This window comes from Oenanthe melanoleuca, chromosome 5 (genome assembly GCF_029582105.1).
Source record: "Oenanthe melanoleuca isolate GR-GAL-2019-014 chromosome 5, OMel1.0, whole genome shotgun sequence".
NCBI lineage: Eukaryota > Metazoa > Chordata > Aves > Passeriformes > Muscicapidae > Oenanthe > Oenanthe melanoleuca.
The window spans coordinates 6268232-6339168 of record NC_079339.1 but is presented as its reverse complement, the minus strand read 5'-3'; the positions used below and the strand labels follow the sequence as shown (position 1 = coordinate 6339168).

General features: G+C 41.8%; 3 protein-coding genes across 3 annotated transcripts; 1 reads left to right on the top strand and 2 right to left on the bottom strand.

Annotated features, from left to right (window-relative positions):
* Nucleotides 1-11474: 11474 nt before the first annotated feature.
* On the top strand, nt 11475-27584 carry ZDHHC13 (zinc finger DHHC-type palmitoyltransferase 13). The gene is made up of 17 exons (XM_056493498.1): nt 11475-11554; nt 12129-12262; nt 12636-12758; nt 13228-13305; nt 13765-13909; nt 15211-15275; nt 15854-16016; nt 16884-17009; nt 17271-17404; nt 18124-18227; nt 20568-20689; nt 21678-21740; nt 22094-22187; nt 24149-24232; nt 25032-25189; nt 26373-26470; nt 26981-27584. The coding sequence occupies exons 1-17, from the start codon at nt 11534-11536 to the stop codon at nt 27114-27116; spliced, it is 1848 nt and encodes a 615-aa protein (XP_056349473.1). The 5' UTR covers nt 11475-11533; the 3' UTR covers nt 27117-27584.
* Nucleotides 27585-28060: 476 nt separating this feature from the next.
* Nucleotides 28061-41690, bottom strand: CSRP3 (cysteine and glycine rich protein 3). The gene is made up of 6 exons (XM_056493835.1): nt 41566-41690; nt 35695-35825; nt 31865-32033; nt 30386-30521; nt 29828-29921; nt 28061-28744 (listed from the first exon to the last, which is right to left on the bottom strand). The coding sequence occupies exons 2-6, from the start codon at nt 35804-35806 to the stop codon at nt 28665-28667; spliced, it is 591 nt and encodes a 196-aa protein (XP_056349810.1). The 5' UTR covers nt 35807-35825; nt 41566-41690; the 3' UTR covers nt 28061-28664.
* A 2700-nt stretch (nt 41691-44390) lies between these two features.
* E2F8 (E2F transcription factor 8) lies at nt 44391-56987 on the bottom strand. Its single transcript, XM_056493692.1, has 14 exons — nt 56864-56987; nt 56488-56597; nt 54979-55254; nt 54510-54666; nt 53135-53440; nt 51669-51830; nt 50142-50279; nt 49625-49834; nt 49014-49098; nt 48280-48763; nt 47195-47413; nt 46241-46370; nt 45829-46145; nt 44391-45122 (listed from the first exon to the last, which is right to left on the bottom strand). The coding sequence occupies exons 2-14, from the start codon at nt 56524-56526 to the stop codon at nt 44949-44951; spliced, it is 2697 nt and encodes an 898-aa protein (XP_056349667.1). The 5' UTR covers nt 56527-56597; nt 56864-56987; the 3' UTR covers nt 44391-44948.
* Between the last annotated feature and the right edge of the window lie 13950 nt (nt 56988-70937).

Genomic DNA, 70937 nt, shown 5'->3' with positions numbered 1-70937 from the left:
AAATACTTTCTCCTTCCATGCTTTTCAGTCCTTCGCTGCACATCCCCAGAGAGGATTTACTCCTCCTTTTGTTCCGGACAGCACCTCTCTCTCCAGCACAATTCCCACTGGTCACAGACAGAGACGGAGCAGACCTAAGGCAATGGTTCCATCAGCAGCTGCAATTCCAAACTCTCTGTTCCCTGGATTGCTCATCCAAGCACTCATGGCAATCTTACCTCAGCCCAGATTCTCTGTCCTCAGAGGGAAATGCAGCCTAATGGTTCACAACACTGGCACCCCATTTCCTCTTGTTCCTGCTAATCTGGAAAGCCACAGGTAAATGTAGTCCCTCAGACCTTGCATCCCTGAACACCTGGAGAGCTTGAGTTTCACCCAGATCCCAGATTCCCTAGGCAGCTACTCCCAGCAGGGAGGAAAAGAGGAACCCTGCATCCCTCTGGCTTACCCCACAGCACGGGCAGGACCAGGAGCCCTCCAGCACAGACCCCTAGTGCTGAAGCCTCTTGCTTTGGCTGCTCAAACACCACAGCTTTTGGCAAAGGTGGGAGGAGTGTAAGGATTGTTTCGTGTGCTGAAAGAGAGGAGGAAAAGACAATTAAGCCCCCTGCAGAAGTCAAAGGATCTCAGCTTTCACACTTGTGCTCTGATTGTTCACTATGGGGTTTTATCCATGACAGGTGGCACAAATTCAGAGTGCCCTTTTCCAGCATTTTTATTCCTAACTATTCCAGACATTAAAAGGATGCAGGACATCGGAACACCAAGGCTAAGAGCAGAGAAAAGCACGGGAGGTGTGGGGGGAGAGCTGGAGAAGTGAAGGAACAGGCATTTTCTTGTTTAGATTCATCAGTGCTGGGAACTTGGCTGTCCTAGTTTGAAGGACAGGGGTCTGCCAAGAAAGGCAGAAATTTTCCTTTTAAACAGAGACCCGAACTGCACTTCCCCCAAATATTATAAACGTTTGAATCAAGGACTCTGAGGCAGAGATAAGGGGGTAGGAATAACAGCTCTTTTACTAATATATCCAACCGTACCAGCAGAAACAACAGCAGTTGTTAAAATTACTAACAAAACAGAACAGATAATTCGGTTCCAGTCCTTTCTTTAGCTGTGAGCACGCTCTCTCTCGGCGGGAGCGGAGGCGGGAAGGGGCGGCCGCGGCCGCGCCGGTCTCAGGGGAGGGAGCGGCTGGGGCGGGCAGCTCCTCGCTCACCGTTTGGGTTCTGGTGCTCAGCTGTGTCCGCAGAGACTGGAGGCTGGAGCAGGGCAGATGCAGGGCAGGTGATCGCAGAGGGTCTGACTCTCGTGCGTCCGGCCGCGCGGCTCCAAGACCGAGAGGATCCTCCTCCCCGCCCCCGGAAACACAAGTCCGCTCCGGAAGCATGAGAGCCCGTCTCCAAGCCGATCCCACCTACCCCTTTTTGTCCAGAGCCCGCAAAGATCCGCGGTGTACCCGGCAGCTCCATTGGCATGACAATGGGAAAAATTCTTTAAATTGACACAGCAATAGGAAAAACACTCAACCCACAACATTGGCAAACAAGTGGTGCTGCATGCATCAAGGACATAGTGCCCATGGTGTGGTTGTTTTCCTTTGCTCATAACCCTTGGCTTCACCCCCTCTCCAGAGGAGCAGAGGATTCCTCCAGGCTAAGGGTGAGTCTGGACCCACTCCAGGGATGTGTCCAGTAAAGAAGGGGAGTTGTTTAGAGGAAATGACCACAAAAATCAAACCACACAAACACTGAAATGAACTCCATTGAGGTGCAACACCAAGTGTTCACAGCAGGCAGGGGCACGAGGTGCATGCAGGACCAAGAAGTACCACTGCACTTGGTTTTTCTGCTTCCCTGTATTTTAGTTCTGCTTCACTTCACAACTGCTATTCTGCCAAGGTCAGTTCCATTTTCAGAAGCCTGTTTCACGCTTAGTCAAGGCTGGAAATCCTCACTTAGGATTTCCACATCACATCTGGATTTGCCAGGAAGCATGTGCACACAAGATGCCCATTTCTGTGATAACTCAGTCAGAAATCATGCAACCCAGCAACTTGCTCCTCACTGCACCACTTGGAAATACATTAAAAAGCCAGAAAAAACAACAACCACACAGCAACCCACAAAAGACAGACCTTACTGCAGCTTCATCTTAATATTCTTTCCAGTGATAGAGAGAAAGGAGGAAAGCTGTTCTTCTAGCTCTGCACCAAGCAGTTTGAAACAGCCAATCTTGCCCTCACCTGCAGCTTCCTTCCTTCAGTCTTGGCCTGACTTCTGAGGGGCCAGAGACACCACACAACCCAAAAGTATCAGCACTCACACCCACTGCTGGTACGGACATCTTCATGGTCTATCTTTGGCCAAACAAACCCCAGGACGGTTTTGCTTTCCTGGCAGACTTGGCCAATTTCATTCCCTGTTGGAGTCAGTGGGTCAGGGGTCTCTGAATTCTTCAGAGAGAAATCAGAATGCAGGGATTGAATTAAAGGCTGTGGATGGATTGAAGTATATTAAGCCACTCATACATAAGTTTTAGGATATGTAAGTGAGTCAGTAAGTAAGTTTTAGTATGGACTCTAGTGCTTTTAGTAAGTGAAAGGTTTCAAATACCCAAGTTGCAGTGTGAGTTCTAGTGAAGGTTGAGAAAACATACTGATGTTTTCAGTAGAGCCTCCAGGACCATGGTTGTAGAGAGTATTTTGACAAAATAAAGCTATAGTAAGAATATGGTTTACATTTTTTGGATAGAACAAGATAGGTCGTATGCGTAGTTTATATGTAACCTAGTGTGTAAAGAAACAAAATTCTAATAGATTAAAAAGTGGTGGTGCAAGTTTGTGTCTTACCTTGTTGGGAAAATTCTGTAGAAGAGTTGGTATTGAGAAGAGTTGGTGCTTTTTAGTGATCTGTTCTTGCCACTGCAATTTGCCAATTGCTTTTTCCAGTCCTTCTGCCATTGCATTTCTGCTTACCATTTCAGACTGATGTGATATGTAATAAATGTTCTTTGTAACAAATAATCTTTTTAGCAAGTATAAGCTGCTTCGATCATTTAAGATAACTCGACAAAGTTGGAGCCAAGAGGTCCAGAGGTTAATAATCTCATGCTTCTTGTCAGAGGTGTGAAGCTCGATGGATCTGCTGTGGCTGTTGCCGGGACGGCCGCTAAATCCCACTTGGCTCAGGGCGCGTGGGGCGTGGGCAGAGGCCTGCCTCTGGTGGGGCTGAGCCGGGGAGTCCCGGGCTGGGGGGGGCGGGCACCCCCCTCCCAGTGAGGAGGCTCTCTGGCGAGGAAGAAGGCTCTGCCATGAGCCACGAGGCCTGGCCTACGTTTGCCTGCTGCCCATTGGAGAGAAAGAAAGAGGAAGAGTCCATCAGGGCTCAAATGATCTTTTGGTACTTCTGGTTCTTCTCCCAGCTTTGCTAGCAGAGCAAGGTCTGTGGCCCGGCCACCCGCTGGCCGTGGCAATGCACGCAGAGCCCTTGCTCGTTTCACTTCAGGAGACACCAGGTGGCATTTGCTTCAGCTTGAAAGGACAGCGGTTGTTTCACTGTTGCATTTCTTGATTTGTGAAAGCCCCTCCTACCCGTCCAGTGCTGGAAGACACAAAGTTACCATGCTGAAGGAAAGGCAGGGAAAGCTTGAAGAAGGCCGTAGGGAGCACTGACATTCCCCCTTCTCCCAAGAGCTTTCTTCAGCTGAAGCTGCTGGCAAGGACCAGACTCCACAGCCCGCAATGGGTTTCTGATTGTTTTATTTTTGTGGTCCTGCGTGGGACGTGGTAACCGGGCGCTGCACAGGCTCCGGCCAGGCATCAAAAATGCCCGCCCCACACCCAAGGGTGCCAGAAGATCTGCTCCAGCTCTGGCCTGTCGGCGGGGTGCTTGGACAAGCTGACGATGATCTTCCTTCCTGCCACTAGTAACTGGTAACCGGTCCGCTGAGCAGAGCACTCTGGTGCTCTACTGCTTCCTTATTCGCACTTTGTGTCCTGCAGCGATTTCTCTCTAACGGAGATGAATTGCCGTCTACTCCTCACACAGTACACTCTGCTGTTAATTTCTTCTACTGCCAAAACAAGCCTGGGAGGCACAGTTTTCTTCTGAAACTTCTGTGCCATTGCAGTTTGCCGTGCTTCTGGTAAGAGTGCCAAGCACTCTTTCAAGTCTCAACAGCAAACAGTACAGAAGTGTACCTGAATATAAGGATAAAGTGTGCACATCACACAGCATTTCTCCCCTCCCACTGCACATACCAATGTCTTCTCTGCATCTCAGAGCCTAATAGCAAGCATTAAATTTACCACAGGAGGCGTCATGAAGAGTATAACCGGTAGCAGCAAAGCTAGCTGACGTTGATCTTTCCTCTTTCCAATAGTCGCTGACAACCGGTACGTTGTTTCAAGGCTGTTTGGAGAACACGTGCATTTAGAACGCCTTGGGTTCTGAACAGCTTTGGAACAGTGAAGGTGCAGGGAGAAGGCTAGCACAACATTCTGACATGGTCAACAGCTGGGAGTTGTTTTTTCATGGATCAAGAGCGATCTCAGCTAACGCCACATGTGAATAAGCTTCGGAGAGAACATTGGTATGTTCAGTGCAAGGGGAGAAATGCTTTGTGGTGTGCACGCATTCTCCTTAGCTTTAGATACACTACCATGCTGTTCGCTATGCAGGGTTCAAAGAGTGCACAGCACTACGACAAGATGCAGGGCAGAATGGTATGGAACAGAGTGTTTAGAAGAAAAGTGCACGTCCCAGGCGTGTTTTGGCAATAGCAGAACCTAGCAGCAGAGTGTTCTGTGTGAGCAGTAGACGTTAGTTCATCTCCGTTAGAGAGAAATCACTGCAGGACACAAAGCATGAACAAGGAAGTCGCAGAGCACCAGAGTGCTCTGCGCAGCGTACCAGTTGTTAGTGACTCCTGGTAGGAATGAAGATCGACGAGCACAGTACTCATAGAAGAAGCAGGGCAGAAGGTGAGGTGCACTTTTCTTCTAAGCCACATATACGGCACCATTCCGCCTGGCTTCCTGTAAGAGTGCCATACACTCTTTCCACTCTGCATAGCGAAAAGAATGGAAGTGTACTTAAAGCTAAGGAGAAAGCGTGCACACCACAAAGCATTTCTCTCTTTCCACTGCACACGCCAATGTGTTCTGTGCATCATGGAGCCTAACGACAAGAGGCCTGTTTAACAAAGAAGATTGCATGACAAATAGGTATGAAGTAGCAAAGCTAACTGATGTTGATCTTCCTTCTTACCACTAGTCACTGGCAACCAGTAAACTGTGCAGAGCACTCTGGAGCTCAGCGGCTTCCTTGTTCGCGCTTTGTGTAATTTGGTGATTTCTCTCTAACGAAGGTGAAATGTCATCATTTCCTCACTCAGAAAACTCTGCTGCTAGCTTCTTCTACTGCCAAAACACGCCTGGCACGTGCACTTTTATTGTAAATCCTCTGGACTATAGCAGTGTGCTTTATATCTTGTAAGAGTGCCATGCACTCTTTGAAGTCACCACAGCAAAAAGCACAGAAAACCTAAAGCTAAGAAGAAAGCATGCACAGCACACAGTAGTTCTCACTTTGCACTACACTTAGAACTGAGTTCTCTGCATCACGGATAAGTACCACAGAAGGCTGCTTGACGAATAGGTATGCAGTAGCAAAGCAAGCTGACGCTGATCCTGCTTCATGCCTCTTGTCACTGACAACCGCAATGCTGCGAAAAGCACTCCTGTGCTCTGCGGCTTCCTTGTTTGCGCTACGTATCCTGCGGCAATATCTCTCTAACCGAGGTGAAGTGTCGTCTCCTGCTCAGACAGAACACTCTGCTGGTAGGTTTTGCTACTGCCAAAACACGCCTGGCACTGTACTTTTCTTCTAAACCCTCTGTACCATATCAGATTGCCCTGCTTCTAGTAAGCGTACCGTGCACTCTTTCAATTCTGCATAGCGAAGAGCACTGCAGTGTACCTAGCACTAAGGAGAAAGCATGCACAGCACACAGTAGTTCTCACTTTGCACTGCACTTAGAACTGAGTTCTCTGCATCTCAGGTATGTACGACAGAAGGCTGCGTGTCAAATAGGTATGTTGTAACAAAGCAAGCTGACGATGATCTTCCTTCTTGACACTAGTCACTGACAACTGCTATGCTGCGAAGAGCGAAGCGTGCACACTACACGGCATTTCCAACTTTTCACTGCACACGCCAGTACATTCTCTAAATCTCAAAGACCAACAGCAAGAGTCCTGTTTAACAAAGAAGGCTGCATGACAAATAGAAGTATGTAGAAGCAAAGTTAACTGATGTTGATCTTCCTTCTTACCATTAGTCACTGACAATGGGTACGCTGCGCAGAGCATTCTGGTGCTGTGGCTCCCGGGTCCTTCAGGCCTTGGGCGGGCCCTCGCAAGCGGCCACGTGCTCCCGCCAGTCCCCTGGGCAGCCCCTGCAGCTGCGGCCCCTTGGTGGCATCTGATGCTGCTGCTCTGGGATGGCAAGGGGACACGTGCACCGCTCTACTCTGGGATGTGGCGGGCGTTGTGGAGGCAACTGGAGGAGCTGGTGAAGCGGGGCCACCTGCCCCGCTGTGGCTCGTCCAGCTCCACGCGAAGCCCCCATCCCTCGGAGAGGCCTCCCTCCACACCTGGGAGAGCCTCAGCCCTTGCAAGGATGGCACAGCAGCAGAGAGTCGCCATCCATGCAGGGGCCTCAGGCTGTCAGAGAGCCTCCATCCTGCCGGGAGCCTCTGCTATCTCTGACAGCCTCCATCCCTGGCAGAGGCTCAGTGAGACCTGTCAGCCTGCGCAAGGCGCAGAGCCCCTGGACAGGTCTCCCAGCTCCCTTGGACTCCCGGGCACAAGCCTGACCATTGATGTGGCCAGGGAAAGTCCACAAGTCCAAACAGGAGCCCAGCCCGAGGCAGGGGAGCCTTGTCAGGAGCAGCTGGTGGAGCGGCAAGCGTCCTGGAGCCGGCAGGTGCCGGCCCACAGCTGCCCGGACGCTGTGCCGGTTGTGGCAGCTGGCAACAGCCCCAGCCTGGTGGTGGAGACGAGCCTCGAGACACCAAGGGGCTTCCTCCATCTCCAGGAAGCTGCTCCAAGACGGCCCTCGAGCAGCACCAAGGCCTCCCTAAGAGCAGGTGAGATGTGCCCAGGAGCTGTCTGAAGATCCCCCGGGGCTCTTGAGGGGCATCCTCAGGCCAGGCCATAGCCCCTGAGAGCAGCCTAGTCCCCGGCTGCTTCCAGTGCCTCTGATGTCAAAGGCTTCAGAGGCTTCAAACTGCCCTGTCTGCCTTGCAGCTGCTCCTGGCACCCCTCCGTGCCAAACCTCGGGCTGTAGCCCCGGCCGTCCTCGACAGCAGGGGGCAGCACACGACGCCGGGGACAGGGACGGTGCCGCCTTGCCGCCTTGCCGCACCGCGCCTCCTGCAGCCGCCTCTGCGCTCTGCCCCGCCCCGTCTGTGCCGCTGGCCAGCCCGACGGCTACCGATAGGCGGTGGCCGCTGCCCGGCACGCAGCGGGAAGCAGGTGAGAGCAAGGTGGCCCCATGGTGGCCCGGCCTGCCTGACTGGCGGGCACTTGGCAGGGGGGTCCTGGGCGCAAGGCTGATGGCTCGCTCTTGGCCACAGGGCAAAAGAAGCAGCTGCAGGAGCTGTACCAGCTGGGCCCGCAGCTGGGAAGCGGCGGCTTTGGCACCGTTTTCGCAGGCACCCGCATCTGGGACGGGAGCCCGGTGAGTGGCCACTACGGCCGGGCGTGGGAGGAGGGGCAGGGACGGGGAGAGACAGGGCTTGAGCTCAGCCCCCCTCTCTCCATGGCTTGCAGGTGGCCATCAAACGCGTGGCCCGGGAGAGCGTCCTGCAGTGGGACGAGCTGGTGCGTGAGCGGGGCCAGCTGGACAGGGAGGGCCGGGGAGGGCTGGGGTACGCCCGAGACCCCGGCAGTGGCCGGCGGGGGATGGCGGGGGGATGGCGGGCGTGGGCTCAGAGCCGGAGCCAGGGCATGGCGGGCCCGGCCATAACAGAGACTGGTGTGGGGCTGGGCAGGGGCCACCTCCCAAGCATCCCCTGGGGCTTGGCACGGAGCCCAAGCACCAGGGTGCCTTCCCAGAGGGGACGCCGCGGCATCCCAGGCAGGGGCCAGCGCAGCAGCCACAGGGCAGCATCAGGCCTGCTGGAGGCATTGTCTCCTCCTCACAGCCCGACGGCACCCGTGTTCCTCTGGAGATCGTGCTCATGGAGAAGGTGGGCTCTGGCTGCCGCTCAATCATCCAGCTCCTCGACTGGTTTGAGCTGCCTGACAGCTTCCTGCTGGTCATGGAGCGCCCGGAGGCATCTCGGGATCTCCTGCACTTGCTGCTGGAGCAGGAGTTCCTGAGCGAGGAGGTGGCGCGCTGGCTTTTGCGCCAGGTGCTGGAGGCCGTGTGGCACTGCACCGCCTGCGGCGTCCTGCACCACGACATCAAGCCGGAGAACCTCCTCGTGGACCCGGAGAGCGGCGAGCTGAAGCTCATCGACTTCGGTTGCGGCACCTTCCTCCAGGAGCGCGCCTTCACACGATTTGCCGGTGAGCCCCCAGCCCGGGCCCCGCTCCCAGTGCCAGGCACTGCACGGCCCCATTCCCTCCGGGGCTGCGGGCTGCAGCCCGTAGCCGACTGCCGGATCCTGGGCCACAGCATCTGCCCCGTGCCAAAGGGCAGCAGGCAGCCGGCCCTGCCCACTGAGAGGGGGCTGCATAAGCCACGCAAGGCCGTGGGCTGCTCTGCTGGCCTTCTTTGCCTTGCACAACGGTTTCTTGCCTTTGGCCACTTGCCTGGGGGACGTGGGGTGGCCTCCAGGGGAAGTGGGACCCGCCGGCTCAGCCCCTGCCTCAGCCAGGAGGCCGGCTGTCTGCCAGGCTCTGCAAGGCAGCGGCCTGCGCCCGGACAGCGCCGCCTGTCTCCCCTAGGAACACGCGTATACAGCCCACCCGAGTGGATCGGCCTTGGCTGCTACCACGGCCATTCGGCCACCGTCTGGTCCCTGGGTGTGCTGCTGTACGAAATGGTCTGCGGGAGCCTCCCCTTCAGGGACGACCGCGCCATCGTGTCGGGGCAGCTCGTCTTCAGGCGCCAGGTCTCTCCAGGTTGGTATCCGGCCTCAAGAAGGCAGGCTGTGGCGGATGGCGGCGCACGGCAGCCCCCCAAGCGGCTCGGCGGGACGGCCATGTGCCCTCAAGGGCCGGCCGCAGGAGGCTGCCCGTGCCGACAGGCCGGGCGCGGCACGCGCGGCTCAAGGGGGTGGCCGTGTCCCGCCGTGCCGCTGTCCCGCACGAGGCAGGGTGGCTCGGGTCCTGCGGGCACCGGGGGCGGCAGCCGGGCAGGAGCCTGCTGCCCGTGACCGGCGCTTTCTGGCTTCTCTCCTCAGAGTGTGAACATCTGGTCCGCTGGTGCTTGTCCAAGCACCCCGCCGACAGGCCAGAGCTGGAGCAGATCTTCTGGCACCCTTGGGTGTGGGGCGGGCATTTTTGATGCCTGGCCGGAGCCTGTGCAGCGCCCGGTTACCACGTCCCACGCAGGACCACAAAAATAAAACAATCAGAAACCCATTGCGGGCTGTGGAGTCTGGTCCTTGCCAGCAGCTTCAGCTGAAGAAAGCTCTTGGGAGAAGGGGGAATGTCAGTGCTCCCTACTGCCTTCTTCAAGCTTTCCCTGCCTTTCCTTCAGCATGGTAACTTTGTGTCTTCCAGCACTGGACGGGTAGGAGGGGCTTTCACAAATCAAGAAATGCAACAGTGAAACAACCGCTGTCCTTTCAAGCTGAAGCAAATGCCACCTGGTGTCTCCTGAAATGAAACAAGGGAGGGCTCTGTGTCCCTGCCAAGGGCCAGCGGGTGGCAGGAACAGCAATTTTGTTCTTCTCCAAGGATGTGAGACAAGTCGTATGTGCCAAAACTTTATTTTAGGTTGTGCTGACTAAAGTCTTACTCTTTCTTCCCCTGAAATGGGAGGGAGAGCTGGACCCTTGAATAGCTGAGTTCACAGCCTCCTAAGTCTTGGGCACCCAGTCCATAGGAAATGTTGAGATGCTGGGGTCACTCCCATGGTGCTGGGGTCATTGCACCTCCACAAAATATCTTTCTCTGCCTTATAAGAAACTGATGGAGATCGAAAGTGCAGTAACAAGTGTAGTCAAAGGAATGCACCCATATGCCAGCTACAAACCTGTGCCCCTTTCCATCTACTGCCCTGACCTATCCACGTTTTCTCATAAATGCCCTTGCTCTTTAATTTTTCTTCCCTTTTATGAGGGCTGCCGACCCTCTTGTGCCCTGTATGTCCCTCCAAGTCTATATCTGAAGGCCTGAGCCGCAATCCTTCCAGGCAGGACCCCACTGTGAGGGGATGGTGAGAGCTCTGTGTGTTAGCCCTGGTCTGGAGGCTCTGCTGGGAGTTATCCCTTTTCCGATGACCAGTGAGGGGTGACTGCCAATTCTCCAAGGGCCATGACCTGTTTCCTCCAAGAGCGGGAGGTCTCCACAGCACTGAGATGCCGATGACTGCGGCCCTGTCCAGCTCTGCCCTGGCCCAGAGCCATTGAGAGCTGGAAGTCTCCGGTCATTCCATGGTTTCTCCTCAGGCCAGAGGAGATGGCGTCACTCTGGGAACTGCCAGGGTCCCACCTCACCTGGGAATCTTCTGGGTGTTTGACACCTGTGGGTGTTTTTACAAGGGTCTCACCATTTCTTCGGGGGCTGACCACTTGCCCTCAGGGCTTCCCCCGGAAAGCGGCTCCTCCCTCACCCTGGTGGTCGTTATGAGGGGACATTGGGGCTCAGCTTGGCTTGGCAACGGTCCCAAATGGCCTTGAACTGCTGTGGCAACCACGCCAGCAAGGAGGCGGCACTACTCCTTTCAGGGAATTGTGGAGAGTCAGAAGGTCCCCGCTGAACCTCCTTTTCTCCAGGCTGAGCTCCCCTAGCCTCTCATCACTTGTGCTGCAGACTCTTCATCGAAGGATCGCTTCCAGCTACTGAGGAACAACCCCCGAAAAATTCTCCAGCGGAAAAGTGTCCTTGCCCGCGACCCGAGGGACCTTATGCGAAAAGGAAAGAGTTTTTCGACGCGGCTGCCTGGGTAAAAGAGGAGGAGCCATTTCAGGCGCAACTGAAAAAACCTGGGTGCCGCCGACTCGCCCGCCCAAGAGGCTCCGTCGCGGCTGCGGCAGCTCGGGGAGAGCTCCCTGGGTGGGGCCCCCGGCACCGCCCCCGGCAGCGCCCCCTCGGGGCCGATCCCCCCCTGGCACCGCCCCCGGCACCGCCCCGCCCGGCAGCGCCCCCTCGGCGCCGATCCCACCCCCGGCACCGCCCCGCCCGGCACCGCCCCCTCGGTGCCTCCCCCTCGGCGCCGATCCCCCCCCGGCACCGCCCCTGGCACCGCCCCGCCCGGCACCGCCCCCGGCACCGCCCCGCCCGGGCCGTGCGTGCCCGGCCCCGCCCCGCAGCCGTTCCCAGGAAGCGGGAGCAGGAAGCTGCGGAGCCGCGGGCATGGCGGGCGGTGGCCCGGCGGTGAGCAGGGAGCCCGTGGGCAGTGCCGGGGCTAGAGCGGGCCGGGGATGCGGAACGCGGCAGCGGGCCCCTGGCAGGAGGCGAGGGCGGGGATAGGGTGGCAGCGGTGCCGCCGGGGTTTGGCGGGGTTCCCGGGCAAGAGCCATCCGTGTCCTGCCCTAAGTGTGCCTTGTCTGTTCCCTCGCGTCGGCTTTCTGGCTGCACGGGTGGCGCTGTGGCTGCCAAGTGCGTTCCAAACCCTCCTCATGGCCGTAGGTTGTGGTTTCTGGTGTGGGAGCGCTGTTTTGGGTGAGCCTGCTGTGTCTACATGGATGAGGCTGCTGAACGTTCTGTTCTGCAGGGTGCTGGACGCCTCTGTAATTTGTACTGATGCACCTTGACGGTATCCCTGCTGTCTTCGCAAATAAAAGGATTGGTCTCTTGACAGGGGGTTTTAACTGTCCTTTGAATTAGCATCTTCGTTTGTATTAACAGAGCCTAACACGTACAGTGAGTGCTTCTGGTAAAGGGGGAGGTGTGTGCTGTGTGCAGCCGATAAATGACAATGGTTAATAATTGTTTCGTTAACTGCCAGTGTAAAAGCCATTGCCATGGGCCTCCTCGACCTCATATACATAGCAGCCACAGCGTCCATGGAGATCAAGGTCTCCCAGGCCCATATCCCACTGCTGAAGACCCCAGCACCTGTGATATAGTCAAGGCTACACAGTAAGTACATGTTCTGAGGGTGCAGAGTGTTGAAATAGATGGGGGCGTCCTCAAATGTGAGCCAGGCTGGATATTTCTACAAAGGAAACACTTTCAGTTTCATTTTCTCCCTGTAGTGGAAGAAGAAAATCACTTACAGCTGCTATTGAAAATAAAAGCATTTCAAGCAGCTTTGTTTAAGTAGAAAATTCCACTCATCAAGGCACATACCCACTCTTTTCTCAAGGCTTCCATTGAATGCAATGAGGAATTTGCTCCAGTAGAAGCTGCTGGGCGATGCTTACAGAGATGTATTATTTCGTTAGGATGCAACTGTCTCCAGACTGGAGAATATTGAAAACATGATAAGTAAGTTGATTTTTTTTCATTTAAGGTATGGAATGCTAGAGCGATGCAAAGAGCTGGTAGAAGCAGGATATGATGTTCGACAACCAGACAAAGAAAATGTGACTCTTCTTCACTGGGCAGCAATAAACAACAGACAGGAGCTGGTTAAGTGAGTTGGGAGTCCCTGTGACAGTAATACAGTGTATTCTGCCACTGTTACCTATAATAATATTGTTGCTTTTATACTTGAAAACAAAGGAATGCGCTGCTTGACAAGAAAAGGATAGAATTCAAATTTTAATCAAATTACCTTGTGAAGATATCACTGAAATGTAAAGATAGCCCATTTCTTTACATTTTAAGTCATATAGTACATGAAATCTTTAGATTTTCCTGGGTTTGTTTCTTAACAAAGATGAAAGCTGATTTTAGAAGTACCTTGGTATTGACTATATTTTTTCTTCGACGTTTTCTTGAAACAAAGCATTATTTACTGCCAAACCACATTGTCCATTTGCTTCCCTAGTCAATTTTTTATTATTATAAGTCATTTACTCCTTTAGCTATGTTACCTTTAGTATAATGTTTTGCTATTTTATGATGTCTGTTCCTGACCTCATTGTGTTGTTGTTACACAGATATTACATTTCCAAAGGTGCGGTAGTGGATCAGCTTGGCGGAGATTTGAATTCTACGCCCCTGCACTGGGCCATCAGGTAATGCTGCTAGCAATCACTAACTGCAAATCTGTCAGTATTCACAGCCGTGGTAGTGTTTTCTGAGATCCAGAGAACAAAGCACTGCTTGTCTGGAGAAAATATAACCTGAAATAATTATTCTAGGAAAACTTCTTTGCTTGTGAAGTCTCCCATAATTTCCGAGCGATGATTGGAAAATCAGCACTTTCTTCTGGACTGTCAGTCTTTTGCCAGAGTCAGAGGCTTGGATGACTGCTTACGGGAGAAGTTACTGTACAATAACCACTGTATTCTAAATTAATACTTTGCCCTAGGCTCATTTATTAGTGTGTTTATATTTAATATAATTTCCTGAAAAAAGCCACGAGAGTCTGAAATCTTTTGTGGGATGCCTGTGAGAAATTTTAACGCAATGCTTTCATTAAAATACCCATTTTTACAGTCATCTCTTTAGTGTCATTTCATATATCGTTGTAGACAAGGACACCTTCCCATGGTCATGTTATTGTTGAAATGTGGAGCGGATCCCAGTCTTATTGATGGGGAAGGATTCAGTAGCATTCATTTAGCAGTGCTGTTTCAACACATGCCCGTCATAGCCTACCTCATAGCAAAAGGCCAGGTATGTTGCTGATGCCTCAAATGTTGTTTTCTGCTTACGAGTAGCTATCTGTGTATAGGAGACATTTCAGAATTATCTGGGATTTTTTCCTAGATGAAAAGCAGTGATTTTACACCTATTTTTCTGTGCTACAAGTGCAGACAAATTAGATCTTTTTTATATTTGTTTTCTTATTTTTAATACTCTTCCCTGTTCCTGTCGTCCCGCACATCCAGATTCACCTACATTTCAGCATGTTTAAGAGTGTTGTTGAGGCTGTGCAGATCTGTGGTGCTGTGAAATAATGAATGGTTTTTAAACATGGGAATGAAAAGCAGTATATGATGTATAGATATAATGAAGTATTTATGATTTTATTAGAGTTTTGTAACTAATAATTTTTCAGGTGTCCATCAATTGAAGACTGCAGAATAAATTATCAGACTAGCTCTGAATTTTCATTAAAAATTTCTGTATTATATCCATGGTAGTTGATTTCTCTTAGCTTCTATCTGAAATGAGCAGAATTAACGGCAAGTGTAACAACTTGCTTATAAAAATGACAGGAGAGTTCTTACATGATCTAGACTGATTCTGAAAAACAATCTAGTGTTAGGATTTAGAAGTTTGCTAAGTCTATTTTCTTTTTCATAAGGTTCTCTTTAGGGAGAGTAACTGAGTTCTGGAATGTAGATATAATGGTGTATACCACAGGCTTAATAAAGTTGTTGGCCCACCTTTCTTATAAAAATATCCAAGTGAATAATTCTTCTAAGTAAATCTGCACTAATGTAAGAATGGATGGAGGTAGGGAGCAAGGAAACCTTTGTTGAAAAGGAGGAAGAAAGGTAAGAAAGAGGAAGGAAGAAAATTTAGGTTAAATATTTAACTGTGTCTTGAGATACATAATCCTTCTTTGTGGTTTTAGTAAAGCTGTTTTATGTATTTTCTGTACAACTGTTATGTACATCTATTTGCACAAGGAACGCGGTTAGCATTGCTCTGCAAGGTCCTTCTTATTTATAGTATTTCTTTGGAAAGAGGACAAGAAATACAGGTGACATGATTCACTTAGATATATCCTTAGTGGAGTCTCTCCCTTAAAAATTTCCTTAGATGGAAACTCAGAATATTCTGAAAGGAATGACATGCAAGACTTGTAGAAGGAGAAAAATATTTAAATGAGTGTTGGTTTCTTTGCTGATATAATTTAATTCTGTTCATTTTCTGTTCATTAGTGAAGCTAAGCCAGCCTGTATAGTCCCAAATTCCACTGTTTCCTGTAAAAAATGGTAATCACTTGCTTGCTATCTTATTCTTAGAACATTGACACAACAGACTTCAACGGACAAACACCTTTAATGTTAACAGCACAAAAAGCCATTGGGTAAGTAGAGAATAACTGAAGAAGAGTCTATTGCACAGTACTCAAGAAGCAGTGAAGTGAAGTTTTCCTTTCTGTTTTTTTTTTAAAGCTTCCATTTCCCTTCCATTTAAACTAAAATATGAGATGTTTCAGAGATCAGCAGTTGAGAATAGCTCATTGGATATAGCAAAAAAAGTGAAAAGAATTTCTAAAAGTAGTTTAGGTTTGTGGCTGAATCATCTGCAGCCTTATTGTATTTTCTGCAAAATGAAACCAAATGGGTCTGGATGCAGTGAAATGCATTTAGAACAAATAAATTGGGGAGATACAAGCTACACATGGTGTTGTAGAAGATATAATCTCCATAATGTACCTCATATTTGTTAAAATGCTAAGGTAGCATAGTCTGGAGAAAAACTCCCAGGGCAGGTCTGAAATTGTAAACATGGATCTGTCATTGATGAGCTGTTTCTGAAAGGTGTTATATATCTGCTGTTGTTTCACAGATGAGAACTGTTGTTTTATAAAATGTTCAAAAGTTTCATGTCGAGTCTAGATTATCTTCTCTTTGTTAACTCTTATACTTTATTTTCATCTAGACCAGAACCCTTGAGGTTTCTCTTAAAGTTTAACCCCTCTCTCAATGCTGTAGACAATGTTCAAAAGAATACTGCACTGCATTGGGCAATAGCCTCAGGAAATACTAGTGCAGTAGATCTGTTGCTGGAAGCTGGTGCCAGCCTGGACATAAAAAATGTCAAGGTACGATTTCCTGTGTGATGTTTCATCCCATGTGGCATGAGTACATAAAATGAATGTAATGAAAAATTTCAATCCTCTCCATGTTGGATGTTAATTGCAGCAGAGTTTGGCTAAAGGCAGGTGTTCTTAGTCTTTCCCAAAAGGAAGTAGCACCTTTCTTGAGGTGTGTCTCAAAGTATGAATGCAGAGGTTCTTTGCAGCCTTTGTGTAATGAACAGCTAAGCCTTGTGTTCACTCAACAGTAATTGTGTTCTTTGCAGATTCTGCTCCCTCACCCTTTTGTATTTCATTTTCTTGGGATAAAATTAGTTTCATTTTATTGGGGCCTTGTCTAATTTCTTTCTCATTTCTCAATTTGGCTGTTTTCTACTTAAAAACGTTGTCATGAGGACTTGGACAGATTTTAAAAAATGTGTTTCTTAGTGTTCAGTCAGACTTGTAAAGACTTCAGATTAAGTGAATATCCTCCTGTGAAAGCTGGTGTTTGGCAATGCCTGTTTGTACATTCAAAAGGTTATCACATGTGAAAGGCTTTAACTTTATATTTGTAGAAATTGATAGTATAAATGTTGAAAATATAGATTCTCATGGCTGTATAGATATGTCATTGGAGGCAGTCCAATAGATGAATAGATGCTGTCTATTTGCAAGTATCAATTTCAAAACTACAAAGCTCTGATTTAAGCATGGTAGCACTCTGAATTTAGCTCACCTTTGCCTTAAAAAATAGTAGGAGGCAGGTAGGGTTGGGAAGTAACTGTCCAGTTAGTCTTGTTTTAACTATATTCATTTCTTGCTTCTGTTAAAAGTGAAGGTATTTATGTGTTAAGGAAATAAATAAGTAAACAACACTCTCTTTTGTTAAAGGGAGAGACACCGCTTGACATTGCTTATCAAAGTCAGAATCACTTCATGGTTTATATGATACAAGAGGAAGAAAGAATGAGAAACAGGAGAAATAACAGGTTACTGAAAATAGTAGAGAAATATGAGGTAATTTCCTGATTGACATGCAAATTAACTCTAAGAAGAGTAATTTGTGGAATTGGGTGCACAAAATAGAATTCTTTAAAAGCACATTGGAGTGGTGAGGGGTTTTATGTCATACCTCACCCCTGCTTTTGAGGTATTGATGTGTGACCTTGTCCTGTCTTAGCTTGAGTCTTTCAGCATTTGTTATTACATGAACTGAATGCCTTTAAGTAAGACCAGCATGAGTACTTTGTCATATTTTAACAAGAATAATTTTGACAGCTCTTCCTGATGTTGACATCTTCCTTGATATTCATGTGGGCCATTGGATACATCATGGACTTAAGTTCTGATTCTTGGCTTTTAAAAGGAGGTTTGCTTCTCAGCCTGCTATTTGGGATGGCTCTGTTTGTGAGGTTTGTGGCTTTTTCTCTCTGTGTACGTACTTGTCAAAGACACTTTAAAAAGTATCTGATGCATAATTCTTTTTAGAGTTTAGTTTCATTTGATATGAAAGATATCTCATGAGAAATGGTTGCATGGTGTGTGAAGAATTTAAATACATGTACTTTTTAGAATGAATGACCATAGAAATTGAATGTATTTAAGTGTACACAATAATAGTTTTTTGTCACTGAAGGATTTAAAATAAAAACCCAACCCAGTCTGTTACCTAATTTTATTGTCAGTGTTATTGATAGTCTGCATCTGGTAGACATTGAGATATCTGCTCAGAAATGAACTTTAACATAACTTTTTTCCTGCTATATCCTGTTACTAAATGAGTTTTGATGAGCCATCCCCTCTTCTTCTGCTCCCCACACCCCCCAGTGTTATCCAAAGCTGTTTCTCAGTTTTCCTGCCACAGTCAATGGTCACTGATATGACAATGCTGTCAGAGATTGGACTTTTCACCATTTGTGCTGGAACTGGAACAGAGCACTCTTCAGTTTCATTTTTGCATTGTTAATCCTTTATATATATGGATAAAGAATGCTTTTGAGTTCTTGACTGCTTTGAGAAATAAACCGTGTGCATGGAGTTTTTACAGTTACAAGCCAAATTATTTATATTCTATGGATTTATGCTTCAAATATATTTTGAAAAATACTTCTTCCTTGTAATGTTCTTTCAGGCAACTCGTGGGGCTCAAGAATCTAAGGTATCTTCCCACAGCATTTCTACTAAGTTCAGTGTTTTGGATGTCCATGACCTGGTTTTTCTGGTTCCTGCCTGATATCCTTTATACTCAAGAAATGCAACTCTCCATGGAGTTTCTTGTAAATCTAAACCTGTTTATGCAAACAGTGATGAGCGGTTCCAGATAATTCCATGTGACTGTTAATGTCTGGTAAGATTGGTTTAATCCCATTGGGAAGGGGCAAAGTGACTTTAAAGTTATACACAGACTAAAAGTCTGTACCTTCTTTTGTCTATAGATTTTTGTCTTCTTTATAACCTGAACTATTTCGTATGTTACTGGAATACCAGAATGAAGAGCTTTGTTATAAAACTAATGTTTTTTGTTAGCATCTCCACATCACTCTTTAATTTTCCTCACTGAGACTGTTGTCGAGTGATGTATTTTGGCATGTGGTATAACTGGGTAACATATATCTTAGTAATAATTTTAAAAATATCTCTTTTTTCTAAATGATAAGCATGCTCCTGCCTTTAAAAACAACATCCTCTACCACCACCTCCCTAAAAAGAAGAAATTTCTTTGTGTTCCTGTGAAGAAGACTATTCAGTGTCCTGTCTTTATTCACAGATTACACTTTAGTGTACAGTGGATTGATTTATATCTGACATTTACTTTCTTTGAAGAGGCTTCTTACTGATGAGTACAAAAACTTCTTTTAGTTTTAGTAACTTGTGCTCTCTTTCCAGTGCCCTGCTCTTATGTTACACAGTGTGCATCTGTTTATTGATAAAGTTGTGTGCCTTTAGGAAGATATTTAGAACTGCATATAATTTTGTACTACACCAGCTATAATATATTGGTACGCAGTTTTAATAAATTTTTAATTCAGCCTTTAAATGACATTTTCTCTTGTACTGTTCGCAATTAAGATGTCCTTAATAGAATTATCAGGATTAACTTTGGTGAGCTGATCCAGTATATTCCTGCTGCAGATTCACACATATGCTTGTATGAATGGAAATGGTATTATTCAGTTGTTGTGAACCTTTAAGGTTTGTTTTATTGGTGACACCTAAGTTAAAAGGAAAAAAAATTATACTGGTAGGGATTTGAATCAGACACTTTGCTGAAGATAGTGAGCATAGCAATATTCTTGAAGTCCTAACCATAGCTTGGTGAGATGGGCCAGGGAAAAGGTTTCCATTTCACTGCCCAAACCTTTTTCTCATGAATGTGTTTTCCTTCTGCAGCTGTTCACAGATCTGAGTTTTTTTAAAGTTTTCAGGAATTCAGTTAGCTGTATTTGTCTATCAAACTTCCTCTAGACTGAATGAAAACCCAGCCATTCTAATTAAGGATTTTCCTGAGCTCCAAAAAACTAATAGTAGAGCAAATAGACCAGCAGTATCCACAAAAAATATGCCATCATTTTGGCTTCTACAATTGCACCCTGCAACTGCATTGTGACAGACACAGCTGGTGTTTGTGCCAGTATTTCATAATATCTTGATTTTAATTAGAACTGTTTGCAGTGTTGTTAGTTCATAAGACAAAACAACTTCGAGGTTGCCATCCTGGATTTTTAAAAATTATTTACACTTGAGTTCATGGAGTGACTGAAGGGTCACTGGACAGGCAGTCCAGGCTTGAGCTCGCTGCTTGCTCCTTGGTGGCAGCCTGAGCTCTCAAGTTTGATGCCCTGAATTTAATCAGTATGAAACTTGCCCCACTCCACATTTCTCTCTTGCTGTATAGAGACTGTTAATCTTGACATGTTTTTCTTGCCCTCTCATCTGATACACAGATGGTTTTACTTCACGGTGTAAAAACTGTGCTCCTTATGTCCCATTACCTTCAGAAGTGTTTAGCAGTGTGTGCTTGGGGGTTTTTTTGTGTGACAGAAATAGTTTCAGGATGACTTTCGGTTACATTTTTTTGAATGAGTATATTTAGTTGCTTTTGCGTGAAATGAATGGGACAAGGTAAGACTTAGTAAGAGCCTGTTTGAGTTTGGGGTGGGTGCAGCAGCCAAAGAAATCTCACAGCTGCCAGAAGCTTTATTGCTCTGCATGTCTGACTGATATTGTTTAAATAAAGTACAAAAGCTCCAGAGGGAATAAAGAAATCAAATTTGTTTCATATCTGTGAAATATTCAAAGGCAGAAGTCTAGAGGACTTTTAAGGAGGATGATATGGAGCCCTATTATGATGCAGGTTTATACAGTTGTAAAAGTCTTCTTCAGCTCTCAAACTGAACAGAATATTCCATTTCTCTGATGAGATGGCCTTGGAAGGACAGAGAGGATCCCACTGTAAAAGTGAAAGTAATTTTTTCCTTCTTGTGGCTTACTTGTAAAGTAATACAAACTAATTTTAGCATATTTTGCTTGTTTAACAAATAGTGGTATTATAGTCCTTAACCTGATTATCACATACCACAAATGCAATTCTTAAAATCACTTTCATGTTCAGCATGATGGGTCTTCTCTATTATTTCTATAAAACCTGGAGCACTGATCCTGGATATATAAAAACTTCAGAAGAAGAAAGAAAAGAGGTGGGTGATTTTGTAAAAACAAATGGAAGGGCTGATGCGGCTCTGGTTGATTTGTTTGTCATCATGTGCATCTCTGTTAAACTGGAAAGCAGTGAAATATTCTTCCTTAAAGAATTTGTAGTAATGTCGTTTATCAACAGATCTTGGAGAATGTCTCCTACTGCTTGTTTCCTTATCTTCCTTGTCCTGCTATAATTTTCTTGCTTCTATCTTCTCATTGAAATGTGAGCGTTGACCAAAGATTGTACAGACCCACTGGTGTTATCTGTGATATGAATTCACATAAAACTTCACTTAAGAAATAGAAGTTTTGGATAGTTTCTGCTTCAGTTGTCTCTAGTTAGAAAGAAATAGTCTCAGTGCTTTCCTATATATCATATGCTAGTAATTATTTAAATGTTATCATGTGCTTTGAGGACACATATACTGGTTTGATTTTTGTGCTTGAACATTGTGCAACTCACATGCTATTTCCTAACTGTCTTATAGCGGCCAAAAGAAATCACGGGCAGCCAATCAGTAGAGAATTTAGTGTCTGGTCTCCCCAACCAATGGGTTAAGGAAAGCATTTTGTTTGTGATCTCATGGCTCTCATTGAGGTTGTATTTCTTCAGATTGCCAGGGAGAATAAACTGCAGTTTTAACTTATTGCCAAAGGACTCATAAACATTGTGTCCTTGTAAAGGTGCAGATTTCATCTCCTTGAAGTCTGGCTGATTGTATGAGAGGTGCCATCACATTTTAAGGAATGTTTAATTCACATAATTTATTAATTTTGGACAGAGATACTTTTCTGAGTACTCTTGTGTGGGCGAAGCTGCATTAGTCTTTGCTGGTTTTTTTTTTTTTCTTTAAATAGCAAGTTCTTATTCCTGTTTGTGCTTGGCACTTGCAATACTTACAAACTGCAGAAGTTCTAATGTAGAAATCTTCATAGCACCTAAGGAAATGTGATCCAAATGCAAGCACAAAATACTTTGTCTTTCAGAACATTATAGCTCTTGCAGAAGCTGGTTGCTTGGACTTCAGAACATTTTGCACATCATGTCTTGTAAGTAGGGCTTTTGTACTTATTTTCTTTGTGAACCTGCCTCAATACTGCCATGAAAAACCTTTTTCCTCACTGTTTGTCATTAAAGTGTTGCACAAGTAGTTTGTTTAGATTTCTTTATTTATTTTCTTTTATGGTGATGAGAGATGCCTTGAGATCCTTGGACTCTAATCTTAATTTAATTTTTTTTTTTTTTAATAAAGGTTTATGGTTCTCATCTGTGTTCTGTGTTGTGAGGTGTATGATACAGTGATTATGCAAAATGTGATGCTAACTGTAAGATGATGCCTTAAACTTTGAGCAAAGTAGATGCTTATGCTATGAATGTATTCTTTTCCTTCATCCTCACCTAGGTAAGGAAGCCTTTGAGATCTGTGCATTGCCTTGCTTGCCAAGCATGTGTAGCCAGATACGATCAACATTCTCTGTGGACTGGCCAGTGCATAGGTGAGAGTGTGTGTTTTATCAAATTTGAAAACACCACATATTTTAAAAGTTGCTGAGATAACATTTATCCCCGTAAAGAGATAGCACACATGATACAAGAATATCCCATTGATACTGAATGGCTCTGATAGGAGCCAGAGAGAAATTAGAAGGGAGAGAGAAAAGCAAATAAGATTATTCAGGGGTTGTTAGGGTGGTTACCCTAAGAACACAGACTACACAATCTGTAACTCTTTGGAGAGATAGGGAACGGGATATGATTGAGACTTTGAAAAAGGAAAGAAAAAAAATTAGTAAGATGGTGGCTAATGTGAATGCAGAATTATTAGCCAAGCACATCATAGTAGAACTCAGGATTTAGAACTGGTGAAGGAAAATATGTCTCCACATGGCAGGCAGTGACATTTTGGAGCTTGCTGCTGTAAGGGTTTGCAGACCCAGGCAATATCAGCAGGTTCATAAAGTGATTAGACAACTTTTTTGGACAATGTGTCTGGGAGTAGATAGTAAAACAACCAGACAAGTATGCAAAGTCTGACATATTAATGCAGTAGCTGTGAATGAGGAGAATGAACTGGAGGAAGTGGCTAGACTCATGTGTCCTCCTGAACTTCCATTGCCTCTTGTCACTATCAGATGTTGGGAATGAGGAAATAGGAAAACCTTATAAATATGAGTGCTTAGCTAAAGATTTTGAAACCATAAGTGAAATAGAAATGATAGCAGTTTTCGACTGTGGGGCTGAGAGCAACAAAGTGAATGTTTGAGACCTCTTTCCTTTGTTTAGTAATGGTAATGGTAATGCCAAATGCACAAATACCTTAGAGCCAGCAGACATCCTTTTCCAAGTATGCTAGGAAAGGTTTAGAGATAAGGTTTATAGATAAGAAAGCAATAAAACCTGGTAATATAGCGATTCCTATAGATTGCATGCAAATATTAGGAAATGTGTATCTTGTAGTAGATTGGTCATTAGAAATTAGAATATTCAACATAGGAGAAGACTTATTGTAAACAGGAAATCGCTCTCTATTACTCTCTCTCTCTATTATTCTCTCTCTTTCTCTCACATACCTCTCTCTCTCTGTCCTGATCTGAGTTGAGGCTGGCAGCTCTTAGCAGGACCTTAACAATAAACTACAAACTTCAAGACCAGAATATAGAGAGCTCCTGAGTCTGTCCTGACGACTGTCCCCGACAATAATTCCCACAGTCAGGGACAGTTCTGAGTGGAGCATCTGTACCACTGAGATAACCTTGCAGGGCGTTTCTGTCTTGTGTTCTTCTCTCTCACCCTCTCTCTTTCTGGCTCATTACTCAAGATAGGAAGGTGACAGCTTCACATCTGTAACTATATTTTTCACTTTTTTTTTTTTTTTCTGCCAATAGATTTTTTCCTAGTGTTAAATTCTATTTTTACGATGTTTGCTATTTACAAGGTGCTGAGACAGCCTTCTGATGTGTTGTCTCTAAGCTTTGAGCAATATGATTCTAATTAAAAAATATACCTTCATGTAATAGTTTTTTTGACAGAAGTCTGGGGGTTTTTTATGTGTGTGTTTTCACTTCTGAAGCATACAAGGTCAGACAAATTGAATAGCTTAGACTTCTCAATCATATGAGACTATTTTATTGTGCATGGGAGGGAGTTGTGGTTTCCTAATTAGTTCTCATCAGACTAAAACACCTGAAGGCATGCTCTGAAGGACTGACAAATCTTGGTTGACTTTATGAGAATTAATTCTATTATATAAATTGGGGTGCCTTACAGGAGAAAGTTGAGAGAAAGATCAGCCTTGCCAAGCTCTCTTGTGGATGGCAAAGGTAAAATAAGAAATGTATTTGATTCTCTTTTTATTCCTGCAGACTTCAGTGGAAATATACTTACTGCTGATTTTTAAAATGTCCAACTTTAATTTTTTTTTCCTGTTTTTTCCTTTCCTATTTTTTCTCAATTTCAGGCATTGGGAACCATTATTTCTACTTGTTGTTCCTGTTTTTCCTGACCATGACTGGTGTCTGGCTGCTTTATGGAACTCTTCAGTGTATGTATCCATGAATTTAGTTTTATTTAGCTTTCAAATCCTGTCTGTGTGTGGTCTTTATTTTTTTCAGCATTTCATTTCCAGCAAGTGTAACCTTCACAAGTGATACCTTATTTCAGCAGTGATGTTACTGTGCAAGTGAATTTTTTAAGTGAAAATGCATCCTATCTGAGTCTTTGGTCAAATACCTGATTCCATTTGTGTTGAGCAAGAACAAAGATGCTACTGTAGTGGGATATCCATTGGAAAATGAAATAGTAGGAAGCATTTTATTCGAGAGGAAATAGGGAAGTCATGTGGAGGAAGGTCACGTGATAGGTTCTAGTCTGAATGCCCTTTGCTGTAACAGAAAATAAGTTTGTAAATACGTTATTGCAAAAGCTTGATTGATTTTTTTTTTTTTTAATATGGAATTATCTATACTAAACACAAATGTTTCTTGTTGGTTTTGAAGTAGTTTAATCCTGAAGAGACAAAAAAGTATCTCATTAATAAATCTGAATTGTTACTTTGAAAATTTTAAAATTTATTGGAAAGAGAGGAAAGCTCATACAATTGAGTTGCTGAGGATTAATTACCATAGCACCAGGCTTTAAAAACAAGGATGTTTGTCTGGGAATCATGAACACAGTATGTAAAGATTATGCAGCCAGAATAGCAAGCAGTCATGCATCTGTGTGAGTGCTTTTAGGTGACAATGGGGTAGATGAAACATGGTATTTCTAGATGATGTTGCTATGTAATATTAATTTCATGCAGATTATCTTTGCTCAACTCATAAAGGCTTAAATCTTGTCAGATTGGTCCAACCACTGTGCAGCAAGTTTCCAGCAAGATGGAGTGTGGGTGTACTTCACTCAGACTGTGTCCTGCTCTCCCTGGGTTTCCTACATCTCCTCAGTAGCCTGTTTCCACACCCTTTGGGCCTCTGCGTGGCTCACTGTTCAGCTTTATCAGGTAATATTTTTCTTCAGTTTATGTTTCTTGTCACATTAAAGCTTTTCCTTTGATGATAAGCTTATTGCCTGCTCTCCTTGATTACTGTCACAGCAAGGTGCTACACTTAAATCTTGGGGCAGGCCTTGAAGTTTCACAGGTTCTTGTGCACTTAGCATTTTGTGTTGGAAGTATAATCATAGTCTGCAAATCATTCCTATAACTGGGTTCTGGGTTTACTACTCATTAAAAATTCAAAGCGTATAAAAAGTTGTTTTTAAAGACAAGAAATTTGTTTGACTCATAGTACTGGTATTAATGCCCCCAAAACTGCACAAATGCTCACTAACACAGTTATTCCCGAGTTGAAATTTCTGTGGCAGAGCTCAGCCATGTGTCATTAGACCATGTAAAATCCCACTGCTGCTGTAAAAACATATGACCTGGATTTTATCTTGTTGAGATAAAATTGTCAAATTTCTTGTTTATGTTTTTCTCAGACAAAAGCTTGGCTATGCAAACAGACCTGAGAACAGCTGTCTTAAAACATCTGTGAAACAACTTGTTTAGCAGCTCTTAGGAAAGAGGTGTTTTTGAAATATGTGTTAAGCCCAGTGATCTGAGGGCTTGTTTTACATCTTGTTTAGTAAAAAAAAACAAAACAAAACAAAACAGAAAGCTCCACAGTTTTAAATGTGTATTGCTAGATTTTTGCAGTGTCCAAGACACTGGGATATCATGCTGGAAAGAGAGAGGGAGGATATTTACAGTTTAACTACTGTGTTTCATACACAGTGATTTGAAAACGTACTGCTTTATGGCATTTAGTGTCATTGTGGATCAAGGGGTCTTTTTCTACCATTTTGTGTGGTAGAATGTAGACAAAAATCTGAAGAGATTGGTGCTTAACTGTGATAGATCTTAAACTTCTGCAGACATCTGTGAAAATACAGTCTTCACAGACATCCCAATTAAGCTTGCCTTCTCTGGAAGCTGATGTTAGAACTTGCCAGGGTCTGTTTTAGCCCAAATGACATTTAGAAACATACTTTTCAGTCATCAATTATAGCAGTGATTACTTATTTGTTAGATATGTCCAGATTTTTCCCCACTGTCCCTTCTCATTAGTACCTTTTGGTCTCACCAGAATTTTGATTTGTGATGTTCATGTTGCAACCATTACGGACATTTTTCTTCCAATCAGATTACATTCCTGGGATTGACCTCACATGAAAGAATGAATCTTCTGGTGCAGAAAAAATCCTCTAAGCATCCTGTTTCACTCAGGAGGACTCCATACAAGTGGGTATTAATGAATAGAGTGTTTTAAACATGTTATCTCTTCAGTACTGTTTGGTTTCAATGCTTCATAAATGTAAAAACACTATTCTGAGTGTGAGAGAATGCTGTCCTTTAATTTGTTCGTCAGTCTCTGTGTCTGTTGTGTAGGATCAGAAAGAGAATTAAGGTATGAACTGGCCCCTTTCTGACTTCTCTTGCAGTATTTAACTCTGTTAATAGAGAAATCAGTAGCAAGGTTTCCCTGTTTCCTCAGGGATACTAACAGATGAGATCTTACTAGCTTTTAAGTATTTGAGTTCAACTTAATCTACTCTCATTTGTTAATGTAAAACATGTAAAAGTTCAGCAAAGGAATAATGCTCAGCTGAGAGCTCTTCTGTTTCTTCTCCCTAAGCTATCTCCCTTGACAGGTTAGTATCTTAAGTACTGTCTCATGGTGAAGTGGTATTTTTCATGCTTGCACTCTTCTTTTTTTAGGTTTATTAATCCATATTTTTCTCTTTTTTTCAGCCTTGGATGCTTCCAGAATCTTGCAGACTTTTTTCAGTGCAGTTGCTTTGATATTTTCAAACCCAACATAATTGACTGGACCAAGCAATATAAACTTTTTCATCTGGCAAAGGAGAAAGAAGTTCATTCTGTGTAAAGTTTTGCTTAATTTCTAAGACAATTGAGCTGAAAGTTAAATAAAACTGGATATTTTGTTAATTTTTACAAATTCTTCTGAAGGTGTGTGGTTTTATTTTTTATTATTGTTTCAAATATTAAACTTACCTTGCATAAGATACAGCAGATTTGTATATGGAAAAGTCACTATGTGTCTGTATGTATAGTTTGAGCTGAAGCTATTTAAAATTTTATGTGAGAAGATGACACAGATATATATATTTTTAAAGGTAAGCTTTTGGGACAGAATTTCAAAATGATGTACCCTTTGCTTTACTATTCTGGTAACAAAATACAATTAAATTTGAAAATTAAGGTGAATGTTCATGTTTAAAAACTTAATATTACAATTACATTGTAATTTTATTGCTTATGCTGTGAAAACCTCTATTAAGTCTTTATATTTGAAGAGTTTACATGCAATAAAATTGAGCTTTCATACTTGTAAGTGTATTTTTGCAGATTGAAATAGATTCAAGGGATATGTGACCAGTGAGGTATGTAAGAGTGAGTGGGCAAAAAACCATAAGAAGGAACCTGACTCTTTGCCTTAAGTTTTTCACATATATATATATATATATGAAAATGGGTAAGTTTATCATGAAAGATAGCAATGTATATAAAAAGAGGGAACTATTCCCCACTCCATCTGGAATAGCTAATGTCAGCCACATTCCCCAGAAAAGGAAGGGCCGTCTGGACAGTGTGATATGAATGTAAGTTAAAGTAAGTAACAATGAAAACCAGCTGAGAAGGAGTTTAAGATCAGGAAATTAAAGTCAGATACCATCTAGAACTGACATTATAAGTAATGTAGTGAAATGCAATTCTTGTAGTTAAGAAATGGAGGGTTTCATTTATCTTGGTGAAATCCATTTATCTGAAACATTGTATAATGTATAAGCACAAACAAACAAATAAAAATAATGTGAAGCAGTAAGTACTTTATTGTAGCTTGAAAACAGATAAAACTTACGATGTTGTATTCTGAGAAAATGTTGGATTTTTTTAGAAATACCTCTCTCAGAGAGAGGGAATTTCAAATCATTTTTAATTGTCTCAAAGCAAATAACATTTACTTGTTATAATACAAATGCCAGCCTGTTCAAAACTCAACTAGGAGACTGGTGGAAATACAGATAGGTTAACACTGTGAACAAAAGAAAATACAATCTAGCTGGGAACACCTGGACCTTTCACTCCAGAAGGGATCTCTATCATAATGGGGCACTATGAGTCTAAAATTCCAGTCTAAAACGTGCCAAGTACTACTTTAAGAAGCAATAATGTTCCATGAGGTTCCTTGTCTTTATATCCTAAACACAAACATAAGTCTAGTTATATTACTGTACCTTTTTAATCTACTCTAAGAATTTCTTAAGATGCAACTCACAATTTTTTCCTGCAAGATGGAAAATCTTAGTGAAATGCCCCAGGTTCTTAGCAATATGTGTTGTTTAATGTTTTACTTGGCAGTTATCACTTGGTGGCATCAGCAGCAGTTTGAGTCTGTTGCATCCATTTCTTCTCATTCACACTCTTTCTTTTCCACTTGAGTGAGGCCACCAAACCCAATTCCTTTGGGACCGAAGTTTTTTGCATAGCAAACTGCAAACAAAGGAGTGGAAAGTAAATGTCTTTTGGTTTTCATTTTTACATTACTGTCAAAATAAGGTTGATAAAAAGTAAGGAAATCTGAAATAGTGTATTTCCCATAAGTTTATCCAGGTCTTAATAGTGAAACTAGTATTACATAATTGAATTACATAAAAGTTGCATCTGGTGATCTCAAAAAAGTTAAGAAACTAGATATTTTTTAAGATCGAAATAATATTTTCATTAAAGCTACTTTCCTGTCTGAAAATGCTCTGTAAAACTTGGTCTGATGAGTAATACAAAGTAAGCCAGAGATTTTTAAGAAGAACAGGAGCATAATTCAGAAACTATTGATAGGCATGTAAGTAATTCCATTTGAGCTCTATAGTGGTTAGTGTGTACATAGTTATTTATCACAATTCTGCTAAGTGGCAGTGGTGAGCACGTTTCTCCAAACATTCCAATCCACTTGTGCTTGACAGACTCTACCCAAAGTCACAGAACTCCAGTATTCTTCTTTAGGGTTCTCTATAAATTTAGGTTTGTATATAAAATCTTTGTGTATTTTTTCCCCTTAAGCTACTTCTAGGAGTCAGATGAAGTCTGTGAACTTTCTGAATCTGAGAGGAAGATCTAGATGTATAATTTACTATTTTTGCATTATCTTCTGTGCTACCAATGCAGCAGAAAGATCTTTAAAATTTTACTGGCAAGAATTCCTATTTGGAAGCCCAAAGATCTGTATCTTTGTGGATTTTTTTATTTTAGTGAGTGAGATTGTGCAGGTACAAGAGCCTGCAGATATGTTCAGTGCTCTGTTAGAAGGTCTGACAGATTTGAGAGGTTGTCACATTTGTAGAAAAATTATAGCTTTAAAATTTAAATGTTAATAGTAGAAACTGCAACAGCAATGTTACCATATGTTACCAATGTTACCATAGCTCTTTGCTTTCAGAAAGTTGTTAAACAAGACAAAATGAAGTTTCCTGGGGATGTTAAGCATACAGCAATGTAAATCCCAATGGCAATCCTAGGTCTGAAGAGACTGACTTTAGATTGACTCTGTACCCCAGTTCAGCACTCTGTAACTCTCACCTTTACAGTAGAGCTCTCCATCCTTGTCTGTGACGTTTGTGGATTCTAAACTCTTCCCACAAATAGCACAGCGGAAACAGGTCTTGTGCCAAGGCTGAGCAAAGGAAGACAATTCATTGTGTGGCACAGAAAGTGCACAGCCAGCAGGTACAAGAAACAAAGAACTACTGCTTTGTGTGGTGTGGAAAGATTAAAATTCATTTGTAGGCCTTGTGGCTTCCATTTTTAGTCATTCTGGGTTAGTCTTTTTTCAGTTACATTGTCTAATGTCTCTTCAATTGCCACTACAAATAAGTGTTTATAAATATACCCAGAGATGGTGGAGGAGCCAGCTTCATGCAGTAATCTCTGCTTGGTCCTCAGACATCAGTAAGAAGCAAAAAATTGAAAAAAGTTTACAAAAAATACGGTATTTTAGACCTGTATTAGCAATTTGCAAATTCATCCTCATGTTTTCTTTATGAAGGAAAATATAAATGATCAAGGACCTCTTAGCTATAGTTTCTCACCCTTGTAAAGCGGTGGGATTTGTTTCCTAGTGCTGAAGTCACTACTTACTTTTCCTCCTCCCATGATCTTCTCTGCAGCATACACTGATTTGCCACAACGGGGACATTTATCCACATCTACCATCTTTTTGGCAAACTTTGAAGCATTAGTTGGTGTTGAAGGGCGAGCAGGCTTTGGCGACCCCCTACAACAGACATTTTTAAAGCTGCTTTAAAATCTTACCTTCTTTAGAAAAAGGATTTAATGATTTTTTAGTAAGGCATTAAAAATACTAAATTGCTGGTCTCTGACATGGAAAAGGTGATAGAAAAAGAAGAAAATCAAAGTATTCTATTCTGTGTTGTGTGATTGAGAAGTTGATACTGGAAGCTCTGATGTTACTGTTCTGGGCTAAGTACATGGAGCTGGCAGCAGCCACATGTAGAAAAATTAATGAAAAATGAAGTAAAATCCAATTTTCTCTCATTGACAGGCAAGAGGGAAAATACAAGGAAAATATGTTCTCTAGTCATTGTAACTGGTTTTCTGCTGGTATTTGTCAAGCTGAAAGTAAAAATTCAGGTTTTCAGGCTTTAGTTTCGTTAGGCAGTGAAACATTTGGACCAGGAATTGAGGTTCTTACCTGGCCTAGGGACAAAAGGACATCAGAAAAGTAGCTTTATTTTCTGTTTCTGGACTTTGGGCTTTATATCTTTGCATATAAAGCCTTTCACAGAATAATTTCTGAATTATCAGATAGCTGGACTGCAACAGGTCATTATATCCAAAGCATGTGACAGTTTTTGGTGCAGAACTCTGCCAGTAATGGATTTACAGGGTTCAAGGAGCTACAGTTAAATGCATTAACTTTTAACAAGCTTTTATTTCCTACACAGCATATTGGTTAATTGGTTTCTTTATAGTTAGACCACCAGAAGGAAGAAGCATCGTTGATTTAGAAATGTGCAGCTTTGAGAATTGCAGGAAAATCCTACAGAAATGAACTGTCAGAGCTAATTATGTGCTTTTGGAAGATGGTATCCCATTAGAATTTCTTTGTTCAAACACTTTCTCAGTGTGTTTGTAAGTGTTACTTGAACCACTGGGAGGATTTAGAAATGTTATATCCCCCATTGAGAGGAGAACTAACAGTATGGGGTAGTGTGATTATTTCTCTAAAACCTTGACTGTATTTTAGCCTCTAACAGGAAAAAAGAATATTTTTCTGTGGTGAATGTGACTTTACCACTGTGCTACAAAAGGCAGATTACAATTGTGGTGAATATTTATATGTGGGGTGGCATATAAAGACTTCTTCTGCAGAATAATTGCCAATTGAAGGAGGGGATAATTTGTAAAGCAGGCTTAAAGAGACTGAGCATCATTAAAAATTATAAATTACTGTGTCCATGGAAGGAAAGGGTGTAGGAAAGTCTGCTCTGCTTCTTATGCTGGATGTTGTTATGGAAACAGAATAAAATGCATGAAACACCCTGGTAAGAGACAAGCAGGACCAGAAAAAGGAGCAGTCACTGGGAATTAACTCACTGCTGCAGATTCAAGCCCAGGTGGTCTCCAGTGTCAGTGCTGAGGCATCCAGCCCCTTGTCCAAAGCCAACACCTTTGGGGCCATATTTTCTCCCATAACAGGTTTTGCAGTAGATTTCAGAGTCATGAGCTGCTACTGTGGTGCTGTCCAGAGCCTTCCTGCAAGCCACTGAAAACAGGGAGAGAGAGGCATGTATTGGCATTTGCCTTTTCAAATTTGAATTTATGTGGTTTAAAATAATATAAATTAATATTTATTTTTGTTTAGCTTTAAAAATATGGGGAAAGGAGCCAATCAGTATAAAACTTGACTGGGTTGTTGCTGAAGTAAGTTATCTCGTACCCCCAGGGAAGTCTAGATCTGTGAAGCTTGAAATGGACTTGAGATAACCACCCTGAACTCCGAAACCTTAAGAAAGGGAGAAAGAAGGTTGCAGGGGCATTGATGCCACTGTGCATCTGGATTTTTCAAAATACATGCTCTGAGTCTGTGATGGCTTCCTCAGCTCAGCCCAGGCTGTTTTGATGTGGTGTGTTTCTGAAAGAGGCTTTAACATCAACACCATGTCTGGAGTCAGGTAGAACATGTTGGGGGTTTTTTATCATTATTTGTTTGTTGGAGCAGTGACATTTTGGTAAAGCAAGCAGCAGCTCTGTCGGACTTCCTCCGGGATGACAAGAGTGTGGCTGTTGCCATTCCCAAACAGAGCTCTTACAAATCATGTTTGATTCAGAGAACAACAGCTTTGCTTAGCTCACTAAGAAAGGTCTAGCAGACTTTTGGACAGAAGGTGCCACAGGAATGCCCAACTTTCATCAGGGAACACAAATTATGTCCTCTACAGCACTAGTAATAATGAATGGGGAAAAAAATAGTAGCTACACTCCTCACTACTTGGTGAGGAGTGTATACCTGTGTTTGCTGCACCACTTTGGAAACTCAGTGTGAGACAGCCTCCATCCCACAGAGAGAGGAAGATCTTCCAATTCAGAGTGTCTCTTGAAAACCAGGATTTTCTAGTATGCTAAAAAATTATTATTTCAATACTTCTTACAAATTGTTCACTGTTCAACAGTGGTTGATTAGGAGTGGGAAAAATTAGGCAACAACTTTCTCTCTAGGTTCCTTAGAATAAATGCTTGCTCTGCAGAGGGTATTTCAGTCATGGGCTATTGATAGCTTGGAAAACAAAGCTGCTGAGTTCATGTGTGCAACAGAAAGCTGTGAAATACAGAAGTGTTGGAAGTGGCTGCAAGTGCAAGCTCTGAAGGAGCTACCTGAGGGTTTGATCAGCCCGTTTCCCCTACGTTTGCTTTAAATGTCCTCCTCTGAATCCAATTTATCCACCGCAGGGAATTTACACCCTGGAACCTCTGCAGTTTTAATTATAGACTCCTAGAATGGGTTGCATCATCAGTGACTTTAAAGACCATGCAGTTCCAAGCCCCAGACTGGGTTGTTGCTAAGAGGCAGTATATTATACTAGTTACACATCCCCAGCTCTCTGGTTGTCTTTGAGCTTTCCTCCCCCCTGTATTGCATGGAGAGGGAAATAATTTGAAAAGACCTTTATACTTAACAGAAAAAAAAATGAGGCACTTCTGTAAATGTGTGAGCCTTCTCATACTACAGTCTTGCTTTGAGATGATAATTGTATTTGCTAAGGGAGTTCAGGGATGATGGAAATTCTAGCAGCAGATAAAGTGTTTCTATTTCTGGTACCTTAGGGATAGGGTATCAATTCACCACGACAGATGGAGCAAAAGCCCTTGAAGTGCTATTGTTGAAATAACTTTGAGACCTGTCATCTGCCAACAAATCCTGTTCTCCCGCCGGCACTGAGGAGATCCAGGTTGATGGCATGAGGTCCTGCCAAATGTCCATCACAGCTGCACTTTGGGTAAGAGCTGTCAGTGAAACAAGTCTGCAGGTAAACAGGAGTCTGCATGGGAAGGAGGGACTGCTGCAAACACTTTTCTCTCTTGCAGTACTTGTAGGGAAAAACTGTGGAGCAGACAGAGTGTTAAACATAGTTTAGCTTGTCTGATTCTTCCCACCTTAACAGGTTTCTTTGAATTGTTTATAATTCTGCTGAAATTGAACTCTTTGGTCATAAAAATGCTGATGTGTTTTGTGTGTCTCGTCAAATATAATGTGAAATAGAAGATATATTTGAAATAAGTTTATATAGAAATATATAAAAGTGCAGCTAAACTGTTTCCATGCCTGAGTTTAGGTTGGGGAAGATTGGTTTCCTTCTGTTGAGAAATGAAATCCTATAAGGGGTTCATAGAAAAGCCCATGAATGTGATACACGATCCTGAGGCACCCAGAGCTGCTGAACAGTGTATATGAATCATGGGAGAAAGCAAAGCCAATTAGCATACCTTTCGTATGCCAGCTGGGCAACTTTAGGTTTTGACCTTAAACATATTTCTGATGGGAATACTATTTTTAGTATCTAACCTATTAATAATTTAATTCAGACTTAAACCACGGGGCAAATAAGAAAAAAAAACCCAAAAAAACCCAAAAAAAAACCCAAAAAAACAAGCCACAACAAAATACACCACCAACCAAACAAGAAAATCCTGACAACAAATATTCGATAGAGCTAATGGATGTAAGTGGTTTATCATGAATCACTAAAAGAAAATAATTCAATTGTACTAAGAACGAAGCTCATACTTGAGAAATATTCATAACTGTGCTCTATTAGGACAGCTGTTTTATTTTTATTTACTATTAATTGTTATAGGCAGAACATGGAAGCATTAAGAAGATTCTAGTTGAGACCAAGATTTTCCTTTTGCCATTCTGCAAGAATTGGCTGAAGATTATCAGTTAGCTGAAAACTTTTTTGAGGGAATCCTTTTTTATTTGGCCTTTTAGACATCACTAAAGGCATCATTTGGACTTTTAGTCATCACTTTTAGGGCACCTGGAGAAAGGCAAAGACAGCTCAGGTGTATCCTTTGGACTCATTCTGCAAAGTGCTGCACTGTGTCAGCTAAGCATGTAATGTTAGTCTCATGCCTCCAAGTAAGAAGCCTCTATCCCTCCTAGAAAGGAGGGAGAAAATTGTTTTCAATATCTCCTAAACTGTCACACTGGAAGTCATACTGCAAAGGTACTAATCCCAAGTATTGTCTGCAAAACAAACCCTTCAGCTATCTTTAGTTCTTAGCAAATTGTTTGCAAAGGGCAAACAGAGCTGAATTGGTACCTTCTCTCTGATTTTTTTTTTTCTTTTTCAGAGTTTCTACTGCCTCTGCAGAGAAAGCAAAAAACCTGGAAGCCAAACATCATGGAGGAGTGTGGAGGGAAAGAGTAAGTGAAACAGGACTACATGAAATACAGGAAGGAGGAGACGGAGTTACGTGCAGGGTGCTGGTGGGAGGTTTTGATGACACCAGGGTCTTTTATCTTTTCGGTATGAAACAAATTAATGTCAGGGCTCACTGTGAAAGTAATCATCTCCTAAAAGTAAAGACGTAATTATCCTTCTCTCTAATGAGTGCTGTTTGTTTAGTTCTGCTGGACTTTTTAATCTGAAGCAAACCTGTGATGTGCCACATTGTGGGACAGAAGGAAGCGTTTTCTGGAGATGGACCTAGATAGTGTGATTCTGCAGCACCTCAGTGTCCCTGGAAAAATCCATCTCATGTTTGGACAAAGAAAAGCCAGGAGCCCTAGAGGCAGATTGCTCCAGGCAAAATGCAGCAAAACTACCTGCCAAGTAATACAAAAATAAATGTTCTGGGTTTAATGGAAGAGTTATACAGAGCTAAGGGGGTGTTGTGGTGTTAGACTATTCAGCCCAGCTTACTGCAGAGGAAGCATGACTTGTGGAAACTCCTTCCATTGCACTGGATTTCCTCTGCGTGGTACACTGTCTTTTCACAGGCCCCACACTTGGCTCCTCCTCCCAAGTTCGGCATCCTTATCTGAAGCGTTAACCTAGGAAATCAAATTACATAAATAAATACAAGGGCAAATGTGAATTATTTTAAATAGAACAGCTTGATTTAAAAAAGAAAAGTTATCTTTTCCTCCCTCTCCAGTCAACTGCTACTGCATATTTGCAATATACTTCATACCTGGTGCTTTGGGGACAGGGACAGTCTAAATCCCTGTGATTCTCTCTTGTAAAAAAGGATATTCCTTAGCTTGGTACATTGTGATGGGAAATATGTGAAATGATTGCAAGGTGTTTCAGTGACAAGATGCTAGGACCACTCAACCCTCTTCTGGAAAAGAGGATCTACAGTTTGTTTTCCACAAAATCGTAATTTTCTTTCCATACTGCCCTCCCTTATACTCCAGCACAGGCTTTTCTGAGTTCCTCATGAAACAGCCACAAGATAACTGTGCTGCACAGCCATTGTGAAGTAATAATGGATGGGCTCCTGAGGTGTTTAAGGTGTGGGGTTTTTCTCTGTCAAAAGAAAAACCTAAAATCTAGACATCAGAGAAAAGAAAGGAGCTGTGGCTACTATTCCGGTTCTTGCTATTCCCGTCAGCGCTGGAGTGCCTTGCACAAGGTCACACAGGAGGAGACCAGCCCAGGTCTCCTGATGTCAGCCTCAGTCCCTTCCCTGTGATTGTGCTGTCACACACCTGGAACAACCCCAGCCTCAGCCGGCCATTCTGTTTCCTTGTTTGAGTCATCATTTCTGGAAAGACTGGGACGTCATCTTATCATCTGCACACCGTATTATCAGCTTGTTCCAAGCTCCTGGCACAGGCCTTCCTCCTCCTTCTTGGAAAAGCAGTCACCTTCTTATTATAGTTATTTTTAAGCCTGCTTGTACTATTTGTGTTTGATTAAATTCGCCAAAAGGTACTTTTATAACTAAGAGGAAGCTCTTGAAGGCTGAATCAGGCCTGCTACCTGAGAATTTTCTTCTGAGGTCAGATGACGGAGAGAGATGATATCATAGCAGTGATGTAACAGAGCTGGTGTTTTCAATTAGTTGCATTTTAGATAAACATTTTAATATATATTTACATTGGACTAATATTCTGTGCTTATCATCATCTCAGTGATTTCTGCACTTGAATCCTCTGAATTTCAGAATGAAATGAACAATGTCTACATGCCAACTCTGCACCCTGAGGGAAATCCTTTCTGACAACTAAGACCAAAAATCCTGCAGCGTTGTAACAGAGTTGTCTGTCCAGCAAAAGGAAGGTGCACACACTGGAGCAAGAGCACCAGAGACATGGCAATGGGGGCAGGTTTTGCAGTCTGTGTTTGATAACAGTGCAGATACCAGCATATCCAAACATCTCTGCCTTACCATAGCTCTTATTAGCATATCCTGAACCCTGTGAAATTAAATAGTCACTGTTATGACTGCTTCCTTCACCAGACAGTGTACCTGTCATCCTCGTGCAAGATCCAACCTCTCCTCCTCTTTGTGAGGCTGATTTATGCTCAGCTGAACACCCTCCCCAGCTCAGTCAGCCCAGCCCTCTGCTGTCATACCACAGCAGCATCGTTAATCTCTTCCAGACCCTCTCAGCTCCCTTGGGAGGCTGCTCAGGAGCAGAAATGCTCTGGCAGTTCCAAAACAGTAATGGTGCAGAAAGGAAATGAAAACCCAGCTTTCTTCTTGCCCCATTTTTCTGTAATGTAACAAATGAGAAGCAAAAAAAGTATGTAGCTGAAATAAGAAACAAAACTAACTGTGCACAATGAACAGATGATTAATCTAATCTCTCTCACTCAGTGAAGCCTTTACAGAATAGCACTGTCAAATTGGTTTTTCCATTTCTTTTAAATGTGAGATAAACAGAAAGGAATCTTTCATGTAGGTAAAATCTTATTCTCACTCTGCCATTCTGTATTTTCTTCTATTTTTAAAGTACTTTTTTATTGGTGCCATTTTTTCTTTCTCTTATGAAAACAGTTCAAGTGATGCTTCAAACATTTTAAAAGAAGGAAGAGCAACTGTAGGTAAAAATCAGTTTTGTGGCACTTCCTTTAAAATTAAAATGAGATTTTTGTGTCTACAGTGTTCCCTTACAAATCAGATTTTCAGTGGAATCCTTTCCAGCTGAGGCAGCACTGACACATGCCTGGGAGGAGAGTGGTTTCTACCTCTGGTCTCTGTAAAGCTCCTCTTTCTCTCTTAGCTCTCCTCAAAGGCACACCAAACCTCCAAGTCTCTGGTAGCAAGAATGGTTATTGGAAAGTAGCTCCAATTACATCATCAGCTGAAGAGGAAAAAATAATCTTAGAAAAAGTCTGATAAAGTGTGATAGCGAGTCTTGTGCTGTCCAGGGCTGTGGTTACAGCTCTTGGAAGGACCATTGTTCCTAAGGCTAATTATAGTAACATGACTGGGCATGCATACACATTTTCCATGTTTTTTCTTGCATCACCTGATGAGAAGCTGTAGAAGAAACAAGAAAGGCATGGCAGAAATATTCCCATAAGGATACTGGTGTAAGAACAGCAGTGCATGCCATGATGTCTGTGCTCGCTGGAGGAACAGCTGAGTGAGGAGCCAGGGCACATCCATGCTCTTCCTCTCTGGGCTCATCTGGACATGAGTGGCAATCCCTGCAGATGCTGCCTGTGCAGCAGAGTTACCATGAGAAGGTAATCTCCACAGGGGGTGTGCTGCTCATAGTTTTGTACTCATCTAACTTATAACTGTGGATATAACTCCATCCTTCCAATGTTCAAATAGAACTTAGTCTCCCATTTGTCATCAGAAAAAAATAGATCCAAGATCTCCACTTCCCATAATTTCACTGGGCATCAGTGTGTAAATCCTCTTGAATTTCCCTGAACTTTGTTGTCTTAATCTGGTTAACTTTTCATATCTGCTTATCACATGGTACTTGTTATATTCTCGTGATCTGGTGAGAAGTGGAACAGACTCATCCTAAATGTAAGAAATGTCTGACACAGAAACTTCTAAATGTTGATGTTTCAACATGTGGGCACTCAGGGTGCTGCTAGGCTGGAGGAGTGTTCTTGGGCTTGCTCAGTTACTACTCAGCAGTTTGTATCATTCCTCAGAATGTAGCTTCTATATAGAGCAGAATTTATACACGAGATGTGCAGCCAAGGATTCATGCCTCCCATATTTAGAGCTTATATTACTACTTCATAGGCTGGGCTGGAGCAAGGAAGCCTTTGAAGTGTTAGAGTGCTCTGCACAGGCATGAAAACATTGTGAACCATCTTCTTTTGGGCTGTTAGTCATACTGTCCAAATCTGGGTGTCACACCCTTGCCACAGAGTGTCTCTCTCTAGTCCAAGTGCTATTGATAAGGATAAAATCCAAAAATACATTTTGATCCAGTGATCTAAATAGGTGGTGCATGCAGTATCGGCCTGATGAAATGTGGAGGAGTAAAAAGCAGTGCTAATGCCTGACTGTGCTGCAGGTGAAAAATGTAATTCATTAATTGGAATTAATTCTGTTGCTTCCTTGCTAAACACATGGTCTTCCCTTCTAAATGCTCCTACATTTGACAGTCTAGAGCTCAGTTCTTATCAGAATGGCCTGCAGAGTTGTGTTTTGTGTGGCTGGCAGGGTTATCTCGGTGCCACATGTCCCACAAGATGGCTTTGAAGGGGATAAACAGAATGGGGAATTTTGGTCTTTGTGACCACTGATAGTAGAAATGCTGAGTGGGGAGTGGCGTGCCTTCATCTCTCTGCATTTTAGTCCCTGCTAAACTGCTTGGTCTAGACTCAGCAGATAAGAATACTGATTCCTTACCTAACAAACAAGCAATAATAATATAAATCTCGAACACTGCTGTCTACATTGAAATGCAAAGTATCAAGGCCGTATTTGAAATGCTTTCCCCAGCTGTAGTCTGTGGGAAATGGCAATGCAGCCAGAACTTCACTCTGGTATCTAATCACAGCTCTTCTGTGACCTGTCCTGTGACCACCATGACTCATTTGACCGTCCTTAGTGGTACTCACCCCACCAGCGCCGTGAGAGTAGCAAGATATGTCTTCCTTTATATAATAGCAATAAAATGCTGCTGTGTTTTTTTCTGCAACTGACACTCACTGTGAGGTTTTATTTTGATGTGTCTCCATTTGAGATGCCACTGCATCTCAAAAAACCTGAAGGTGTTTCTGTCAAAATCTAGCCCCTTGTGGAACACACTTCACGCCCAGCAAGAGAGATTCAAAATAGAGGGAACATTTGTGTTTGAAGATTGAGCTCATTTGATGGAGATGTGATCTTGTTATGTATTTATAATCGTATTTCTGGTAGTCCAATGCATTCAGTGGACAGCGGCTACAGGTAAATTTTATTAGTTAGTGTCATACATTAAGCTTCTATCATAATCCCATAATAACCAGCGTTTTCCTCTTAATTCTGCAGTAAAGCAACACAGACAGGTCAAGGGAGATGAATTCTAACACTGGGAAGTAAATATTGGTTTTTCATTGACACTGATCTCACCAAGTTACACATTGTGCTTTGATACAAAAGATTTTAACTGACTTGATGTGTAGCACATGATGTGCATTACTGAGACCTGATAGTGTCCATTCTCTTGCTTTCATCTCTGTTCTTTCACTTTTTCTATTATTTTCTAGTCTAGTAATGCCTCATTTCCTTTGAAACATCCTTGATGCACACTTTTGCAGAAATTTAAGATTGCATCTCAAAAAAATATGGTTTCCTGACACTAGAACAAGCTACTTCATTCTGGCTTAGAAACCAACCATACACCACATTCACATGCTTGTACATTCACACTCATAGTTCAGCCTGATCCATCTGGCTGTGGAAAGTTGCATCCTGCTGTACAAATGACCCATTCATTTTTCCAGACCTAATCCTGGGCTCTCAGCTTTCACTGTTCCTTCCACAAGATCCTTCTCTAAATCCTTATCCCTACAGTAAGTCTTTTAAGTGCCAGGCAAAACAATTGCAGACTTTGAAATAGCACTGTGGTGACTGAGATAAAACACAAAATTATTTTATCTACATACATGGCCTTATTCTCTGAAATGATTTTATCTTTAGGCAGAAAACTTTCCATAGTAAAAACACATATGGATTTACGGATTTATCGATTTTTATATGAATTGTTTGGGAGGTTTTCTGAAGTCTTGACTGATCATGCTGTCTTGGAATGCTTGAATGATGGATTTGTGAATAATTCTTTCATTCTGCACTCTTACCTAGCCATATTTTGTCAAGTCTGCATAGAAGTTTTCTTCTTATTTGATATGAAACCAATTGGTCACCAACATTAAATATTTTGAAGGTTGGGGGTGGTTGTTTTGGTTGTTTTCTTCTAGGATACTATTATGAAAGCACACAAATTTGTATGCTGTGTACATTCACTTTCCAAAGATTGCTTGCAAAAAAATAATTCTGTAGCTTTGTAAAAAAATTTTTAAACATTCTGAAACTTCTGTTATCCAGTCTTTCCTAGTCCAAATGAGTGTCTCTAATGAGGATCTCTTCAGCTGTATTCTTCAAACACGAGTAGCTGCTCGCCTGGCTGAGCCAGAAGAATCTCCCTTTTTACTGGCTACTACTACTCCAAACCTAAAGCACTGCTCTGTAAGACTCACATTTCTGTACTGTACTATACCTACATGGTTTTCTTTGTCAGGCAATTAATTGCTACTGCTATCTTTTAGGAATAAAAAAATACCAAGCTCATTTTGGCAGAACCCAAGTGAGACTTTACTTACCAGAGTGACTTTGAAGTTTCTCCCTCTTTTCCTGGGTCTCAAAGGGTTTGAATGGGAGGGGTTCCTGCTCTCTTTAAATGCAGTGACCACTTCTGTCAGCACTATTAGCTGCGAGGGGAGGGGAGGGGAGTGAGAGTTTCAGGGGTCTGAGCAATGCCATTGCTATCACCAAGCTGAAAATAACCTCTGACAAAAGCCTGGCATTTTGTTCCCTTATGTCTACTTGTGAGTAGGTGGACAACAATGCAGCCCCTTGGATTACACTTAAAGGACATTCCTGACTGCAGCCTAACAGATCAGAAATAAAGATTGAAGTTTTATACCTGCATTGCTTAAATATGAATCATAAAATAACAGTCCCTGAAATGACGATCTAGTTATTAATGGTCACATAATTGTTAAAAATAATAATAAAACTTGTTCGTAGCACCTCTAGGAAAAGAATAGTTTTAAACTAAATAGCATTTCATTCTGCAGTTCATGGTTTGAGAGATACAACTGGTTTGTCTTCTAGGATACAGAAGATTATGCTTTTAACTCAAATCTTTCCTTTTTTACTGTTTTTAGACATTAAGGTGGGTAGTTAATATGTATAATATTTAGCCTGTGTAATTATTGCAATTATATTTGCCATGCCTGACTGAGCCCCTTGGAAATGAATGTGGCTGCAGATGTGTTAGAGATATGGGCAGTAAAGTATGAAGCATTTTTTTACAGGGCTTTATTTTAAGGGCTTCAAAGATTTAGAAACTAATTCTCATTTTCTGAACAGATGCCTGAATTTAGCAACTTTGATTAGGATCATGGACTTTGCTGTGTATGAAAGGGCCCATCCTAGGGGTTAAACACCAGAACTCTCAAGCTGAAAGTCTCAACCTGGGGACTTGCATGTAAGCATAAGAAAATTAGATGTCAAATCCATGTCAGACTTCAGGATTTAGGGATATGTTAGCTGAGGCTGTTAAGAAAACTCTTAGGAACCTATAAATCTGTTTGCTGTTGAGTCTGGCAGGGATTTTATAATGCAGAGACAGGTCCTTGGTGTAAAATTGAAGGACTATTTCTTTTCTGAGCAGAAGAGCTGGACTCCATCTCTTCTTGGTCATTCTCCCCAGATAGTTAGTGAAACTATTCTATATCAGAAAAAGTCAAATGCAGAGGAGACAGTGCAGTGTGTGGTGTGAGGATTCATTGTAAGAGGCCAGCAAGGAGGAGTTCAGGGCAGGCCTGAGCTCCCTGTTGGAATACATGGGAAGCACTGAGAAGCTTCCAAAATCTTTGTATTTGCACCCTTGATGACTTATATTAGGACCCCTGACATTTGAGAGAGATGAACCTTCTCTAATATTCACTTATATTTTATAGATCATGTACTTGGATGGATTTGCACCATAACCAACTGCAAGGAAGTCTGCGTAGAACATTTTTGCTCCAAAAGTTAAGCATTTTCCCTTTGGTTTTGGCAGAGGATTTAAGGGAAAAATACAGGTGAAGAACTTTCAGTTTTCCTGGTGTTGGGTGCTGCTTAATTTCTGTGCTGCTGTGTGCCCCTGGTTAAGGATTGCTGAAAGGATCTTTACAGCTCCAAGGAACAGCTGGATCTATACAGGTTAGTTTCGATTACCTGTAATTCTGAGTCAAGTGTGGGATTGGAAGAAAAGACTCGAGATATGCAACTGGAGTTGCATATGCATGAACTGGAGTGAGAATGTAGTTTTCTATAAATCAGAGGCAGGGATATAGAAACCCTTCTCTGACAGCTCGAAAACAGCAATTCAAAAGCAAAATCCACCTGGGGATCAGAGGGACTACCCCATAGCACATCACGTACTCAGGGCACATTCCAGGGAAGGTGAGGCAAGGTGGGAAGAGCAGGGAGCTGGGATATCAAATGCAGGTCTGCTGGGCCATGAGATCCTTGCAGCTGAGAAAACAGCAGCTTTCAGCCTGCAAAACCAGCACACAGGAATGCTTGTAAAAAAGCAACTACAGTGTCAGGAGCCAAGCAAGTCAGAAAATATGCTCTGCTTTCTCAACACCATGTGTGAGATCATTTCACCAAGCCTAATTACTGTAGTCTCTCAGTCTGTCAGCTTTGGTGCTCAAAACTGAAAGGGATGTAATTTGGTTTTTTTGCCTTTATATTTCCAGAATGAAATTGATATGTGTAAGAAAGATCAGCTATCTCTTTGGAAAAGAAAAACTGCTCAGTGCTTTAGTGAGAATTCTTCCATTTCCCAGCTTTTATTCTTCTTTCCCCCCCATTTAGGAATATTTCAATAGTGATCCTATTCTGTCAGGTGTATTTTGTATTAGAACTTCGCACTACTAAAAGAGCAGATAAGTTTTACTGTGGTAGCTGTTTTAATGATTTTTTTTTTATGTAGTCTTGGGCATTTCTATCCCAGGTTGGTCTGGGAAGGCAGATACACTGTATTTTTGTTGAATTTGTTAGCTATTACTTGTTGTCTGTGTGTGACCTGTATGAGGACTCTTCATCTTTCTTCATTCAGTGTCTATGAGAAACTGCTGCTTGTATTTAAGTTCAAGTGTTTTCATTAGACACATGTTCCTGAATGCTCCAGAGTTATATCTTATTTCCTAACGGTTTTGTTCTAACTTGTTTTTAGGAGTTGTAATATCTACTGACAAGAGTCCAGAAGTTACATTGAGTTACTTAATACACTTTTCACACAATACCATTTTCCCCCACTTCCTTCAGAACATAGCAACCCTTGCCTGACAAAAAAAGAATGAAGAGATGCCAGTGAATATGCAATGTATAACTTAAGTAATATAATTTGATCAAACAGAAAAAGTCAGTCTAGAGTTTTATGTAAGTTTAATCTGAACAAATTGATTTAAAAATACAGTATAAATAATTCTTAACTTATATAAAAATTGATTAAGAAAATTTGGGGTTTTTTTGTGCTTCTTACTAACTTTACAAAAGAGCATTATTAAACACAGAAGCAAAACATTTTAACTATGGCCTTTTTGCTAAGACATAAAATATTTACACACTCACAGTACTTTTTTTTGGTGCAATATATGTACTGACTGATAGACTGTACCTTTTTATACAAAGACAATTTCAGCTTACTTTGCATAGAAGAAATCAATACACGCTCACAAAAAACCCCACTAGATACATAACTTTGTTGTTAAAATACTTCAGGTAAGCCTTTTGGAAAAATTCATTAGGCATTAACTTTCTCCTTAAGAGTCAGTTTTATTTTCTAAAGCATCAATTAAGGCTATTCCAGCATTGAGGTCTTGGCAATACATGTCCAAACCATTGTCCATCATACAATGCCAGACGTGTGCAGTGTGTTACCAGTAACTTTGCCTGCTAACACAGTCAGGAATTCGCTATCCCAAAATTAGTCTTCTGAAACTTCAAGTTTTCGTTGAGGAGTATATAGAGTTCCTTGAGAGGTTCTCTGGGTACCATCTGAGTTTGCAGATAGTGAAGGTTCTGTGTTTGGCCCTCCTGGTGTGCGGAAAAAGTTTTCTGTAACTGCCTGAGGCTCCTGAGGCTCCTTTGGAGCAGAAGGCTGAAAAGAAAGGAGAAAGTTACTTTCATTTATGGAGGAATAAAAAGTAAATTTTACTTCTAAGTTTCTGCAGGATGTTAGCAAACTTTTTTTCCCTAAAATATAAAAACTTAACTTTTTACTGAGAAGGATATGCCTGCATTCCTTGATATATATATATATATATACACACATATAAATACATAACAATATGGTTTCTCTAATCCCCTTCTTTTTTAACACAAATAGATATTAAGCAATACAGAATTACATAAAGTATACAAAAAACTTCCTGTGGGGAAAAAAGCATTTAAAATCCTGTACAGTTCTATCCTACTAAAAGAAAAGCTATCATTAAACACAAGAAGTCGAGGGTAGATTAGGGAAGTAACAAGAAGGGAAGATAAAGTAACAAAGGGACAATTTGTTCATAAGTACAATCTCAGATCTATGTAAAATCCTCCCTCTAAAACACTTGTCTCTTCACATCTTGTCATCTTCCAGCTGGCTCCACTTCCACCAAAAATAAGTCACTTATCTTCCTTGCTAACCTCTCATTTCTACTGTACTTAGGCTGGCCTTCACTGCTAGCTCTTTTTGGGCAGTGCTGATTTCTAAAGATCAAAAAGAAATGTTTATTTATAAATTTTACCTGCTGTAAGGGAATTACTGCACTGTACTTCCCACTCAACCCACCATGGTGGAGTTGCAATATATTTTAACTCACCTTCCCTTCTTGCATGCTTGTGCTCCCTGAGCTATGGCTGATATTTTCTGATTGGGAAGAGACTGGCATGTGCTGAAGAACAGGATTTGCAGGAACTTGCACACCAGCAGGTATTAGTCCTATGTGTTGCAGCATAAAGTTCAGAGCTGAAGAGCTTGGATTTGGGGCAGAACTGGTACTGCTCGAATTGAGGCAGGAGTTGCTTAGTACAGGTGCAGCAGCTATGGAATTTGGTGACAGCATTATGTTCAAGGGTGTTATGTGAAAAGCAGGAATATTGACTGTTTTCAGTTCTGAGGCTGGCATTGAAATGACACCTGGAACAGAAACATCAAGTGTTGAAAGGAATTAGGACAAACTGGCCCCAGCCCCTTGAGCCAGCCCCCCCATGCCTGTTTCCCTGGACACTGACCAGTGATGGGAGAGCTGTAGGCTGTAGGCTGCACAGAACACACCCCAGCCTTCTCTTTATTGGAGCACTCTGCCTTGTTGCCATGGGTGCAGTGAGCCAGAGGAATAAGATAACCAGATGGAAAAAAAGTCTGAGACAGAAAGAGAGCACACCTTTAGCCCAAACATGTAATAAACAAACCCCGAAAGTTTTCTCCAAAACTGCAATCCTCCCTTGCCTTGTTCTTATTTTTTATCCTTCATGTACCCAGGATACCATATCCCATGCCTGTCTGAAACGAGACACAACAGAGTCAAGGACATGCTCTTTCAATTAAAACCACAGAAGTCAGCTGGCTCCATTTCCAGCTGATACTCTTGGTGGGGAACTGGAAATCCACCTGGGATTAACACAGTACAATTTGACCAGATGGAAAAGAAACTGATACTGAATACTATTTTTCCAGGAGAAACATCCTGGACCCAGTAAATCATCACATCATCTCACTCTTGGATTGTGCTTTTCATAAAGTAAATATTGAAAGAAAAAGCTTTTGCATTTACACATTCTGTTTTTGTCAAGAGAACTGTTCTTTGTTCAGGTTTTCCAGAGCAGTCTTAACTGCAGAGTACTGAATTTTACTAATGAAGAGAGTTTAATGTGATTCTGATTCAAAGTATTTCACAGTAAGTTTATGCAAACGCAGGACTGGAGAGGTAAGGGATCTCAACATTGCCATCAGGTCCTTGATGTGACCTTCATTCCAATGGAAGCCTGAAAGCCTCTTTATGTCCTCTTATTTGTATACGCAATGCAGAAACAGAAATCCTACTTTCCTACAAAATAAGGCCTTAAAAGCACATTAAAATTAGTTCAACCAAAGACAACCTAAGCAGGTGTAGTTCCTTATAGTTTTGTTTCTTTTGTTAAGACTGCAAGCAGTGTTTTCCCAGGGAATGGCAACACAAATCTTACCTCAGGAGCAGGAATGGCAAATGCCACAGGTATGTCTTGTTTTGTTTTGATTTTATCTTCATCTTCTGGAATATTTTCTTTTGTACATTGGTCACAGCAACTTGCCATGTTTTGATCTACTGTTTTGGTTTCATTCTGTCTCTCTTCCTGGACACTGTCCATTTCATGATTCGTTTGTGAGCTTTTGAAAGGTGTTTTTTCATTCTTAGTGGATTCTCCCTTTGTAAAAAGTACATACAAAAAGAAAGGCAGGTGTTGTAAGGCTTAACGATCTCAATTAGAGCCCTACAATGATATTTATACATTCTTAAAAAGTGGAAAGCAAGATTTTACTTCCTCCTCTTTCCCAAGTTTGTGCTATGAATATTTCTGGTCACTAATATAGCCAGATCCATGTTATCACCTCTTATTTCTTCCCAGCTAGTGGATATTTGATAACATGTGCTGTCATAACACACCCATAAAATATGATGACTGTTTCGGAAAGCCAAATTTACAGCAGATTTATAATTTACAGAGATGCTAAAACAATCAGCAAATGAGGAGTAGAAAGGAATCCAGCCCCAATCTCTCCATATACATCAAGTTTATCTGAACCTCTTATTCTCTTCATGTGCTGTTCTATTACGACTAAAACAACCCAACACTGGGTGGAAGTATTTAGAAGGTATCAGGATTTTGGGAATTCCCTGTCAAGTGACTTTTATACATCTATTTTCCTTCCTAACACCTCTAAAGCCAAGGATGGATGCCAGTGAGTTTAGAGAATCCTAGAATTCAAGGATTCTGAAGATCACCTGCTTCCAACCTCACTCTCAACCTGACCTACTTCAGAATCATAGGTAAGTTTTGACAGTGTTTTGTGACTTGTTTGATTTTTCACTACACCTCTGTATTTTGTCTTCTTAGATACAAACCCCAGCCCCTCAAACACCAGTAGGCACAGCAAATGAACACCATTTCTTCAAGCCTGATGTTATTTAAAACGCCTACACACACTGGCAGGCTCCTACATCACTTTGAAAATGAGTAGGTGGAAACATCACTAGACCATCAAATGGCATTTTAAAACTAATTTAACTTACCAAAGAAGTATCACGACTTTCCTCATCACTTTTACGCCTTTTAATTAAATTATTCTCTGGTAATGCTTGTGATCTTTTAAGGCACCGCTGAGATGAAGTTTCTGATTTCGTTTCAGGTCTTTCTTCAGTTACCAAGGATTTTGTAGGCTCATCTGAACCTCTCTGAGTGTCCCCTTCCTCGGCGGTTATTTTATTTAACACTTTTGAATTATTACTCTTAATTCCAGTTACATTAGCACATGGCAGAGGCTGCAACATGAAGCCTGGGCTGTAGGTTGTCACCGTGTGGGCTTGGGAAGGGTGCAGATAAATTGCATATGAAACCCCAGACTGAGGATGAGGTAGGATGACTGGTGACACAGAGCTGTGGCTTGCAGGACACACCCCGAGTGGCTGGCTCAGAGCTGGCTGCTGAGAGGTTTCAGGCTTGTGGACAGCCTCAGGCGAGGACAGGGCACATTTCACTTGCATCTCTTCTGCTGTCCTTCAGTAAAAAAACAAACAAAAAATCCAAAACGTGTTTTAATTCCTTTGTGCAAAAACTAATGTCCTGACAAATTATCCTCTGTAATACAAAGACTTAATATAAACGTGTACTTCTCAATCTACTTAAGAGAAAATAAATTAAAAACTAGCCTGCAGTACTCAGGGTTACTGGTTTCTGCAGGCTATTGCCCAACTCAAACTGAGCATAACTTCAACTTGTTCTCACCTTTAAGCTTATGCAAACTTACTTGGATTGTCCTTCCAGCTGATGTTTAGTGATTGCTGGAAACTGAGCTATTGTATTTGGGAAAACTGGTAAACTTTGATAAGTACCTGGTTGGAGGAGAAGAACAAATCAAAACTGTGAGTACGTCAAATTCAGAAGATAAAATTTAAATTTAACTTGAGAAGACTGCACCATGTAATGCAACATACACATTTAACGAGACAATTTATCCTCAAACTCAGCCCAGATTTGATTTGATCAACTGGACATCAGTTTACATGAAAATTTAAAGGCCCCAGAGAGGATCCCTAGCAAAAACATGAGTATTGACAGGTAATTTTCTGGCCATTTTTTGGAATACGAAACTGCTTATGATCCAAAGCAGAGTTTCTCCAACAAAGCAGGCTCAGAGAAGATCCAATATTCAGTAATTCTAGACAAACAGAAGGTTTATAGCCATTTCTATATTTTTGACAGTTCTTAAGACGTTATTTTCTGAAAGGAGGCACCACCCACGCATCTGCATGTCCTCTGAGATGACGGCAAGCCCAAATATTTAATGCAAGACTACATCTGACTTAAAAACAAAGAAAAAAGAAGTTTCTAAAAGAAAAGTTAGGAAAAGATACATACTGGCACTTATTTTAACTGGGCTGGTTGGAGCAGACTGGATCTTCCTTCTGTCATTCTCTATACTCTTAACTAATTTTATTAGAGATGAATGCCGAGTAAAGTTTTGCTTTCCTTTTGAAGGAAAAAGGGCTTTTGAGCACTGCTCTTTGGAAGGGATTGATTCTGAAATAGGTGGGGAACAGGCTGTAGAAGTTGCTTCAAGTTTTGTATCTGAAAAACAGCAAAAATAAAAAAATACATATCATATGCAGATTCAGTAATTAAAAGCAATTACTTGAGCCTGGCTTATAATCCTTGAAGTGCCATGCAGCAGCAAACATGGAAACTAAAGAATCTATACAGATGAACCTCCACTGTGTGCAAATAGATACTGGTTGCTGTGCTGTTAAGGACAGTGATGTGACTAGTAAAAGATTTTCTGCTTAGTCCTTCTTTTGGTCAAAAAATTCTAAGAGAGAAAAAAAAAAAACCAATGAATATCATCAGCAGAATTAATGGAAATGACACATACACCTACCCTGAGTATTTGGCAAGACCTCGGGTCCTGTCCACTTGAATGCTGGTTTTCTACCTCTCTCCTCTGTAACATGAACTTTTTTGATAAGCTTAAGGCTGCTGAGAACATTTGCAATGTCATAAAGTCTTCTAATTTTGGCTGAAATAAAAGAAATAAATGTGAAGTATAGCAATGCAATTAACAAGTTAGCATGTATCAGAAAAAGAAACATTGTAACACCCTTTAAACAGATAAAAGGAAAAAGCTTTTAAAAAATTAAAAAACAATTTTGTGGAACAGGTGAATGAATACAATGAAATAAAATTGTGATACAAAGTTTACATGTAAAATAGAATGACGTAATACAGATCTAGAAGACACTGCGAAGTTGATAATGCTAAATATGGAAAAAAGAATGTTTTCAAAGCAAGTTAATTTCTGAGCAATGGTCAAAACTACACAAATCTCTTAGTAAATATAAGAAGATTAAAAGGCATGTACACACATGCAATGGCAAATGTGGGAACTGGAGGGAAGAGAGACACTAAAATCCAACAGGATAATCATCCTGCATGTCTTCCCTGTCTCTAGAAAAAGAAAAAGTTTCAGGTAGAATTCAAATTCCAAGTGAGTTCTAGAGTAAAGTGAACGTGCCTAGGTCATGGAATTTTTTGGCTTCATAAGAAAGAACGTGGTAAAACATGAGACTGGTACTTGAAATACAGGTAGACAGATGGAAAGCCCTGAAAATGCTTTTATTGTGAGACAGGCTTTTCTTATGGAAGAAAAAAAAATAAGCAAAACCGCTTACTGAGTAGCCACCCACCCTCTCTGCTGCTGTGAGGCAGTGGAAATGAAATCATGAACTGAAAACAACAGGGATCAGTATCTGCATAGGTACATTTCCACAAAAAAAACCCCAAAACCAAAACAAAAATTAACCTAAACAAGCAAAGAAATCTGAGAATCATGGAAGAGTCTAATTTTCAAGGAAACTCACGACTATCCCTCAAAAGCAGCACATTTTTAATTATTATATATTTACGGACCTAGACCTAGAAATACCATTTCATTTGAATGGAGACGAAGGGGAGGAAGTGTGCAGGGAACTGAGAGAAGAGTAAAAGAATGAAGAAATTATTGGCAGTTAGAGCACAGGGTTTCACTTCCTCATGCAAGTTGGTCACGGGACATTTATAGAATTTTTCTAGATTTCTACCAAGTTAGCTGTGTGACGAGAACACAGATTTTGCATGATTCATCTTTGGTGAAATGATGCTGAAAACTTTGACAGGCTGCTTGAGGAAAGAGAAATTGTTACCAATACGAAGCCTTATGACATTACTTCAGGAGAGAGGATTTAATGGGCTTTTCTTCTCAGGCATTATGTATCAATGACCATACAAAAATTACAGACTGCAGAAGGTGTTAAATGAGTTTTTGGAGGCTCAAATAAATATTTGTGGCTGGAAAAATAAGACAATATTTTTCATTATATGAAGTAGTAGTGAGATAATTCATTTAGCTTACACTTGCTGTTGTACTTACTTTTAAACTTGCTTTTATCTAAGTCTTCTAACTGATCTTCTCCAATCAGGATTTTTGCAGCAACTTCAAGGCTCACTATTTGAGGTGTTGATACAAGAAACAGCATCACAAATTTCTGACTCATCACTCGTAAGGACTTGTATTTCCTGCCATTCACTGATGCTGCAGCAGACAGGAGAAAGGATTAAAGTATTCAGTGACACACCAGCTACAAACATAGAACACTGAAAAAACTTGTCAGCGCTAATAATTGTAAGAATAACACAGGGACTAGGCAGGGCCAATGCTGACTCCAGAATCATGTTTCTACATGACAAGTGTCTTGGGTTGCAATATAGAATATACATTTCTGGCCACATCCTATCACCATTTGTTGAAGCCGGGTGAGACAGTGATTCTTTATCTCCGTGGCCCATATTATCTGCTAATGGGCCATCTTTAAGACTAAGTGGGCAATCATCTTTATCTTTTCCACAACCCATCCTCCCTCCAGGAAGATATCATCTGCTGCTGGGCCATTAAGTCCCGCTGTATGACTGATAAAATTACATCATCCCACTGGGAGATGCTCCAGCCAGAGGGAGGAGACAAGCCTTTCCTACCTAGATAAAAACAGATTTTGGACTAAAAGTTACCGTCTTTCCACTGGATTCCAGAGGAAAACCGAGCCCTTTTTCCACATCATCCCTGGACCTTCAGAGGAAAACTGCACCCTTCTACACCACATCTGTCACTGCAGGAGGACTGTAGCCACCATTTAACTGGACTGCTACCAACACCCTGACTGATGGGGTGTCAGGTTGTATTATGACTCTATCAGGGTTGGGATTGTTCTTCGTAATACTGCAGTTCTATTTTAATTTTCAAGTAAAGAACTGTTATTCCTAATTCCCAGATCTTTGCCTGAGAGCCCCTTAATTTCAAAATTATAATAATAATTCGGAGGAAGGGGATTTACATTCTCCATTTCAAAGAGAAGCTTCTGGCTTTATTGGCAGACAATCGTCCTTCAAACCAGGACAACAAGAATTGGATGGATACTAAGTCTAACTACAAAGAAGATACATTTCCCATTGCCTGACTTGTACTCTTTAAAGATGCTTAACCCTTAATTTAAATTTCTACCATGAATCAAATTAATAAAACAAATTGAGTAATTTATATTTCAAGTTTCTATAACATTCAGTAGTAATTTCTGGTTTCTATAACAATTCAGTGGTATAAACATTATATGTTTGATAGTTTCACCTGATATAGAAACAAATTACAAGAACTGAGCGAATAAGGCAAGTGAAAGAGTGCAGAGCACTTTTTCTCACCACAAACAATTGTGATGCCTTTGGGGCAGCACCACCTCAGAAAAAAAAAAAAAAAAAAGGAAGGCTAATAAATGTTTTTTTTCCCAAGTTCATAGACATGTATCATTTTAAATACATATTACTCTTGGCATTAGAGAGAATTATTACCAGCACGAAATTCCACTCCTGGGAGCTCGACAAAAGACATTTCTGACTGCTCCCTTGAGCCAAAAGAACTTGCCATTTCTTCATTTCTTTCACTGTCAGGGTCGAATTCATGCTCATACTCTCTTTTCTTGATCATCTGGATCTGCTGTATGTATTTGTTCTCTTCTCCCACCTTTTTCAGGGCCTGCAGGGTCTGGGGGAGGTTGTGGCGCCCATGCCAGACGTATCTGTTCCTGGCCAGGCGGCTCACCATGTGCAGGCTCTCCAGCACGTTCACAATGTCATAGATGCGCCTGCGCTCCACGTCTGCAGGGGAAAAGGCGAACCTGACATCTCCTCCAAGAAAAATATGTGCATCTGTGCATTACCTGCAACACAGATTCCTGCCCTTCCTCTTAATATACTTCTAAATAATTTTTTGCCAATTCCATATCACAAATTGAAAATAGCCCTCACAGGTCTTGCCAGCAAGTAAAAAAAATTTTGCTTCATAAATGGAAGGACATGCTGTTCCAGAGTTATACTTGGTGTTCAGCATTCCTTAAGAAAAAAAATTTACTTTTTCCAGAAGAGCCATTATATGGGTTTCAAAAAACCCATTTTTCATCATTCACTGCATTGATTTTAGATTGTGTCCTTAAATAGCCTTGGAAATTCATGGTAGGAAACTGTTTTATAACTTCGTTTTACATTCTGCTTTATTAGCACACTATTCTTTACTCATTTGTCTGGTAAACTCCTGATTTTGACTAGACATTTCCCAAAAGATACGTCCTTTTGTACAAAATATAAAAAAATGTAAATCACATGGCTTTAAAATTTTTATAACTATTATCCATATATAAGCTGTAGAATACTGCTTATATAAAGCTTTTCATTTAAAAAAGCTTCAGTTTGATTTAAGAAACACAGACTCCACAGAAATCATTGGTGCAACATAAAAAATAGCGATATAAAATGAAAAAGTTAAGTCACCATCATGAATAGAAAGCACTTTCTTGCTTTGGTATCACGATCAGTGGGGTCAGTTTGAGAACTGCTGGATCCTGCTACAAAAATCTAACCACTAATCTTAGGTATCATCTCTGAATAAAAAAACCCTGCAATCGGATATTTGTGGAATCAGCAATAATTTAGATGTTCAATATGAAACAGAATTCAGAGTGTCCCAGTTCGGTTCACTGAGGAAACATCAGCATTTTAAAAGAATTGCAAAGAATTGCTCTAGGAATGAGGAGTTTAAGACTAGGTTTAAATAAATTTGAGAACAGAATAAGCATCCAAAATTGTATGGAGCAAAAATGAACTAACAAAATTGGAAGGTTATTGGTGAATTTGCATGAAGAAATATTAAATAGATTGAACACCAACTTACGTAGCTCTTCAGTGACTTCATCAAGGCAAATGTAACTTTTCTGTGAAGGGCTGGGGTAATCAGGATATCGAGCTAAGAATTTATGACACAGTAATCCGAGACTTTTCTCTTTGCGACTCGGCTGGGATTTTTCATATTCATCCCCCAACAAGTGCTCCTACATGAGAATAAGGAAAAGAGATTTTGAGGTTTTTGACAATATGTAAGCACAGATATTTAACAGCTTTGTAGTAAGCACTGTCAAAGGGCCAGTGCTCTTCCTTTGTCCTCAGCAGCTGTGAAATAAAATCAGAACATTATCTGTTGCATGTCGCTAGGCAATATTCTTACTTACATTTGGTAAGTGCTCCAAAATCAAAAGTAAAAAAATTATATGCTATGTCAATGTATAATTTTATACTAAATAAACAACCGTCACCTAACTTAATAAATAAATAAATAAATAAATAAAGACAACTTTACAACATACCTGCAAACAGTGTTTTGTCTGTAGTACCTCACTTGAACTATCTGACAGTTGCCTTCTCTGTTCTCTGCTCCTAATCTCAGGACTGGCTGCACTAATCAGCATTTTCAGGTTGGAAGTAGGTGTCCATGGATCTGCTGGAGGGGTTTCCTTCGGTTTTGGGGGTGTGGTTAGAGGCTGACACTCAGGCTGTCTCTCTGTCAGTACCAAATGTGAGGTAGCTACTTGTTTCAAAGGGGTTTTCAGTACATTTTTGCATGGTTCAGAATGCTCATTTTCCTATATAACAAGAAAAAGAACAACGGTGATATTAAAACCCAGGTGCATCATAATCCATTTATCAATATCAGTCAAAGGGGGGCAGAGATCCATTGATTTTTTGGGTAGCTCTAAGTCAAGGGTTCCAGTCATACTCTGAACCAATTAATCCCTTCCCTGAAACCATTTCTGTGCCTGTAGCTGAAGGTTCGGGTCCCGTGGAATTTATTTCTCAAGTAATTTTCCTTCTCCTTCATCTGAGGTAAATACAACAAAAACGTGCATTAATGCAAAGCAGAGAGCTATAAATAATGGTTGAAATATGTCATTACCCAGGAGTGGATGTGATGTTGCTTATAAATTCTTGTCGGGCAAAATAGACACCAGCCTACATGTCAAGGAGCTCTCACCCTTTATCACATAACCGCCTTAACTCGGGCGACCAGCCCGGTGTTTAGTAGCCGCAGAAGGCTAACAATCTCAACTTTTACAGTGAACTTTAACCAGCTCCCAACTCTCTCAACAAACTTCAGAGCGAAGTGAGGGGTGGAATGTAATCGCGAGGCTTGCCGAGATAAAACACAAGAGGAGAGGATAAAGACGGGAAAGTGAAGGAAAGGGATGCCGGGCAGGCTGGATCAGGGGCCGATCCACTTCCTTGTAGCTTCCCTCGTATTCCCCCTTTACTTTTCGCGCCTGGTCTCCGCGCATGCGCGATCAGCCCCGCGGAGCTCTCCGAGTACTGGGACTGGGGTCTGTGGTGGTCCTGGAACCCATTCCGGTGAGGTGCCCGGGGCTCCGGGCAGGCTGGCCAGCCTGGAATTGCGAGGGAAGCGGGCTCGGCCCAGGGCCGCCCCACTTCCGCGGGACCCTCTTCCAATTGCAACTTCCCTGTCACAGCACCAAAAAACGTCCGAGCCAAACACGCTTTAAACATCATTATATCTATTCCTCCACAAACCCTCTGTTCAGGAAAAAACAGAGAGGAAAGGAGAGCCACGAAGAAGTGTTCGTTACGCACTCCGTGGATAAAGATCGTGAGAGCTGAAGTTCCAGGAACTTTTGTTCAGGACAGAATTTAAAGCAAAGGTAAAACACGCTCGGATTCTGCCATCCCGCGGTTTCTACGCGCGATCGTTCCGATCGAAGCGGTTTCACCTCCAACGGGGCTGAGCGCGGGCAGCGGAGCTGTCACCGCCCTGCGGGACGGGGCAGCCCCGAGGCTCGGCTGCTCTCGCCCACCGGAGGAATTACCTTGTCGCCGGCCCCCATCTCCCCGCCCGCCGACCGCATTCTCCCGCTGCCTCCAGAGGCGACACCCGCTTATCCCGCCGAGCCGCTCCGCATCGCAGGTCCCGCCGGCTCTGCGGGGCGGGAGGTGGGAGAGAAGCACTGGTTGCGGGGCCCCGTGACGGGCCGGTTCCCACCGCCCTCCGCGGCCGCAGGGTTCGTCCCGCCGCCTCCCGCCTCCAGGCCCGGCCCGCGCGCGCCCACCGCCCAACGGCCCCGCCCCGCCCCGCCCCGCCCGCCGCGGCCCAGCACCGCCCATCGGCTCTGCCGGCGGCGCCTTCTAGCACAGGGGAGACGCTACCCCGGCTCCCTCCCGCTCCCCGTCGCTCCTGCAGCGCACCCCACGGTTCGGGAGCGCCGGGGGCCCCTAGGAGCGGCGGTGCCACTGCCGCCGCCCTCCCGGGCCCGGACGAAGCGCGGGGCCGCTCCCGGTGGCGATTTGAATTCAACGCGCGGAGCCGCCGCGGGCGGGTGGGGCGGCCGCGGCAGCCAATCAGCTCCCGGCGCAGCTCCCCGCGCGGCCAATGAGAGCGCGGCGCTGCGCGGCCTCTCCGTCCTCCTCCCGCCTCCAGCTGCCGGGCGAGCGCCGGCGGGGCTCGGGCCGGGGCTTTGGCGGGTTCCCTCCCTCGCTCCCTCCCTGTCTCCCTCCCGCCCCAACGGCCACGGGGTCGCGGGGCGGAGCGGGCGGGGGACGCCGGCGGTTTAGCGGAGCCCATTTACCCGCCGCCGCCTCGCCCCGTCCCGTCCGTCAGGGGCCGCGCGGACTCCGCGCGGCCCTCACGGGGTGCTGCCCGCAGCTCCGGCGCCCGTTCGCGGGGTCCCCGCGGCCGCCGCGCTCCTCGGAACCCACCGCGCCATCGTGTTTAAAACACATCGCGCTTTGCATTTAAAACACATCGCGGTTTGTCCGTACCCCGAGCCGGGAGCTCCAGGCTGAGCTCCGGGGCCGGGGCTGGACTCCGGCTGGAGTGACTTCCCCGCTCAGCAAAAACAGGGGATGAAAGGCGAATGGCTGAACGGGCGAGGGGTTCGTAGTTCGGTGAGAGCGCTTCGTTCGCCCCAGGCCAAGGGGGTGTTAGAGTCCCCCAGATAAGGGTCCCAGCCGTCTGGTGCCGATTATCGCAAAGTCACAGAAACAACTGGGTTGGAAAAGGCCTCAGAGATCAGCGAGTCCAATTTATGGACTATGCTACTGAGTGCTAGGTCCAGTCTTTCCTTAAACACCTTCAGGGACAGTGAGTGACTCCAGTGCCTCCATGGGCAGCCCATTCCCATGTCTTATCACGCTTCCTGAGAAGGAATTCCTCCTAATGTCCGACCAAAAAAACCTGCTGCATCAGCAGAACCCGACTCTCACCAGGCTGCACCCTCCTGTCAGGGAGTTGTAGAGGGTGATGAGGTTGCCCCTGACCTTATCGCAGAGGTTACAATACTTTTGTTCTGCAGGCAGGAGTCTGCGATTTGACCCCACCTCACCTAGTTTTTCTACTAGACCCGGGATTTCCAAACCTTTTAATGTAACTGTAATTTCTTCTGAAAGGGAAGTCCGAAAGCTTGTGAACTCAAATGAAAAAATTGACCCCAAAGTGACCCCACTCCTAGGTGTCACCAGCCATGTAGCAGCCAAGGGTTATTCTCTTGCAGTGTCTATGTGCCACACCTTAAAAACTGGGATTTGGGTGGACATTTGCTCTTTTTCCACTGTGGAGCCTTGATACAATTACTGTGTATTGGTTTCTTTCTATAAAATGTGTGCAAGAATGTGTAATTGTTGTAACCCAGAGTTGGTGTGTGACTCACAAGAAGTACAAATATAAGTACTAAAAAAAAAAAAAAAAAAAAAGTGTTTTTTCTTTACCCCCACAGCACCAGGTATGACGACATGGAATGCACATGGAATTTAAGTTACTTAGATGTCAAGTACTCACGTGTTCCGAAAATCAGACCGAAAAAAACATCAGGCTTTTACATTCAAGGTGCCATTTGAATATTTATATGATTTATGTTGAACTTTGAAAATTACCTTTGTCACCTAATCAAGAAGCCATTATCTCTATTCAAACAGCACACTCTTGTGACCTTTGTTCAGGAGACTCCTTTCCTGGTCTCCAAGTTAGCCTTACAATCTGCTCATTACGACAGTATCAGACATTTTAAAGTAAAGTTTAAAAGAATTTCCAAGGTTATTACATCTACTAATATTATTCTGTTAATAACTTGAGTGCCTCTTTTACCATACTCCTTACCATGCTAGTGACTTTGCGTTTCTGAGGTTATGGAATTACGTGGAGTAGTAAAGGTGATTCTCACTTGCAGCCATCAATTTAAACTGTTAGCATTTCTCTCTGCTCTTGCTTGACTTGCATAAGAAACTGCAATTACGTTCTTTGCCAGGTACTTCCTAAAGGAAAAAGAACAAAGATTTAAAATTTTAATGTCCCTGACATGGCAACTGAAGGCACCAGTAGCAAGTCAATAATGGGTTCTTTAATGTATAACCTTGAAGCTTTTCGTGTGATGATCCTTGTGGGGGATGTTTGCTGTTTTCAAGTATTATGCTGAATCAAAACAACACCTGATGCCTGAAATCAGAGTTGGAGAGTGATAGGTGATTTTATCTATGCTGGTTCAGGTAAAGAGTTACTTGTAGCATCGTCATATGGATTAAAAAGAATGTGTGATATATCCTAGTGGTTTGGTCAAATCAAATCACTGATAAAGTGGTAAATAAGCAAAGAACTTGTGAAATTAAGTTCACAATTCTATTCACTATTCTAGTTAAGCATCCCTCCTCATCTGCCTGTAGAAATCTTCCTCTTCCAGAAACAGCTTTAGCAATGCATTGTGATAAAAAAGCACTAATCTGGTTTGCTCAGCATGCACCTCTCGAGTTGTATTTCTTGTATGAACACAGGCTGTCAATAATGGATTTGTTTCAGTGTGATCACAAGGCAGCAAAGTTCAGCATCTTGTGCTGGTGTGCTTCCTAGATGTGGTGCTGCACTTCTGCCAGGAGAAATTGTAATTAATGGCTCACATAAAGAGAAAATACACACTGAATTTTACTGGAGATATTCCTATTAGGAAATTCCATATATAAGACCACAAACAAAATGTCTGGATGAAATTCTTCATACTTAGGGTTACTCAAAAGCTCTCTGGATGTGGTCCTGAGCAAGAGGCTTTAGTGATTACATTTCTAAGAATGCTCTGTTGTAAAGTTCCAGAAAAAAAAAAAAAAAAAAAAAAAAAACATTGATAGTATAGTATGTGAATGGAAAAGATTTTGTGATCTCTACAATCTTCAGAAAGCTGTTTTGTGTAGCTTTGTGCCCAGCTGTTGGAGTGCTCGCACTATTTTAGGCTGCTTTCCTCAAGGAGCTATTTTGTTATTTCTCTTTCTACGGCTAGAATTGTGAATTTGAACATTGTAGCTGCCAGTGAGAGATTTGCAGGAAAGTGTCTCGAGTGCAGCATCCAGTTCCACTGTTGAAACTGTGCTTGTGGAATCCTGGCAAGTGATGCTGTTTATTGCATGTGTCTCTTTCAAGTGCCGTGTTTTCTGATAATGTTTCTTTTATTCAAGTTATTTTTAAAACGCAATTGATACCTTTCATTTATTATACCTTAGTTTTGATGAGTTTCAAGGAGAAACTGCAGCCTTCTGCAGATATGTACTTCTAGGCAAGAAGTTCATGGTATAAGCAGACCCCCAAATACCTCAGAAATCTTTCAGTAGATTGGATCAAATATTTGATATATGTTAAGTATAAATAATGAAATTATTGTCTCCAATAAAAATTCAAAGAAGGCAGGGTAGTTTCAGGAGTACAAGGTAGTAGTCAGAAACCACAGTGTTTTCTTATTCGCATGCTGCTGTAGTGTTAATCTCTCCAGTCACTTCAAAATTGTGACAAAATCTGTCACAATAATATTTATCCTTTTCTTGTCCTTGTCTTCATTCTGGGCTGTGATGTAACAAAAATGTATCTTCATTTCTGAGCTATGAAAAAGGTTTTGCAGAGTGCACAGGTTACTTTAAGCTGTGCCTCTTGCAGGAGTGGTATAAGCACTTGGATTCACTAGAGGTCACACTTCTTTTACTCCTCCCTGTCTTCAAGACAGACTGCTGCTCCTCACAGAAATGTGCTGGCGGGCTGTTCTCTCGTCATGTCATTTACCCAGCAAAATGACATCTGTAATTCTGTACAGGGTACAGCAGCACTAAGGGGCTTTTAAATAATTTACAAAAAATAAAAAAAAATACAAAATAAAACAAAAAACCTCCAAACCTTTTAAAGATTAAACAGGGATATGATGGCAAATAAATTACATGTGACAAACTGAAAATACAATGTCTAAAATTGATCTCATGGATTTTTGTCAGACGATATCTCCACAGGCAACAGTGTGGAGAGTCCTAAAATGGTTTGGTTTGGAAGGGATCTTAAAGCTTATCCAGTCTCACCCTCCTGCCATGGACAGGGACACTTTCCAGTTTGCTCAATGCCCCATCCAATTTGGCCTAAAGAACTTCCATGGATGGGACATCTGAGCTAATGCATATCCTGGGCAACCAGTAAGATCAGCCCCACAGAAGGCAGATACAGCTGTAGCTGCATGCAGGCACCCAAAGGAATCACTGCTGCCTGGGCACTGTTGTGGTGGTAGGGAAAAGTGATGGGGGAAGAATAATTGGCAGCCCCAAAATCCGAGTGTGGGAGCAGCGCTCAGTGCAGGGCACAGCACCGGGTCAGGAGGTGGCAGTGCCTGCTCCACAGGGTCCTATGGAGTGCTCTAGTGCTCTACTCCAGCCCTACCTAGTTCTGTATTCATTAGTCTGCATAAAATTAAATTACGTTAAGGCATATTATTGAACAAGCTGATTCAATTTAACTGGAGTTTATTTGCTTTCAGTTGTTACATTAGCTTTTAAAATCAGGCAAATTAAATCAGCTGGTCAAGCTCTGAGGTAAAGGCTGGGAAGGAAACAAACCCAAAACATTATGAAAACCTGAATTCCTAAACAAATAAATGCCTTTTTAAGGCACTCTAATTTAAGGGAATGCTAATTAAAACTTATTGCATGCACCAGAAACTACACTGCAAGAATATTAATAACATGGCAGGAAGAAAAATGGAGATACAATGCTTCAGTGATTCACTTCTGTATATTTTTCATACTAAAATGAATTATTAGGAAAAGAAGATAACAGCTCAGAAATGTTTATTTAAGATCTAGAACATCTAGAGCTAAGAGTTTAGAGTAATCAGTAAAGAGCATGTTTGTACTTCAAATGCATTTTGCTTTTTGTAGTCAAACATTTCACAGGTAATGCCATCTAAATTATTTTAGTGTACTTTAGATTTTGTTATTTCAACATTTCAGAGGTTAGTTATCTCTACTAGGAGTTGAGACTCAAGGCCATTTAAATGAGTCAATATTTTTAAGAAATTGAGGAATTCTGATTGCCAAAGGGAAATATACATTCAAGCCTTTCTCAGGAGCAAAGGTCTGTTTGCTTTATGTTCTTGAAGTAAAAGATTAAATTTTAAAAATTATTTTTATATCCAAGTTTTTTATGTGGAAAAAAAATTGCTAATAATAATAATATTGCTAGTATTTGTGGGAACCTTTGAAAGATATTATTTCCCTAAGTGATGGGCTACTGAAAACGCTTCATTCATTTTGTATTTGTTCTGTCACATATTTCTAGTGGAATCCAGCATGGACTCCTAAAGCAGTGTACAAAGCATTTTTCTTAAGATCTGATCTCAATTTGTTCTTGTTAACAAGCAGCATCTAAGTTCTTATATTAGAGGATTCCTACAGAGACATCCAAAAGTTAATGTTTGTTTAAAATGCAGATTCATATACTAATTCCTTCCCCTCTCTGTCCTTTAGCTGAGAAATGACACATGTAATTTTCAATGGCATGTCAATATCAGAATTCTTTGTATTGTGGGATTAACAAAACAGACTACACTGACATTGCAGAGACATACTTCATTCCTCTGGTTCAATTCTCAATATTCTTATGTTGAATTGTTTGCTGTAACTCATTGAGTTGGAATAATGTTGCATTCACATCAAGACATTTTCCTCTATTGCAAAATGACTGGTTTCAGAAGATTTACATCAGGAAGGAATTTAGTTTGAGAACGTTAATAGTATTTTCTATTTGAAGACTTTTCTCCATGTCAGTGTAATTCTCCTTTTCCTGAGATTTTGTACCATATAAAATTTGAAAGCTCTTTCTTTGAGTTTGCTCTTCACATGCCTCACTTAAACCTTCAGTCCAGATCTGCCTTTCTAACTTGGGCCACCTTTTCATCCTCTTTGCTCTGTAGGTTCTCTTGCTCTAACTTCTGATGGCTCATTTGTTCCACACTGGCCATCTTTTAAGCCTGATCTTGGGTACTCCCACACAAGAGGTGTGCTCTTGCAGGCTGCTTACAACAAATACATGGCAGGCACCTGCCCAGAGACATGAGTGTGCATTGTAATTATCTCTAATTTTGTGATGTATGGCTGAACACATTGGACAAAGACTCAGCATTCCTCTTTCCTTCCTTCTGCCATCTTCCCAGCTGAAAGGATTGCCTACGGAATGACCATCTGCTTTTCCAAAGGTATTCAGCACCATGTGCCCTGTATCCAGTCTTCATTGCAATAGGTATGAAAGGCAGACTCCTATTTTGTCTATGCTGTGGATTCCACGTTCTGGAATGGGTAATAAAAATTCCTGGCTTCTTGGAAATGGCATGCATTATGATGGTATAAAGGGAATAGGGGATTCCGAGCTTCTTCCGTGTTCAATTAAAAGCAAAATTCTGAGTTGAACACAGACTTTTTTCCCCATTAGCTAGTTTTCCATATCTTTTGCTTGTAAAGAGAGTTGTTCTGCACTGCACACATAACCTATTTCTTTTTTCCCCAATGAGAATGCTGCTTGAGCGCAATAAATCCACCACAAAGCCTGTAATACCCGAAATAAACTTTACTTGCACCTGCCATCTTCTGTTCCAAATGCCATCTCTATTGAAACACTCCTCTATATTCTGTATGTAGCATTTCAACCAAGCTGAATTATTTCATCTGCCACGAAGGGATTAAACATGTCAACAGTAATTATCTTTGCCTTAATCTCTGGCAGTTGCTTTTCCTTAAATATGCTCGGAGGTTCATTATAACTTTCTCACTGAATCTCTTGCTGCATAAATAAAGTGATACCAAGGTATCACTTGCTGGCATAGCAAGCGCTGACATGTGTCCACTCTTGCAAACAGAAGATGGTCAGGAGGATTTTACTCATAAATTCTAATCTGTGTTGTTCTAGTTAAAATCCCAGTGGAGCTTATTCTCTGCTTGGAAGCCTGTTAGGCTGCTGGAAACCTATGAGAGGACTGAGAATTTTTGCAGAGCTTTTTGTTTTTAATATGAAATACTTAGTGCTTTGAATTCTAATGGTAGTCAAGATTTACTTTTAACTAGAAGAACTGGCAAAGGTGAGTGAGGACAAGAGAGAAAGCAAGAAGAATTACTAACTTGATCTTTAAATTTCACTGACTTTTTAAAGATATATGATCCCAAATCAATGGGCTCTAGAGCATTTCTGTTTATAAAATAAGTGAACATTATTTTATGCCAAAATATTTCAACTGCTATATTCCAAAACCTATGAGTAATTCTTGCTGTTAAAATCAATTTAAGTTCATGTTCTAATTAATTAGCAGGTTTTGTTACTTAAAATGACTCTAAAATATCATTTTCCAATGCCTTGAAATGAAGGTCTTGACAAAAATATCACAGAAGTCAAGAGAAATAAAAAATGTTGTCAATATTAACTTTTAAAGGGTGTTGCTTTTTTTTTTAATATTAAAGCCATGTTTCACTCTTTTGAAATACTTGTGCTGGGAAAAAAAGTGCATCATCAAATATACATTAACCTAAAACTGCATGAAAAGATGACTATTGTCCTCTGTTATTAAACAAAACTTGTGTTTATTACCTTTTCACTATAATACTGCTGAAAGGCTCGCAATTAAAGCTAATAACTAAACAAATACATTTAGGGTTCTCTCTGGGCACTACAATATTCCAGATAAGGTTTTTGGCATAGGCAGTACAATTCAGTAATACTTGTGCTCCAGGAAGGCACAGAGGAGGAGAAATACACATACTGGTGTGCCCATCAAAATAAAATCCCGTTTGCTCTGCTTGGCAGCCTTGCCAGTTCTTAACAGAAATGATAATTCTCTGAGGATATTTTCCTGGGAAGATACAAAAGGAAAGAAAGAAAAAAAACCCCAAACATTAAATCCTTAAATGCATTTGAATATTCATTTCTTAGCTATCTTGTTCTGTTTTGTTTCTTCCCGCGCCCCCCCGGAGAATGCAGGGAAATTTGTGGTGCTCTAACAAAGAGCCTTTTTTTCTTTCTGAATAATCTGACACGGGGAAATTCTGCATCCAGTGCTGATTATGATGAACTCGGGTTTTCACTGCGAATTCCCTGCTGGCTGCACTCCAGAGCGCGGCCCGTCAGTCAGGGAGGGGCGATGTGCAGCGTTGGCTCCTTTTCCCCCTGAAGGGACTGATACGGTGTTTAGCCACAATGGAGAGTGTCCATTAAAATGACAAGGGCCTGGAAAGACACTCGGCAGGCTGAGCTCTGAGATGATGCATAATGGGCTGTTAACAGGCAGGCAGCCACCTTTTCCAAGGACCATCTATCCTGAGCGAAGCTCGCTGAGCACTCTAGCCAGCCAGGGATGCCGTCTCCGTCTCCGTGCTGGTTTCAGGAAGGGAAGCTCCACTTCAGAGAACTTTGTGGCATGAAATGATGCTGTGCAATGTGTGGTTTGTCACCAGGCTGGGACAACAACCAGCCGGTTTTACACCTATTTCCTTCTGCTGTTTCTTGTCTGAGTTACAGCAGCATCCACGAGAATCAGCTGAAATAAAGTCTCTTTTCATACGGTGTTCACGACCACAAAATATTCAAGGATGGATTTTCCAGCAATCAGGTGCATATTGGAAAGGTGGCCTTAGATTTTCTAGAATTCTTGCTCTGTTCAGCTGATTGTGGACTTAAGATACTGAGTCCCTTCCCCCTAGCCAAGCCCATTCCAGCCTTCCCAAACAGTTGCCTCTGGTTATGTCTCAGATTATTTTAAACTTTCTGCATTATAGATAAGCAAATATTAATTGGGACAAAGAGTGAAAAATAATTAGAATATGTCACAGCACCTTCATCTGTGAGAACATACTCCTGGTGCCTTCAGTGATTACTTCACACAAAATACCTGTATGCTGTTTAGTGTAGGGCAAGAATGGCAAGTGGATGCCCTTACTTTTCCATTGCAATGTCTATCTTCCTCTGCCCAAATAAAATGTCAATGATGCTATGCAAGTGACAGAGCTTCAACAAAAGAAAGTTCTCCTGTGCCTGAGGCCATCGTAAAGAAAAAAGGCAGAGAAGTTCAAATGTCCCTGTGTAGAGAAGAACTTCAACTGTTATACTAGGGAGGATTTCCCTGCATGAATTTTGTGGGATGGAGCAGAAGTACTTTATTCTAGAAGATGATGTAAAGTAAAAAATCCTGAGGGAAAGAAGTTGCTGCTTATCAAAATTACAGAGGCTGGGGAAGGTGAGGGTTCAGCTTACTGAGTATGTTAAGAGCTCAGCTTTTTTACCATCTCTTGAGCTTGTAGTAAGCAATAATATGTCCTCTTTATTCATTTAGCATAGATACCCATTGCTTTCTTAATCTATCTAAATTACTGTCTTTACATTAAGGAAAGGTAAATTCAGGACTGTTTTTTAAGCCTGGGGGAAAGGGAGAAACAAGGTTCAGACACATGTCTGTTCTCTTTCCCCACATTTGACAAATCTGTGGAAAAACAGATTCAACAAATCTGGGGAAGCCAGCATGACTGCTGGTTTTTAGTTCACATCTCAACAGCTAGATTTCATCTGAACACATGATCAGCAAGAGACATTATCAGGTAAGCAAAGCTCAATATTTTTCCTTTAGAATTTCAAGTATGCACAAACTAGCATTGACAGACAAGTTTCAAGCAATTAAATACATGAATCAATGTCCTGATTTGAGCAGTAGATTTGGGTGGAAGCACAGTCAGGCTTATTCAATTATGAAAAGAAAAAAGCTCCCTATTTTGTGAGCTTTGGAGAGCAGAGATGTGCTCCCAAAGGAAATGCAGGTATTGGCATGGAAAGTTACTTCTATATTGGAAAAAGTAAGACAGAAGTTTTGTGTACAAAAAATCACACCAATGACCTTGGTGGCAGTGCTAGTAGTGCCTTAAGTGGCCTTTACACTCAGGCCAGGTTGCTCTTGCAAATTTTGTTTTCCTTCATCTAATTGCTGGAATGAGGCTGAGCAGGTCCACAGCCAGATCTTGGGGATGGTTCGCCAGTGCGGCTGACATGCTGTTGAGTTGGAGATAAGCATGTTTCTTCAGTTGTTTGCAGAAAGTCCTGGCCCATGTTGAATAATTTCTCTCCACAATCAGTGAATCACAGATCAAGATAATCTCTCATATGAAGTCAATAAACCTAATTTTTATTTTTATAAATAAATCTTGAAAGTCACCTGATTCTGCATTGAATCAAAACTATAATTTCAGCAGTAAACATCTGATATCTTATTGTAATGAAGAAGCTAAGTATGAATCGAGTCACATTTTTGTTTAATTAGAATTTTGTTGCCAAGGAATTAATCTGTTTTCCCTTCTCTGTGGAAAAAAACCCAACCCTCTCTAAAATTATTTTCTCAGCGGGAATAATTATAGAAATGAGTGAACTCCAGCAGCAGACATGTTTCAATGTTTCTTTGTTTTCCTGGAGCAAGGAGAATATGGGGGAGAATAGAAGACCATTAAATACTGAGTATGGATGCTATTTTTCCTAATCATAAAGCAACATAAAAGCTAGTCCTGGACCTAGGACTTCCTGCCACTAAGCTATTTCTGGGTGAGATAAGAGTGAGTTTAGCTCAGGCAGCATTAACTCAGACCCGTATTAATGTAGGAATGGCTCCAGGCTGGAAGTCTATACAAGTTAGCTGCTGCTATATCAACTGAAGAGCTGCTGAAGTAATACACTACATGGCTTGCTTCCTTGGATGATCCTTTGGACTGATTCCCATCTTCTTCTGATGCAATGGGGGTGATGCTAGCAGAACTGGCAAACTCCCAAAATGAGTTAACTGTACCGCAGTGAACTTTGCTGAATTTACTTGTGATTTATGCATGTGAATCCATTTGTGCACATGGCAAGCTAATGTGTAATTTCCATGGGTATGAATAAATAGATCAACCACTTAGTATCTTAAAAACATTGCTTTCTGTCATCACTTATGGCATTTCATTTCTCTTAAGGTTAAGGGAAGAAATTATTTAAATTATTTTTCTTTGCTAAGAAAAGCTACCACACTTACATGGTTTAAGTAATAGTAAGTAAATTGTCTGTTGCCATGTTCCTGCTTTAATATGTTTCTTTAGGATGCAGAAACCTGTGTTCAAAATAAGGATAACCAGACAGCATTAGAAAATTCAAAAGGATACTGTCTCATTATCAGAAGCATGGATTCAAATGCTGCAGTTCAGGCTCATCAATATTGATTCAGATGTGAGTAATTGAAACTTGCTGTCACCACGTGCTTCTAGCAAAGTGTGAAATTGAGGTACTGGAAGATGATACCCAAATGCATGGATGAATGACTGCATCCTTGACTGCTTTCCTTGTGGGTGACTGAAGGATTTTATTGCCTAGTTACCTGCAGAGTAGAGAGCACAGAAACTCTTACGCATGAGAATATTTTGGGTCCTAAATTTACTTCTTCATTTTACTGTTAACTAAAAAACACCCCAACTCAAATCCCTGTGTAAAACTGATTAATATATAATAAGCATGTAAGTCCTACTGTTGACATAGTTGAGGCTCTACTGTTGATATTTTTAAATCACTTCCTCTCAAGGAGGTGTAATGTAATTTTTCTTGTATGAGTGATGATATAATGGATTGAAAATTTGAACATGATGATCTGGGCTTTTGGTTTGCTGTTAAATAAGGACTGGGTTGATTTGTCCTCCATCTGATGCTATGAAAAGAGCTCTCCCAGTACAGAACTTACTTTTGAAGATTTTCTGCTATATTAATAATTTCTCCAGTTGTAGGCAGAGGGATGAAGAAGATAGAGGTAATTGTCACTTTAAGAGCCATGTAAAAGAGCACTAAATAAGTTTGCTCAGTAAACATAGTTCTTGTCAAGAAAGTACTGGTTCTTCTGCACTAGGGTCGTAAATAGTGGATGGAAAATCTAGTATTTGCAGTAAAATATAATAGATTGTTCTCTGTTAGATTTAATTAAACAAGGTAGAAGACCCTGAATATAACAACTTGGTAAGAATTTACCCCCAAAGACAATTTCTATGCTTGCCTGTTTGAAAAAGCAGCATACGGTTTATTTTGAGCTACAAATTTTTGTGTGAACTCAACTTTGTATCCTTCTAGGACAGGGAGAGCTATTTTATTCCCTTCTGGTCAGGTACATTTGTGTCTCATGGAAACAGTGAACAAACGCTATTTAAATTAAAGTACCTCAATATACATATTTATCATTTCTATGCATCCTTTTGTAAAATAATAAAATGTTGTACACATCCTAGGAATCGCAGCTAAACAGTCTTTTCACTCTGAGAGGAAGTAAATGAATATAGTGAATCCAAATTTCTTCTCTGGTCAGGTCAAAATTCAGGTATCCTACTAAAATCCATAATCTGCCTTAACTCTGAAACCTTGTAAACATCTGGTTACGAAGTGAAACGAACAGTAGGTTGAAATTGACTGCTAATTCATGGATATCTTTTGTTTTCTTTTTTGCGCTGATTAATATTTTATCCTTTAACAGTGTTTCAAACACCTCTGAGACTACTGTTACAGGAGATATATTATGAAAGAGTGACAGACAATGGAAGAAGAGAACCTTTTTCATAAATCATTTACCTTTGAAAATTTTCTATTTTATCTTCTGAAAAATAGTTAGGTAAAAATATAATATTCTTTCTGGTAAAAATGAGAAAATCTGTAAACAAAGGAATTCTTTGACTCCAAGCCCTTGCATCTTACTTACCAGCCCTCAAAATACAAAAAAAAAAAAAAGGTATTAGAAGCTTGAATTGGCATCTCCTCCTGGTTGCTAGCAAATTTTCTTCTGCTTCTTTCACAATTTCATTACAGATATGGGCTTCAACCCTTCCAGTGTTAATATTAAAACTGCTATTTTGGGTTAAAAAAAAGGTCCTGTCAGTCTAATAGAGTGTAACAGTATCATTTTATTTCACATTCTACCTCCTTAAAAGGTTATCACAGCAGCAGTAAACCCAAGATTAGTTAAAAGCCATGACAAAATTGTAACATTCCAACACGTAAGAAAACAGGTGGCAAAAGATTTCCATCCCACTGAAAATTCCTGCTCTCTTACATCTTCTTAACTGACACTTAGTACTTGGATAATAATGAGAACACAGGAAAAAAAGATTATAGCTTTATGTTAGTGACAGTAGAATTATGGCTGAAGAGCTGCTTTCATTCTAAGACTTCATTTTCAGTACTTACAGCTTCTGAATTTATTACCCTTTGGGCTTCCATTACACATACTTGCTTTCATCCCAAAAGGTGGTTTGTGGCTTACTTGTTTTGTCTATTTCTTTATGTTTTTTCTGTTACATTTTCTTGGCTATTTATTTAATACCTAAACATGGGAAAAAGTATCCTCACTATTTCATCAATAGTTCAGATTTTCTTCCCCCGCACATTGGTGCTGGTGTTTCTGCAGAACATCTGCCTGTGATACAGTAGAGGAAATTTCTTTTCTAGATAACTATACAAAGTTCTTAAAACCTATCTCCTCTGTTTTGGTTTTTACTTCTTGAAATAAGCATGGAATTTGTCCTTAGAAAAAGAATCCTGAAGTATGATGTCACAATTAAAAATGTAAGTATGTGCTTTTCACAAAGTTTCTCTGTCTGAATAGTGGCTACACATATCTGAATAAAAAGAATAGATGATTTCTGACAGTTTAGAGCAGGACTCCACTCTATGATGTGGTGGGAAAAATAGTGTCTGTTTCACCAACAAATATCATAAATAAAAGCCAGAGTTCATAAATAGATTCAGTTTTGAATTTTCTAATGCTCAGGAACAATAACCTCCCTTTGTTTACGTACAGTTTAGATTAGCAGGCCTGATCTGGGGAAAATGAGGAATCAGGATAGTCAAACCCACTGCTATGGGCTCCTGATGGAGGCCCGAACTGTCAGCCCCAGCAATAATAATTTCAGTCTCTTGGCTTTCATTGGAAATGGATTAACTCAAAGGTGAATT

Coding starts and splice junctions, on each gene's coding strand:
- ZDHHC13 (XM_056493498.1), top strand. CDS start 11,534: ATGGCGGGCGGTGGCCCGGCG. Junction 13,910..15,210: donor ACCTCATAGCAAAAGGCCAG/GTATGTTGCTGA, acceptor TCTTATTCTTAG/AACATTGACACAACAGACTT. Junction 25,190..26,372: donor TCACTGTTCAGCTTTATCAG/GTAATATTTTTC, acceptor TCTTCCAATCAG/ATTACATTCCTGGGATTGAC.
- CSRP3 (XM_056493835.1), bottom strand. CDS start 35,806: ATGCCGAACTTGGGAGGAGGAGCCAAGTGTGGGGCCTGTGAAAAGACA. Junction 29,922..30,385: donor AGATCATGGGAGGAGGAAAA/GTAAGTAGTGAC, acceptor TCCTTTGCTCAG/CCTTGGCACAAGACCTGTTT. Junction 28,745..29,827: donor TGGAGAGCTCTACTGTAAAG/GTGAGAGTTACA, acceptor CTTTGTTTGCAG/TTTGCTATGCAAAAAACTTC.
- E2F8 (XM_056493692.1), bottom strand. CDS start 56,526: ATGCGGTCGGCGGGCGGGGAGATGGGGGCCGGCGACAAG. Junction 46,371..47,194: donor TTGCCATTCCTGCTCCTGAG/GTAAGATTTGTG, acceptor TTTCTGTCTCAG/ACTTTTTTTCCATCTGGTTA. Junction 46,146..46,240: donor CTACAGCTCTCCCATCACTG/GTCAGTGTCCAG, acceptor TTTCTGTTCCAG/GTGTCATTTCAATGCCAGCC.